General features: G+C 43.7%; 1 protein-coding gene and 1 pseudogene across 1 annotated transcript; both read right to left on the minus strand.

Annotated features, from left to right (window-relative positions):
* Window positions 1-20,802: 20,802 nt before the first annotated feature.
* On the minus strand, window positions 20,803-22,679 carry LOC147419443 (subtilisin-like protease SBT1.5 pseudogene; annotated as a pseudogene).
* Window positions 22,680-26,466: 3,787 nt separating this feature from the next.
* LOC147419444 (uncharacterized) lies at window positions 26,467-60,299 on the minus strand. Its single transcript, XM_086506082.1, has 2 exons — window positions 59,299-60,299; window positions 26,467-27,144 (listed from the first exon to the last, which is right to left on the minus strand). The coding sequence occupies exons 1-2, from the start codon at window positions 59,880-59,882 to the stop codon at window positions 27,075-27,077; spliced, it is 654 nt and encodes a 217-aa protein (XP_086362208.1). The 5' UTR covers window positions 59,883-60,299; the 3' UTR covers window positions 26,467-27,074.
* Window positions 60,300-72,089: the final 11,790 nt, after the last annotated feature.

The following is a 72,089-nucleotide window of genomic DNA, read 5'->3' on the forward strand; positions in this document are numbered from 1 at the left end:
GTGATACGCTCGTTTCGAGTTATCACACACTTTAATCAAAAAAAAATCAAACATTAAAAACGTAAAAAACACGAGTGAAAACAGACGCTTAAAAAAGGTAAGCGGTTAACCTTCGAGGTTATTCGCCGACGCTTGTAGGGTGCCAAAGGCACATGCATCTGCGCTCTGGTCGTGTGCTAGAGACGGAGCAACTAGAGAGAATTTCGACTTATGCGAGTTCTCAATATCCACCTACTTTAGGTTCCGGGCCCTCGACGGGGACGCAAGGTAGTACAAACCAAGACCCGAACATAGCGGCTAGTGACTCTTCCTCTGACTATGACGTCATGGAGGGTTTCCCAATGCCTAATCCCGATAGCTCAAGCCAAGACATGCATGCCATGGGCCCGCGGTCCAGGCCGAGCGTGCTTAGCCGCCTGAAGGAAACCTTTAGTAGAGCCACTCGCTCCAAACATGGAGCTAATGATGTAAATGAGGGGAGTGGGGAAGTAAATTCTCCATTCGTGACCAACGTAGATCCTATACCGTTAGAGAATGTGCACGTGAATACTTCATTCACTGCACCTCCTGACTCTTCAGAGTTATTTCCCTCTGAGGTCATATTACCCGATGGTAGAAGCCTTGCCGAAGTGCAAGAGGTTGAGCGATATATCCTTGCAGCGAGGGAAAAGGAAGTCGAGAGCTTACGTAAGGCGGAGCAACGAAGAGAGTTAAAAGCGAAAGCCCCTATGTCAATATCCTTGCTAAGAGAGCAATCGAGTGCTCCTGACTTAGCAACTGCTAAGGGCCAACCCTTAGAAAGCAACATTGCATCTAGCTCAAAGGACACCCCTAGCACCTCAATCCTAGATGGAGTGTTCTTAAATGAGAACTGGGAGTACGAACTACAAACGAAAACTCTGACCGACCTATACACAAGTCACACCTATCACATGGGTTGGTTAGATGTCCTACAATCCACAATGGGTGCTACTAGTGTGGAGGTTCAACAACAAAGAGTTTGTGAGGTCATTCACCATAGGGTCATTGAGTTAGAGAGACAGAACAAGGGGATCAACATGCCTTCAACGGGTCTCATGATATTCTTGGATACAGGAAAGGCTAAACAACCGACCTTATTGCAAATGGAGACTCCCTCGCTAAGTCCAATGGATCCTCCATACGTTGTTTCGCCAAGGGTCTCAGTGCAATATGAGCCCATAAGTGATAGCTTTACCTTTCCAAGTCTAGCTCATCTTTCCCTTGATGACACCACGGATACCATGCCTACCCTAATGATGGGCATGCCAAGAAACATGCCATGGACCTCATTTGTTAGTAAAGCACCGCTACATGGTAGCTCAATGCCTGCAACAGTACCTACAAGTGTGTACCAATCGTATGCACCTATGGATCATCGCACTCATGTAGTCCCTACCCCTCCCATTGTTTCAACTACCTATGCTCCACAACCACAACACCCAAGCTCTTATTTCCATGGGACTATACCGGCTAGCATTAGCATGTCGCATCCAACGTCTGCTATGCATAGGGCCACACGTATGAACTATGGACCACCACATGGCACAACATCGTACCCAACGTGGAACCCAAGGGCTTCCTATGCGCCAAGACCAAAGCCAATACCTACTCCACATGTAGTCTCTGGAGCACCTCCACCCACGGTGCCTGCTCACTTAGGTGACTTGGCAACATTTGCTCAAGCTATCGATCGATCTATTGGCGAGAATATGCATAACGCTGTCGAGAAATTTTGCGGTCTTGCCAGGAAAGCACCGGGCTTATGGCTGTGAGAGTTTGTGAGAGAACTCAACAAAAACTATATGAAGGAGTTAAACCATAGATGCCATGAAGACTAGGGTTTGGAAAGAAGTTCAACCAAAGAAGACTCACTCTTTCTCTCTTGCATTCACACACACAAAGGAAGAACGCAAAAGAGAATGTCAAAACAATACGAAGATGAAAACATCAAGGCTATGGTCATAGCGTATCATGGGTAATATGAAAGGGTTAATGGATGAGTTAATGGCATTCAATCTTGACTGACCAAATAGGCTACGAATTGTTCTTTGGAATTGTAGTTTTGTGCTTACCATAATATAGATATTTTGTCTAGTGATTGGGATTAATTGTGTGTACAAATCCTCTTGGTTCATAGCAAGATAACTACGCTTACATCAAAAGAAAAATTATAGTCTATGAGAGGTAGTATGATGGGATCTGGTGATAGAAGTATTTCATTGAGCCTTTCAGGGCCAAAGAGAAACACTATACGTTGTTGAAAGTGTATCTTACGGCTAATCCATACGTTAATTCTAATAGATCGTACAGAGTGAAAGCGATAGAAATGATCATCATGTGGGTTATTCATTTAGGATAGTATGTGAGAAATGTAGATATGAGAGAAGTGAAGAGATGAGAAGTTTCCCTCCCAAGCCCTATTCTTGCCCGTAGGCAATAAGGATACTGCGGGGAGAGATGTACCTGTAGCAAGGAGAACCTAGAGAGGATGAATGAATGAGAGAGATATGTTTGGTTAAGGAGATGAGATTAGATACATATATATATGTTGGATTAGAGATGAAAATGAAAACAACAACAAATCAAGAAAACATAAATGTAGAACACATCTTACTTGACAAACCCTTTGGCACCATTATTGATGGAGAGAGAAGAAGAGTGGATAATTCCACTTTGATTGATACACCAAGTGCAAGACCTTCTTTGATTAGATTTGATTTTCCAAGGTTAGCTTGTTGCAAGAATGGCTTGTCTCCCTCTAGGAGAAAGTGTAGGCTTGGGCTTATGTTAATGGCTAAGTACAATTAGGCATTACTACTCACTCCCTCAAGAATTCCTCTCATCAATGGCTTGAATGCTTATGTTCCTTCCAAGGAAGAAGAGGTCCCCTTTTATAGGTGAAGGGAACCCACAAGGGTTTACACAAGAAGAGAGGAGCCAGTGTGAACAGGAATTGGAAAAGTTGGAAATGAGCTGTCCCTGCATGATGTGGGCAGACTGGGGTCCAGTATTTTAATCATATCTCCTCAACCGTAGCTCCAAATAAAAAAGTAAAAATATGGGCAAAAACTTCAGCTCATTGGCTACGATTTTCATTTTAAAATCATTCTCCAATTCGGATTGGAACCTTGTGTAAAAAATTCATCAAAATAGGGTCCATTTATGGCAGCAAAAGTCTTCATGTGGTCTCCTTAGCCTTGACTTTCATTTAATTCCAAAGGACACCTCATGCCATATGAAAGCATGACATTGCTCCTTGACAAAGTTTTGTACTCATGCTTGCAATAATGCATTAAAATAAGTGCATCTTTGAAATCATGCCACCTAGTGTCCCACTAGGATATGATTCCCTCCTAGTAGCTATTTAAAAAGAAATATAAGAAAAGTATAAAAAATACATAGAATATATATATATTGGAGTTTACCCTAGATATAGGATCTAGCTAGGGTGTGAGATGATAATGAAATAGTAGAAATAAAGAATCAATGCTTTTTGCCCCAAGTTAAAGAGACGGAGCTATTGACACTTTTCCCATAGTTTTTTTTTTTTTTATGGTAAAGTAAGAATAGGTTACCCTTGAGATAAATAATAGGATGAGATAGAAGTCTCATTATTATACTTAAATATGCATATGTACATTATAGGAAAGATAATTATGTATCTAAAAAATTACAAGATAACTCTTGTAGCATGCGTTCCCACTATGTACATGTCACAACACGACAACGCGCCTAATAGAGAGCCTAGAAGTAAGGCAGTACAAATAGCCAAGCTCACACAAAAATTTAGTGGAGACGGGGATGTGAGAAATCATATCGAAGTGTTTGAACAAATATGCGATTCTCTAGGAGAACATAATGACCTACATAAGAGCAATGCTTTAAGCCTAACCTTAAGTGGAACGGATGGGGATTGGTATAGAACCCTAAGGGTGGAAGAAAAAATGATTTAACCTACTCTTAGGAGACTGTTCTTAAAAGAATACATACGAGAGGGAGTACTTTGGGGTGTAGCCTCTCAGCTCCAGAAAGCCCAACAAGAGGAAGGAGAGTCGGTGAGAGACTGTATTAGTCGCTTAAAGCATTTGAATTCTTGTTGTAATCTGTGAATCAAGTGGGTTGTGAGTCATCTATTGCTTGTTTGGAAGGCTGTGAGGAAGATATAGATCCTAATATTTCCTATGGGATGGATGTGCTTGAAGAAAGTCCACAATACTACATGGAAGACTATTGGAGACAAGTCAAACCTGTATATCAAGTAGCTGCTCTTGCGGCAAGAGGCCAAAATATCAATTACACTGCTAAAAGACCACCTCTTCAATGCTATGAGTGTGGAGGTCCACATCGTGTAGCCGAGTGTCCTATTAGGATACAAAAGAACGCCACACTAATGCAAACCAATCAAGCGAGCACGTCTACAATGTTGATACTCATGTGTAATCGATGTGGCATAGATCATTTGATTGCCCAATGTCCAAATAATGCAAATGCACCGAAGATCACGCCATTAAACTTGATTGAAGTTACCGAGGAGCCATCACAAAGTACGCATGTGGTACCAATAAACGTACTCACACGATCTATGCTCCAAAAACAAAATATATTCTTGAGGAAAGAGACACGGAATCAATTGCCCAATCTCAGAAAAAGAAGAAAACACGAAGAAAGAGATCGCAAAAAGCAGCGAAGTCAGACCCCAGTTCAAAGACCAACATAGGGACTGGTGACAACCCCGTATATATGAATGACGCTGAAGAGGATTCTGATTGAGGAGAAACCATGGAGACCAAAACGACCACTAAGATAGAAACCAACAAGGAAGATCTTCATGAGCCACAATGGCTAGGATCCAAGAAGAAGATCGGAACTTATCCAAACCCTACGGAGGAGATTGAGCGAGTCAAGCAATTAAGGAGTTTGGTAGAAGATACCCAAAGGGATCTAGAACCAGCACCTAGGAAGATCCAGATTACAGACATCGTGTTCCCTACGCAACAACAACCTCACCAAGACCATAGACCCTTAGCCATACCTAGTGTCATCCAAGAAGAAAGTGACTTAAAGTCATGGGAAAGTGAGCATACTCACTTCTTGATGGAAAGAATGTTTACAGAGGGACTACTTGATCCTATCGAAGAAATGGAGATCCCATCTTCCCCACGTCAAGAGACTCAAGGCCAAAAGGTGTCGTTAAACATTGCCAAATTGATGGATTTCATGTCTTCAAAAGTTAGAACCACCATCATGTCCAAACTATATAAAGACCCGGAGCTAGTCTCAGCTCTTCGAGCCTTCCTCAATGGAGAACTAAAGTTTGGGCTACCACAATTTGCCCAGATGGATGGAGCTGGGGAGATGCCAATAGAGGAGGAACACTTAGATCCACAACCCAACCTAGATGAGAACCTTGTTATAGAAATACATGTTAACAAGTTGGGATAATACTTTGAGGGTGATAAATCCAATGCGACCATACCAATCACTACTAAGGGATTAACTGTGAAGGGAATCCTTGATGGTGGCGTTGGGGTTAGCATTGTGACTAAAATTTGCTGGGAAGCTATGGGAAGACCTCACCTTGCAACCACAACCATAGTAGTGAAGATGGCCAATGGGTCTATTGTTAAACCTATTGGGATGCTAGAAGATCTCAAGATCAAGGTCTTTGGACATAAAATAAGGATTACCTTCATTGTTATGGATTTCTCCAAACACACTATGGCATCGGAGATGATCTTAGGACGTCCTTTCATGAGGGAAGCAAAAATGGTGCATGATTAGTTTAAAAACCATGTCTACCTGCAATTCCAAGATTCTGTCATTCGAGTGGATCTTGTTACTGGTCGAGCACATCCCCTAGGAAATAGGTTTATAATTGATCATAATTCTAACATCACAGTTCACTCGGCCCCATTGCATTATTGTTACACATGTAAAGCGGACACTGATGTTGGGGAAGATTCTCCTTATATGGATGTACTACCTGGGATGACTGAGTCGGACAATGTGGATTGGGTCCACCTAGTAGCAACCATAAACACTTGGGGAAACATGGGGACGACCTGGGTAACACCTGAGGGGGATGAAATGTCCGTACCCTTAAATATGCTACAAGCAATGTATATAGCTTTTGGCAAGACTCATCCTCATATAACGAAGAAAACATACAAGTGGGTCCCTAAAGCTTCTTTAGCAACCATAGCTAGTGCTAAAAAACAGAAGCCTTGTAAGAAACATCCCACTCGCTCCAAGAAATGTAAAGAAACGTGGCGTTGGATTCCTAAACGACTATTGGAAGCCCAAGGCTACTATCAAGGAAATGATCAAATATAGGTCCCAAAACGTAGATTGTGTTCTTACTTGTCACCTGACCCATGTGAGCCCAATCCCGTAGCTCCAAAACAAATCAACGATTGCGGAAAGAAAAAAATCACAGAATGCTACACACCCACTCCAGAGCTAGTTTGGGTACCGAAGAAAGAACGATTTGTTCCACCTAGCTCAGGAAGGGGGGAGTCACATGAAGCTTCTAGCTCCTCATGTAATGCATCCATAGAGATAAAAGCTTCTCCACAGCCTCCACCTACAATAGTGGACCTCCATGAAGCTACAAAGCAATCCACACCTCCCAGTGTTCAAGAATCACCTGATGAACCACTTCAAGTTCGATTATGGGAGAGTACCTTACCACCCTTGCAACTCGACGAGGCACCTAAGGTAATCGAAAACTATTGGTTAAAGCCTTCACCCATAACAACTTGGAAAAATTGGTTTCAAAAGGTGACGACATCATTCCAAAAGGTATGATCTACCCAAGGAAGGGGGGGGTGTTTGCTGACATCCATCATTCACTTGCTTCCCTCTCAACCTTCCTCCCTGACCTCTCAATCTCCCAATCTTAGGGAATGTATATATAAAGCCTTATACTCACAAAAAACAAAAATAATAAAGAGCAAGAGCAATGAGCAAATGAGTATGGACAATAAAAGTCAAAACATTGACCCAGACCTACACATTCGCATCCAGTACATTGAAACAGAAACCTATGTCATAAAACACCTTTGATCCTCATCACTCGAGTGATGGAGGGTAGGTAGGATTAGTGCGATAGGAGTGTTTCTGTTTTAGAGTTTAGTGATTAGCAAAGTTCTTTCTTCCCACTGATGTGCCTCCTAGAGGTATTCTTTGTGTTTCATAGTGTATACAGGAACGTGTTGCTATTGTTAGGATTTGGACCTTCATGGGATCTTTTGCTTGTTCACACTTCAAATCAAGCACGACCATCAACACAAATATGTGTTTCTTGTCCATTAGCATTGCCCCTTATCTTTTTTGCATCTATGTTTGTCTGCTTTGATTGTGATTGGTAGCATAATATTTAGTGCCTTTGTTTAGCACCAAACATTAAATTCAATGTAATTTTTTGTCATAATCACTTGGCTAGGCTTAAAAATCAAGCAGTCCGACTAAGCTAGTTTGACCAAGCTAGGCGTTAGAGATCTTCTCTTACTACCATGGGGAATGCCTTCCTAATAATCAACGGTTACTTAGGTTCTTAATCCGATTTAGGCAGCATTGTGTGAAATGTACTAGGGCTTTCTAGTGGGCTTAGTCCCTATTGACCTTTAGCTTAAGTATTATAAAGGAAGTTTACTAGTGTGATGAGCCTGGGGACGGAACCGTGTTATATGACCCCCCAAAGTTACAAAATTAAAATGCTAAAAACGAACGAACAAAAAATTTAAAAAAAAAATCAAAGTGCCACAATGTAAAATCTTAAGCTGAAAGAGAAATCTTAGTTTGATTTGGTACTCCACTCACATGTATCGTCTATGGTACTAGAGCCCTAGAGGTTCCCAATGTGGGCGCTTTTCCTTGAAAAGCAAAAAACCCAAGGCATACAAAATAAGCACACACATCAAAATTGAATCACTGTGAAAAGACTTTGGGGGGTCAAAGAAAAGGTAATCAGTTAGGCGATGATTTCATGAGAAATTCCTTTTATTGTAGCTTAACTACAAGGTCTTTTAGGTATAGCCTCTAGTCAGCCCTCGAACATGAAATACTTGGCTCTCGCGATTAAACAACTTAATTGACTAGAGAAAATTAAGAAGCTTACCCATGGTATTAATAGTCGATCTCTAGTACCTTTCGACCAATAAATTAGCGACCCCAGACTTGTTTAATTTTTACCTTTACATCTGTTTATGCATTTGATTAAATTGCAATTTAATATTTATTGCTGACAAATGGTTTAAAATTCTGTTACCAATCACATTGTTTGCCTACAATTGTATATGCTTTTTAATTGCTTATGAGAATGCAATACTGTGCCAATATTGTTTGATTTTGCAGTGACTGAAGGAAGCTCAAGACATTCATCTCAGATGCTCTTCCACCTCGACGAACGAGCTTCAACTCAATAGCTTTCGAGGATGGAATCTACATCAGGAAAGGGGGCATGTTAACCCTCACGGCTCACGGACACCCTATCACCTACAACGGACGTTGTATTATTTACTTGGTAGAGTCAGGTACCGGGTTTGTCGATCCAATAGGAAAAGGGTAAGAGTGATCGCCGATGAGAGGCGCACTCTAACTGGAACATTCAAGGGATTAGTTAGCTAAGCATGGGCGTCCAAGTGTAAATGGGGCGAGCTCATATAAAAGTCAACTAAACCTAAAATCTACTGATTCTCTCATTTGTGCAATTGACGAGTGCTCTTGCTCCATCTCCATCTTCTTCTTCTTCATCTCCTTATGTGTGTCTATGCGTGAGAGAGAGAGAGAGAGTGTGTGTGATCGAGCATTGCGGCGGCACGACGGCGGCGAAGCGGTTGAGCGCGGCGTAGCGGCGTCTCCCTCTTCTTCGCGGCGAGGAATCCTCCACGACAGGAAGCGTAGATCGGTGAGTGACACACCATCGTCATCTTTGAGCTTACTAGTTTAGGCTTGTTGTGTGCTTGGAGCCATTTGTGGCTCACACACGGTGTATCGGCAAGTTCCTTGCATTGACACGTGCGACATACGCGCACAGCATGCTTGCAGCTTGCAAGATCGGTCCCAGGTTTGGGGGGCCCATTGAGGACGCTGCGGCTTGGCGAGGCCGGCAGTTCCCAACCACACAGGCAACCCTTTTTTTTTAAACATCGGGGGACGAAGGTCCTCTCGCCTCCTCTCGGGGAGGAGAACAGCCTCCTTGTGCTATTGGGTGTCGGCAAAGTGAGTGGACAGTGGGAGGGGTTGTGTGTTGCATGCTTGAAGTGGGTTCCTTCCTTGGAAGCAGGTCACAGATTTGCAATCAATAATTTGAGAAACAGGGCATATAGTTGCAATTTGCGGTTATGGTTCGAGGGCTACTAGACGCAGTGAGTGGATGGCTCCCAAGTGGGGATCTCTCGGATAGAGTTGATGCATGGTGAGGACTTTTGTTTCAGACATAGTTGGTCAGAGTTATGCTCCTTTGGAGATCAAGGCAAATCTACGGGAGCGGAGAGAGTGAGAAGAGAACAGATGGTGGTGGTGGCACAACTATCTCGAGTTGCCGTGAGCCTTTTCTTTTGTGGTGGCCACTATGCGTCCAATGATGGAGGCTCGGGCTCCTCCCTAGTTGCGGTTTGCAGGTATGTTTAGACACTATGTCCCCCTATGTGGGCAGGGTTCCTCTCGGTGGCAGTGGGCGGCTCTCCAATGTGGCAGTCATGCAAATCTATGTTTTTATGTCTATCCGAGGGTGGCTCGCTGTTCAATTGTGATGTTATACGGATGTTGTATCAATCTGTGTCTATGGTATCCCGGGGTGGCTCCAGTGTTAGCCGGCTCTTTGGTTGAGGGTATGGATGGTTTATTGTTGCTTTGTGGACTCATGGCATGGTTGGTGGTGATGGAGGTGTAATTTTAATATAATCACTCAAGTAAAGTGAGTTTGGAAGAAGAATAAAAGTTTGCTACTACTCGTTTGCCTAACCAACAGATATGCCCTTTGCAAAGGTTTTCGCATTGTAAAGATACTTTAACATCTTTTTTGTTGGCCTTCAATAATCAAATAAAAGATTGATTTTTCTAATAATGCTATAGAGTATTGTGGTCTCTACAAATGCACGTTCAAATATATAACTATGATTAGGTGCATATATCAAGTAATGGTATATATATACCCAACAAAAAAATGGTGCCATTGTCTCCCTGTTCGCATATGGTGCTTCTCTCTTGGGGGATGGTTTGATTTAGTTCGCTACACCTTAACTCTTTGATCCTCTTCGCATATGCTGCTTCTCTCTTGGGGAATGGTTTGATTTAGTTCGCTACACCTTACATCAAAGAGTCAAAGTGCGTGTCAGCGAAAGGGAAAAACTTTGTTACTTTTATGGTCAAGCTAATGATAAATCCAAGATTTATGCCAAAATCAAAGGTCTTATAGTTAAAATGCCTAATTGTTAACCTTCACAATTAAAGGCCAATGAAACTACAACCAATTCGAGGATCTCTCTCTCTCTCTCTCTCTCTCTCTCTCTCTCTTAATGAGCACATCGTTGTCGCAACACCTGGCAGCCATTGAAGAAAGGGGCGTGAGTCCACGTGTAGTCCACTTTTTTGCTGGCCAAAGGCCGAGAAGAGCTAGGGTTTGCCCTCCACAGCCAACCGGCTCACTGCTTTGCGTCCACTCAATGCAGCTCCGGCCTTTGAACATTACACACGTCTCCCTCCTCTTCGTTGATCCTCACGGTCGCCTCTCTATGTGCTCAAGATTCTACCATGACCGACCAGCTATGCAGAGCTAGCCGAGCAGAGGCCATAGGGGACCATGTGCGAAGGCTCTCTCTCTCTCTCTCTCTCTCTCTCTCTCTCTCTCTCTCTCACACACACACACACAAAATAATTGGCATCAAATCAAAGAAGATATGAATGGCATACTACTACATGTTAGAAAGGCCGTCAAGGTGAACTCAAAGACGCAGAGACACGAAGTTTTAAACCATGCATCCCCAATGGTCACACAATCAAGTGCACTACCACATTTTTTTCCTTTCAATAAAAGGCTTGAGCATGCACCTTTAGAGGTTTGTGTAAGTTACCAAACCCGAAGTTAGAAAAGTGTAGCGAACTAAATCAAACCATTCCCCAAGAGAGTTTCCAAAAAAATGAGTTTCCAAACCCTAAGTTTGAAAGGCCTAAAAATATTTTCATAGTGTGAATACTTGATTTGACTGGGTGGAATCCTTGTAGATTCCGCTAGAGTCCTCACCCTTGCATGGGCATTAGCCAACAACACCCAAACAAGGTAATTTGGTGCTTCAGGAATGTTCATCGGTATATAGAAAACTTAATCTTTCGCATTTCCCATCTGCAACAGCTTAAGTGCACACAGCTATTCGCCTTCGCTCGCATCAAGCAATTTTTTTCCTTGAATTTTTTCTCAACACCTTAGCCGGCCTCCACTAAAGATTCGCCTTTATTCGGATTTTCTTGAAATCATCAAGACATACCACTACTTAAAATCGTCAAGACATCCCATTCACATATTTAGAATCCATAAACGTCTTTTTCCCTACGTTGAAGAGACACGGCCACCTAGGTTAAAAAGATTAAATTGGCTACTTTAAACTTCCTCATGAGTATGGTTTTCTATACCCATTATCAGACTCGCGGAGATATTACAATATGCCGATTGACGTGTACCATAGTTATGGTTGAAACCTCCATTAAGTTTTCTCATGGAGAGATCTTTTGTAGACCTCTATGTGACATCTTGATGACTTTATGATTAAAAAATTGATACATAGAAATTGTTTGACTAGTTAAGTCATGTAAGTGAGTTTTTTGTGTGGATTGAATGAGCCATGATTAGTTAAGTCATGTGATTGGATTGTTACCATATACATGTGGTAGTGATGTGTGTGAACACACTAGGACCGCCGGGGCATTTTTTCCCTCTTTAGGAGGTTTTTTCCCCCGTGCATTGTATATACGCCCATCACTCTAGGGCTATCTATCTTTCCATTGCACACTAAGGAATACACTCTCTATTGTGTGCCTTGAGCTTCCTTCGTCTTCTCCAAGCTGTGTGTGTTTCTCTGCAACCCTAATTCCAACAATTGGTATCAGAGCAGGTCACGTCCTCCCGGGCTTAGTCGCCAGCTGCTCCAGCACACGCCTGCTCACTTTCTCCGATTTCAGTGAGCTTTGGCAAGCGTTCGCAGGTCGACAAATATTTTGGGGGAGCTCGAAGAGCTTGGTTTGCTCAGAATTTTGATTTGGGCTCATTTCGGCCTCCGTTTCCACTACGGGCAGTACTGCACAGGTTATTTCGTCATTTTGTGCAGATTTTCTGTCAGTGCCGTTTTCTGCATAACAGGTGCCTTATAGTCTTCTACGGTTTGTGCTATATAGCACAAGTTGTTCCCGCTCCATTTCTCCTATTTTCGGGCAGTTTTCACATCAGGTGCAGCATTTACCATGGCTGACAACAACAACACAGATGTGTTCAAGATGTTTGCTGCTGAGGACAGGTTGGATGGGGACAACTACCCTATGTGGGCTTATATGATGCAACACGTTCTTGTGTCAAAAGGTGTCTGGAACATTGTGCAGGGCATTGATGTACGTCCTGGTTCTGAAGATGTAGGCGATATTGAGGATGTTGCAGGTCTTGCTGCAAGGATTGCAGCTGTTAGAGTTGTTTTTCCTACAGCAGAACAAGCTCGTTGGGATGTTAAGGATGCGCAGGCTCATGCATTGATTGCATTGTCTGTGAAGCGCACCATTATTCCTCACATCCGTTCAGCAAAATCTACAAAACAGGCTTGGGATATTCTAGCAGGTCTTTATGCAAGCCGCAATGAGGCTAAAATTGCTTTGCTGCGTAAAGAGCTAGAGTCGAAGATTATGCATGAGGAAGATGATATGGACACTTTCCTTGCTAGTGTCAAGGATATCAATGAGCAACTCATTTCTGCAGGTGAAGTCATTTCTGACAGTTCCCTTGTGCAGACTGTTCTTGATGCCTTACCAGATTCCTACCAGACTTTTGCTAGTACTTGGAGACTGATGACCCAAGGAAATCCTGAAGTTGTCAAGTTTGATGCATTATGCACATTGCTGTTGCAAGAGTCACTTTCTAGAAAAAACAGGACTAGGCAGCGTGCAGTTGAACAGGCTTTTATTGCTTCTCAAAGAAAGGGTGGTAACAGTAATGCAGCCACTTCTTATGGTTTTGCTGCGAGTGGCAAAAATTCTGTTCCTAATGCTTCTGCTGGCAGCACTTCGTCTGGCAATTCTGGTGATAAGGGCAAAAAGAAGATGCGTTGCCATTATTGTAAAGCCAATGATCACTTGATCAAGTCGTGTCCTAAGTTGAAGGCCAAAGAGGCTAAGAAGAAAGAGGGTGGTTCCACTGCAAATGCTGGTTCCACTACAAATGCAGCCATTGTTGAGTCTTCTGTGAAAGGAGATTGTGATGCTGATGTTGATGCAGAATGGGCTTTTAGCGCAGAGTGCACTTACAATCCTGCTGTCCATGATGCATGCTTGTCAGTTGCTGCAGATTCACATGTGTGGTATTTCGACAGTGGTGCTACAAAGCACATTACCTCACATCGTGAATTGTTTACCTCTCTCGAGTCTGTCCCTCATGGGAATTCAGTCACTTGTGCCAACAACGCCTCTTATCCAGTTCAGGGAGTTGGAAAGATTGTGCTCACTGCTGCTAATGGCAGTTCCTTCACACTTGTTGATGCACTTTATGTACCTGGGATCAAGAAGAATCTCTTGTCTGTATCCGCACTTGCTAGACTTGGACTTGTAGTCAAATTTGTGGATGACAGATGTACAGTTCATGATCTCAGTTTTGGTGATGAAATTGTTGCATCTGGGCTTTTGTGCCGTGGGCTGTATAAGCTCACTTTGTATGACAAGTGTGGACAAAATTTTGCAAATGCTGTTGCAGATTCAAGGGCTATTTCAGATGCAAAACTTTGGCATGCACGTTTTGGTCATCTGAATTTTGCCAGTTTGCTGCGTTTGCAGAAATCTGATATGGTTGCTTCTTTGCCGCCTCTTGAAGCACCTATCAAACATGTTTGTGAAGGCTGTATTCTGGGTAAAATGCAGCGTTCTAAGTTTCCAAAGGATGGTTCAGTTAGGGCCACATGCAGGTTGCAGCTTGTGCATAGTGACGTTTGTGGGCCCATGCAAACTCCGTCCTTGGGCAATTACCTGTACTTCGTGACTTTCATTGATGATTACTCCAGGCATGCGTGGGTATTTCCGCTTAAAGCGAAGTCCGAAGTTTTTATGTGCTTCAAACAATTTTTGGCTATGGCTGAAAATGTCTCAAAATGTACTATGGGCACCCTCCGTTCCGATCGAGGGGGGGAGTATATGTCTCATGAATTTAATGCATTTCTGGCTAGTCGTGGGATAAAACACCAATGTACAGTGCCTTATACACCTCAGCAAAATGGTGTTGCTGAGAGGAAAAACAGGTCACTAACGGAAATGGCACGATGTATGGTCAAAAGTCAAGCTTTGCCGCATTCTTTTTGGCTTGAGGCCATCATGTGTGCCACTTATGTACTTAACAGGTGTCCTACGAAAGCTTTGCAGTCTATTACTCCATATGAAGCATGGCATGATAGAAAACCTTCTATTGAGCACATGCGTGTTTTTGGCTGTTTGGCATATGCTTTGGTGCCACAAGTGCAGCGCAGAAAATTGGATGATAAGGCTGTCAAATGTATTTTTGTTGGTTATAGTGTTGAAAGCAAAGGTTACAGGTTGTATCATCCGCAAACAAAACGTATTTTGGTTTCACGGGATGTAGTGTTTGTGGAAGATTCTGTTCAACCCTTGCTGTCATGTACTAGAGACAGTAATGTAAGCTCACAGGACATTTATGACACTTTGTTGCCTCTTTTCAGTGGTGGAAATACGAATGTAAGTTCCAATGAGGCATCTGTACAGCCTATGGGGGTTTCTGAAAATGTTTTAGAACAGCCTATTACTGATGCAGATGTACATGATGTACTTGATGAGGAAAGGGCTGAAAATGAGCAGGCTAGAGGTATGCCAAAATGGCTGGTGCACACTTTGCGTGACAGTAAATTGGATGCACCTTTATCTAGTCGTACTCGTTCAGGCTCTCGCCATGCATCTTATGCATCAGATTGTTATGCTTTGGCTGTGTCTAGTTTACATGATGTTGAGGAGCCTCTGTCTTTTGATGAAGCACAGAATTCAGAAAATTGGATTGCTGCCATGAAATCAGAATATGATGCACTTATAGAGAATGACACATGGACTTTATGTGATTTGCCTCCTGGCAAAAAGGCCATTGGTACGAAGTGGGTTTACAAGTTGAAACGCAAGCCGGATGGTGAGATCGATCGCCATAAGGCTCGACTTGTTGCAAAGGGTTATGCACAACAAAAAGGCATAGATTATGAAGAGACTTTTGCTCCCACTTGTCGTATGACTACTGTGCGTTTTCTATGTGCATTGGCAGCTCATTTTGGTTGGGATGTACATCAATCAGACATTGTTACTGCTTTCTTGAATGGTGACATATTTGAGGAAGTTTATGTAACGCAGCCTCGCGGTTTTGTCATAAAAGGACAAGAGGACAAAGTGTGCAAATGTAAGAAGGCTTTGTATGGGTTGAAGCAATCTCCTCGTGCTTGGTATGAGAAAGCTGACACTCATTTGGTTAAACGAGGCTTTCGTAACAGTCCAACAGAAAGCACATTGTATGTAAAGCGTGAGGATGATGTATTTCTCATTGTGGTTCTTTATGTTGATGATTTGCTGATCACTGGACCAAATGAGAGACATATTGCTGAATTTAAGGCTGATTTGAATGCTACTTTCAAGATGAAAGATTTGGGGCTGTTGCATCATTACTTGGGTATACAGTTTAAGCAGTGTGATGGTGGTATTGCCTTGTGTCAGAAAAGTTACATAGAGACATTGCTATGTAAGTTTGGACTTGAGGATTGCAAACCTATTGCCACTCCCATGGAAACAGGTTTGAAGTTGAGTCTACATGATGCTGGCGATCCTGCTGATGTCACTCTTTACCAAACTGCTGTTGGCTGCCTCATTTATGTATGCAACACGAGGCCAGATATTCAGTTTGCAGTCTCGCAGGTCAGCAGATTTATGCATAGCCCAGGGTCTAAGCATTGGCAGGCTGTCAAGAGGATTTTCCGCTACCTTAGTGGCACTTTACATCTTGGCTTGTTTTATCCCAAGGGGGGATCATTGCCGCCAGACTTACATGCTTTTTCGGACTCAGATTGGGCTGGTTGTTTTGACACGCGAGTGTCCACGAGTGGTTTTTGTTTCATGCTTGGATGTTCATGTATATCATGGTTGAGCAAGAAGCAACCTACTGTGGCCACTTCGAGTTGTGAGGCTGAGTACAGGGCAGTTTTCACAGCTACGGTTGAGTGTGTATGGCTCAGACGCCTTATGGCTGACTTGGGTGTTGGACAGGACACTGCCAACACTATCTACACTGACAGTCAGAGCGCATTGGCAGTTGCGAGGAACCCAGTTTTTCATGCTCGCACAAAGCACATTGAGGTGCATTACCACTATGTCAGGGAGAGGCTCTCAGCAGGAGAGATCAGCTTGGCTTATGTGCCAACACAGGACAACCTTGCAGATCTTTTCACAAAGGCATTGTCTCGTGAGAAGCTTGAAGCTTTCCGCAAAGCTTTGGGCTTACTCCCCTTTGTGGACTGATCCTGTCCTCAGGGCATGGCACTTCCCTTTACTCATGTGCCAGCTCTCGTTCACCGCATCACTCCAGGGGGGATTTGTTACCATATACATGTGGTAGTGATGTGTGTGAACACACTAGGACCGCCGGGGCATTTTTTCCCTCTTTAGGAGGTTTTTTCCCCCGTGCATTGTATATACGCCCATCACTCTAGGGCTATCTATCTTTCCATTGCACACTAAGGAATACACTCTCTATTGTGTGCCTTGAGCTTCCTTCGTCTTCTCCAAGCTGTGTGTGTTTCTCTGCAACCCTAATTCCAACATGGATGACCCATGACTGGTTAAGTCATGTGATTGAGTTTTGATGGACTGGATAAGTCAAGATTGATTAAGTTAAGTGATTGAGTTTAATGGATCGAATAAGTAATGATTGGTTAAGTTATACGATTGAGCTGGATAAGTCTAGCTTTGAAAAATACTCTATTGAATTGAGTTATTATAAACATTGATGTATACTCAGGGGAATCGTCAAATCACTTCTACGTTGGAAAATCCTCAGAACGATGTTATTTATACGAAGATTTAGGAGAAGAAGTTGTTGCTCAAACAAATGCAACCACCTTCCTTTAAAGGAGAGGGTGATGATATTGAGAAAGATGCAGAAGTATGGATTGAAGCTATGGATGATTACTTCTCTGCTGCAAGGACCACAACTGCAAATCAAGCGATGCTAGAAATATTTCGCCTCTCAGGGAAAGTGAAATTATGGTGGAAACAACATTGTCGTGACATGGGAGTGTTGGAGAACTCTTAGAGTTGGTGGAAAATCAAACAAGCAGTGAAGGAAAGATACTTACCCCCTGCCCATGAAGCGATAAAGATGAATGAGTTCTTTAGCTTGAAACAATACAATCGTCCTTGGAAGAGTACTACTCAAATTTTATAATGCTTAAACATTACGCACCATCAATGACCATAGAGCAGTAGGTAGCTCGCTTTTGTCAAGGTTTAAGAGAACTAATTAATTCGCGATTGGAAGCTCTGAAGCTTACCACTATACAAGATGCTTTACTATGAGCTAAACCTTTAATGAAGGAACAATGGATTACAAGAAGAATTGAACATAATCACAGTTTTAGAGATACCCAATCACAAAGAGCTTATGCTGCTAATGTGCAAGATTGTCCACGCTTGAATGTTTGATGCTTTGAATGTGAAGAGTTGGGACATTATCGGAACTCTTTTCCATGATTGACTAATGGAGCAGCAGTAGCAAGTGAAGCAGACTAAAGACACCACTCTTTTGGATATAATAATGGTCGAGATAGTAATTAGAGTAGGAGTATCCTCACTTTTCTCGAGATGGGGATATCTCGAATCCCTAAGTTGGGGAGAATGAAATGCACCCAATATTTTTCAATAAAAGTATTTTATTCACTTTGCAAATATTTAAGGTTCGCATTTTGTTAAGTCATAGAGTGTTCAAACGAAACGATCGGATTGAAAATCGGACTCTGGAACTATTACTTATGGTTTTTATTCACTTAAAAACTATAGGTTGATGGGAAACTTAAGCCTCAAGATGGTATCTAATGATAAGAGTTGACCATTTAGGAAAGAGAGCAGTTTTAGGAAAGGAAGAGTAATTTTAGAAGAGAAGGAGTAAGAGGAGTACTTTTACGAAAGAAAGAGAGGAGGAGTTAAGTTTAGAGTTCTTATCTTGGAAACCAAGCTTCTTCTAATATTAGAGAATCGAATTCGTGCATCAGAATCCGTGTCTCAAATATTTATTTATTTTAATTTTTAGCCGCAAACGTGCGCGAACTTATCTCTCCTTGTTTTTCTCTATTCTTAGCTTGCCTTGAGAGCCTATATAAAGACCCCTCTCCCTTCACTTTGGAAACACAGACACACACTCTTGGAAGCGGAAGCTCTCTTGCCTTGACATCGGAGTTACCTTCTCTCCCTCAAGCTCTTACCTTCAAGCCATCTCCATCTCCAATTCTTCTCTACCATCGTTGTGTTGCCCTTCTGATTCTTGAGTTCTCTTTCTCTCTTTTCCTTTTCTCTACTTAGTGACTCGAAGCTCGAAGGACGCTCATGTCGCTCCACCTCCAAGGAAGGTGCAGAGGAAGGCATCAACTACTCCAAATGTTGCTCAAGCGGAGGTATTGGTTGCGGAAGAAGTCGAAAGTCGTATAGCCTCAAACACGGGAGGTAATCGAATATGTCGCTAATCCGGTAAGACAATTTTATAATTTTGCATTGTTATTCATGTTGACCTGGGAAGCTAAACATAGGGATTCCCTTAAACTGTCCAAGAAACGTGATTCTATCATAAGAAACAATCATATGTTTTCATACATTAGTGAAAGAATTGTTTGATAAATTGACATTGTTTGTTGAATTGTTATTGCTTAATAATTGTTATTGTTTGATAAGTTGATACTAGTTGATATAAAGAGTTGGTTGATCATGTTGAAGAATCATTCAAAGTGAAGAATTATTGAAAGAATATCTCTTGTTTTTCACGGGTAGCGAGGTGATCCCACGGTTAGCGAAAATTAAGCTGAGGTTATCAGCTCTCTTTTGTTCCTCACGGTTAGCTGGATGCCTCGCGGGTAGCGGGATGCCTCGCGGTTAGAGAGATAGGAAGGTTGCGTAATTTACGGTTAGCGAATAAATCCTTTGCAAAGGCTCTGTTGGTTAGACAAAGAAAGTCCACGGGTAGCGACAACTCATGAGAAATTGTAAAGTTATTTTTGTTGAATTATATGGTTGTTTTCATTAGGCTTTGTTTGAATTTTTTTGGTATTGTTTAAAGGACTGTATAAATGAATCTGTGTCTGAAATTAATTAAAAAACATTATTTGTATATGTAAAACAATGTGGTAGTAATTAGAAATCAAGATAAAAAGTATGAGTGTGGGATGAAAAGTGGGGGCTGGCTCAGGTTGCCAGTCAAGGATGGGTGGTCTCAATTAGTCGATGAACTTTTCACTCCCTCTTATTAAGGGAAGTGAAATTAGAGACTCATTGTGCCAAGAGTCGAAACGTCTCAAATCTATGTGTCCCTGAAAGCTATGGACCTAATTAGTCGAGTTAATTTAGGCTAAGTTTCATATCACATTTATGGTTTATGGATGGCGGCCGTCTCTTAAACGTGGAAAAAAAAGCGTTGTTTATGGATTCTAAATATATCAATGGGATCTCATCTTTATGTTAGGAAACAACTTTGATTAAAACTTGATTTATCGACCTTGCCTGTGGCATATGACCCTTATAACCACGAACACGATGGATAGAGGACTTTTTCTCTTTTGTTGTTCGTATCTCTACTTTGTGGAAACGGAGTAGAGTGTCGTCAACGGAAAAGGAGAATAAAGGAAGGCCATCTATCAAGTCGCCCCAATCTTCTCGGGGTTGAAGACCTCACAATTGATATGAGGACATATATAGTATGGCAATTAGAAATAAAGTTCTTTACTTACCTGCAATACTTTACAGGTGCTTTTCGATTGCGCAAGCTTCACGCCGATCTTTGAGTCGAGCTACAGAAAAGCAATGTGAATAGTTAAACATTTTGTCTTGCAATAATGTGCCACAGATTGAAAATGCTAAGTATACAGTGCACGTCATGCAGAAGTGCCATACAAAAGTATGGTGGAGAGTTGGCATTGTGGTCTCTCCAAAAATAATAAGAAATGGAAGCCGTTCCCTGCCCCGTAGCATTTATGTGTTGCACCAAGCAAACGTATGAGCACAGGAAATTAGATCTAGATAACGGACCTTGCAGTGTTGTCGAGCTGGAGTCGTGCTTGTGCAGTCAAAATGGCCACTGTTGTAAATATATGTACTCTCTGTCGGACACAAAATAAGAGTCAAGACATGCAAAAGATAGAGGATATTGATTAAGCTTAAAGCAAAGCGCATCTAACTTTATGTTCTATGTGTTGAACCATTCAAAAGCGTACGCATAGAGAATTGGAGGCAAATAACGGACATTTAAGTGTTATCGAGTTGAAGTCGTGGTTGCATCTCCATCGTTCACACTTCGATCTATGTGTTCATAATTGCCATGCTTCCAGCAAATCTTTCCTTCTTCTCTCTATTTTTTAGTGTCCTTGTGAATGTAGCCTCAAATGTGTTGCCCTTATTCTGATTATGAAGGGTAGTTTAAATCGCCCATTTTGTTTGGACTTCTTGCTCCATTGCAGATACCTACACCCACAAATACACCCTGTATAGTTTTGACTACACAAAAAATCGGTGTAGTCTTGGAGCCATGCTTGGATCGATGTGGCCTACACCTTAAGAAATTGTATCTGCTGTGGTTCCAATCCAGGCATTTGCTATTGCCAATCTTGTGTTGTCCGTCACCTCTGTCGTTGCCATAAGTACGGATTGTATTGCTGTTGGGCTCCATGTGGGATGTATAGCCTTGAGAAGTGCTTTCACACTTGCCATATGTGGGCATGACATTGACGTGCTTGACAGGATATTGAAATCCTCTCTCCTTCTGTCTTCAACTAATCCTAAAGGTGCTTGAAATCCTATCCATGCAGCAAGGATGTTCACACCAGGAGCAGTGATGATAGGCTTCAAAATGTCCGGTGCAATGAGGTTAGGACCATGTGAAGAGAATGCAACCATCATTCGAGTTGGCCTAATTCCAAGTTTAGTTCCTAGAAACTGTACATGAGCTGTTGGATTCTTGGTTGACTTGATGTATTGCAGGATCTCCTTCACCGAAGAGTGCCCAACCAAGGTAGCGGGGAGAATGTGGTAACCTAAAGAGGTAAGGTCCTCACCTTTGGAAACACCATTGCCGAGAATAATGCCGATACCATCGGCTTTAAAGACAGCTGCAAACCCCTTTGTGTTCCTCATTTTTTCCATCATGATCAACACATGGCATTGTCTTCCCCTTGACGGCATCAGATGAGAGCACATCTAAAGACATACACTCAGCAAGAGATGCATTTCCACCCGGCACCACCACACTGCCTGCATAGACCAGTGGGTCCTCCTTTACTTTAGTATGCCAGATGGACATGCCCTTGTACTCCTTCCCATTACCCAAGATTACTGGGGCCGGGAATTCTCTTTCAATTGAGGTTGCAGCAATGTTGAATATCCACAGAGCCACACTTAGTGCTTCCTCCAAGTGTTGGTCCAGCATTACTTGCCGACATTTTCCATTGCAGAGAATGCACCTATCACAATCGCATATTTACTGTAGAATGGACGTGCTATTGTGCCACCAACAGACACAGAGATGACATCCACACCATCGAGAATGGTTGCATCAAACCCTGCAAGAATTATATCCGAGTTAAAGCAAGACGAATTCCAGCTGACTTTGTACATTGCAATGTGTGCATGTGGTGCCATGCCAAAAGCGGTGCCAATTGCAGCACCAGAGAGGCTAGCATCAGGTACAAACATGCCAACGGTGATGGAGGACGTGTGTGTACCATGCCCATGACTGTCTCGGGGGGATGGGAATCCAACGTTGCCAACGGGTGAGCCGGAAATCGCGACCTTGAATCCACGGACGAAAGTGTGTGCACCGATGACCTTGCAGTTGCAACGGGAGGAACTGAAGGTAGGTGATGATTCACATAAGCCTTCCACCAGGAAGGCACAAGGGAAAAGTCAGCATTGTCACGGAAGCTGCTGCACTCGGGCCAGATGCCGGTGTCGGGGAGTCCAACGATGACATCGGCACCATGCTTACTGACAGGCGAGATACCGCCGATGGGAGAAGCTGCAAGGCTGAGGAAAGCAGGAGTGCGGGTGGTGAGGATTTTGACAATGTTGTCTTCGAAGGCGGCGGTGAGAAGGGCACTGAAGCCTTGGAGAGAGGAGCGATTGGGTAGCGAGCTCCCATTGCTTCTCCAATTAGCAACACAGAGTGCTTTTATTGATGCCATGAGTGGTTTTTTTGGGTGTTGTGCAAGCAGCACATGGTGGTTTGAGGAGAAAAAGAGCCTTTGGCTCACCAAGTAACCAGCAATCATGGAATTCCTTCAAGTCATTGTGTCTTTTACTGCCAAACCCTCAAACACGCCCTGAGCCATCTTCACATGTTGACAGTTCATATAATATTCAACGAGAGCATTTCCAATGGTTAATGTCCCTTACAACTCATAACGAAAGCTCCATGTATGCATTAATTGGCCTTGACATGAATTTGTAGCTTGGTACATGCTTTCAAAACATTCACAATGGAGGAAACATCTGCCATCTGATGCTAGATATTATCTACGAAGATAGCATTCCATGCAAATAAACTCCTTGCTGGCATCATGTCAGTCAACCTGCAACCATCATCCAAGGCTTCACATTCGACATACATACTAATAAGCATCTTGTACCGAGAACTTCGAGTCAAGTCTAGAGTGTCACATTCTCGATAAATCCTGTATCCCTAGATGCTCTTATGAATGCAAGGAGAACATCATCTGGCTCTATACTACTCTTATGGATGCAAGGAGAACATTATTTGGCTCTGTACTACTGACTTGCATTCTATCAAAAAGATCCAGAGTTTTGAGCCAGCAACCATACTGACTATAACCTACTATTAATGTATTCCATGTGATCGTGCTCCCTCACTATATGTACGAATGATGATGAGGAAGGCAGTTTTCTCTTTCCTCTCTCACCTGTGTTTCCCTGCTTCAGAAGTTCTGATTGCCAGTGCTGCTTTTATGAAGCTTTGGACAAGAATGCACGGAGCGCCCTGCCCTACAAGGCTCTTCTCTTCAAGGGTAGCACTTTCCAGCCCCGGCCAACTCCTGATTGTCGTTGCCTTCATCGCATGTGTGTCCTCAGAGCGGCGTTCTGGGATTACGCGTCTCCTTTCAAAGAAAGCTTTTGGGCCGACAAAGTAATTACATATAGCGAATTTGCCCCTCCACGTGGCTCAGTCTCGTGTGGAGGAACTGAAAAAGGACATTAGGCTCACCAAGTAAAAAGAAACTCAGTGTCTCTACCTCAGTTTCTTTTTTAGATGCTGATGGATATTCTCTCTCCACCCCCTCTCTCCCAATTGGAAAATCCAAGTCAACCCCCCTCTCTGTCTACGACATGTCGCTTGCGAGCAAGCTAGAGAGAGAGAGAGAGACCCTATGAATACCCCTCCCCCCCCCTCCCCCCCCCCCCCCCCCCCCCCCCTCATCACTAATTGACACCTCCTTCTTAGGGAGGTGGGATCAATGGTCCACAGTAGGCATCGCAAGGCGGGTGCAATCCGGGCCGTCGGATCGTCATTTGAACTAGGTGTGAACTAAGAGTGAACTCGGAGGTATGTGCACCACACCAAATCTGGTGTGAACTCGGTGTGAATTCAACATGAACTAGGTGTGTATTGGGGAGGATCTGCACACCACACCAAATTTGGTGTGAACTCAATGCGAACTCAGTGTGAACTAGGTGTAAACTTGTCCGCGATGCCGTGATTTATAAACTTACCACACACACACACCTTTCAACGAGCACGCATTAGCCTAACGGTTAGAGTCAATTCCATGGGGGAGAGGGTAGCGGGTTCAAGTCCCAGATCCGAAAAACTAGGAATCTTTTGCATTCCATAGGCAATCCAACAGTCACAATCAACCGGTGATTGTGAGCCATTGATCCCACCTCCCAAAAGGAGGTGTCATTTATTAACCCCCCCCCCCCCCCCCCCCCCCCCCCTTCACGTGACTCGTGCTCCCATCCCCTCTGCCCTCATGCTCGCGCAACAGACATAGGTCTCTCTCTCTCTCTCTCTCTCTCTCTCTCTCTCTCTCTTATGCCCTCGCCGCACTGAGTGTTGTGGGAGTGGCATAGGAGAATAGGGTGAATAGTGTCCCACAACACTCAGTGCGGCGAGGGCATAAGACACAGAGAGAGAGAGAGAGAGAGAGAGAGAGAGAGAGAGAGAGAGGTTAGCGGCCCAAGCTTGAGAGAGCGACAACGCACCGGTGCCACTTGTTCTTCTTCGTGAGAGCGGCCCAGAGAACACTCTGGAATCCGTTACCACTTGGACCAACCCATACAAACGTACTCGCGGAGAGAGAATATGCAAGCCCGTCAATTTTTAAGTATGTCTGGTCAATGCTGGAAAAAGCAGTAAATGGCATCTTATTCCTAATGGCTTTAAAAAATTAAAAGGGCTAAAACACTAAAAGGTTTCTAATAAGCGTGGATCCGTCGTCAGTGAAACAAGGGAGCGTCGGTGAATACAAAGGATTTGTTGGTTCAACTTAGGTGATCACACCACGTCAAGAAGCTAGCATCTCACAATAATGATGCCGATAGCAAGCGCATGGCCCAGCCGTATGCCTTGCTCGCATTGAGTTCATTGACCTCCCGAGGCCTTGAATTCTCACTCAAACCCCGAGTGAAAGTACCAAGCAAAGGCGCTTGTTACATTATCACTACATGCTGCACTCTCTCTCTTGCACACGCCTCCCGCCTCTCTCTCCTGCTCCTACAACATGCTACCCATTTGATGCATAGCTGATTTCCAACCTTTGCTTTCTGTCTTCCATGCAAACCATTCGTCCCTACCACTCAACCTTTCATACTCCTCAACCATCCACCCTTTCTATTTGAAGGAATTTTTCTTCTTCCCAGAGACCTACTTGTTCACCATTTTACAACGGCTGGATATTTAAAAACGTATTTTCCACTTGTTCAATAGTTGACCTGATAGTGAGTTTTTTTGTGCAGAATTGTTTTATGAAAGGATTGATTTTTTTAATGTAGATTCTTCTCTTTATTTATTTTTTAAAAAGTGTAATAGGGACTTGGCTTAAGTGAATAATTTTAGTCTGATGACCTACATTAAAAAAAAGCATTTGCTCCGAGCTCCAAAATGGCCTTTGAGCTCAATAAAATTATACCCTATGTCCAACCTTTGAATTCTTCGAGCAAGCACTCACGCCTTTGTCGCGGCCATGCTCTTCAACGACCATGAGCATGGTCCCACAATGCTTCAACCTATCATCATTTCACACTGCACCTTTAAAACAGCTCCAAAAACAATCTTGCTCAACACAATCACATTTGTAGCTTTAGTGTCATATTGTGTTGCATAACAAACAATTTTTTCGGCTCATATGCACCCCTACTAGAACCACGACATTAACAACTTGTAGAGCCAAGGTACAGCATACAAACGACAGCTCCATGAGACTAAAATCTTAACAAAAATTGATCTCAAGCCTGAATAAGGAGACATACTCTACATTGTTATATAAGTAACTTTTACAATATTATGGCCAAAAAAAAATTACTGTAACTTTTACAAAATATATTATGGCCAAAAAAAAATTACTGTGAAACATATCAACAAAGTCAGCACCATGAAGTAGCTCATAGTTATCAGTCACCTGTGCACATGCATGTACCCATGCGGTCCACATTGCAGGCCACAACAATGCCAAAGTCTACACTATTACACTTACAACTCCCTTGGAACAGATCCAAAATTGGGCAAGTTGAACAATAAATCTAGTAATATAAGAAGGAATTTTTTTCAGATCGAACAAGGCAGAAAAAAACAAAAACCAATTCCAACCAAAAATTTCCTCTAAAGTAAACAGTTAAAAAACACCTCAGAAGCAAGACAAAAACCTCATACAGCGAACCTCTCATGCTGTGAACGTCGAATTTGTTTTGGGTATGCAAGATACTGCACATTTTGTCCAAACACAGAAATCCTGCAAATTAAACACACAAAAGCTCTCTTTCTCATTGAAAGCCTGAAAGTTTGCAGTTCGCTGTAATTCCATTATCAAGGTGAGGAGTCACCCCTTTCCACACATTAAATCTGTCATGACTCAGAAAGATCAAAAGAATTTACTTGATGTGATTGCACAAGAAAGTTTCACCAGCCAACTCACCCACTATACCTCATAACATTCCAGACATATGTAGGCATGGCTAAGGGTGTTCCAAACACAAGCTATTAGGGAGCTCACAGATTACTAAGCTTCTGCGTCTCTTAAGTGCAAATTCCAAACAAAATTGGCTATAGTCTAAACATTTCAACCCAGTCAATTTATGCCCCAGTCATATCAATACAAACTACTACCTGGAGCCACAAGATCAATTAGTTGAAATTAGTGGTTTTGTCCCTTCTCCATAAAGCAGACTGCCACTGCCTTTGCTCTTTTTGCTCAATCCAGTCATTAAAGGGAAGAGAGTCTGGGAAGCAAGTGCTCAATGCCTTGGAGAACAATAGCTTCCTCAAGATTCTCTGTATGATGAAATTCTTGTCACTGGAAAATCCGAGAACTTTCAACTCTCAGACGATTGAGAATCTTCACAAGAGACTATTGGATGGTGCATGTACAAGCATGGGCATCAGTATCATCGTCCTCTTCTTCAGATTCACCTGTGTCACTGCTCAAACACCAACAGAGAGTTGTCCAATACTTATTTTAAAAAACTGCAAGTTTCAGCACCATAAACTTCTAATAAATATACAAGCACAACAAAAAATTTACACATACAAAAATGTTCGCAACAACCCCAAAGCAAACCCAACACTTCTACATAAAAATGATCACCAAACAAAAACTAGTACCGATGTAGTTAGTTTGTGAAAAACAGAACAATCTTTTAGAAAGTCTACACAGGACATCAAGAATCAGAATTCCCCCATACCCCAACCAACAAACCGCCTAAATAAAGAAAAATAAAGAGTAGGTGCATGGCACGAGCCATGTTTCGTTAGAAATGAAGCAAAATAAATCTAATCATCGTGTGGCACAAGAAATTTTCCATGAGTTTAGATGTCTCGTTGCTTTGACGCGCTTCGTGTCGTTTTGTTTCAAATATGTCCAGACGAAAGAAAACAGCTACATGGAGTGTAGCATTTCTGCATTGAAATACATATTAAGCACATGATACCAATATACAACATTTAAACAAACTCCGTTATGAAAAATCTTAAGATCAAATCATCCAGGGAGTAAAAGATAAAATGGCTACTATTGAACTAGTATAATATTGTGTGTGTGGATTAAAGAACCAAGGAAATTGGCCATATGTGTGGGTGTGCAAGTGAGAATTCACAAAATGGGCATCATAAGAGCCTGAAATCAAATGTGCACACAGAGAGAAACAGAGAAATTAATGTTGTATAAAGGCCAAAATGGTCATGAGACGCAAACAGGCAGCGGGAGGTGTCTCTTGGTGTCTGTTTATTTTTTTGTATTTTCTTTCCCCCAAAGCTCTCAATATCGGCAAGTGGACAAGGCCTGGACTTTCGGCGACGGACCAGATGGAAACACAAGGGAATAACTGCAATCTTACACACTTGGTAACACCAACACAACTTGAAAGAGAGAAAGAGAGAGAGAATCCACGTGAGATTTGGAGTGGTTAGAGCTCCAGGCATTGACACGCCCAAGTGGACTTGGGTTACGTGCAACCGCAACAAGCAAAAAATTTTATGTGATTCTTTCCTGGAGTGATACAGAACACTGCCAAAGAGCTCCGATACCAATGTAAGGTGCAGCAGAAGTGAATGTTGATAGTGCTCAGGATGAGTGCTCCGAACTGTGCTCAAGGGTTCCTTTTACTTACGGAAGGGAGAGCCTTCCGTTCTTAGAGAGAAAGTGCAAGTGCAATGATCACAAACAAAGTGAATGCTATTGTGAATGAAAGTGCTGAGAATGAGAGAGAGAGAGAGAGAGAGAGAGAGAGAGAGAGAGAAGAGAGAAGAATACAACATCAGACGATTCTCAAACCCTCCTCCAAGGGCCGCCCTCTCTATGGCAAGAGAGGTCTATGCTATAGATTGCACAAATCTGGTATAATGGTCTAGATGCAATGGACTTCCTGACGATGGCGACGACAAGGACGGGCTGAAAACTGAAAACGCTAGGGCTGAAATGCTGCGGGAAACTGGGACTATGTCTGTGACGATGACGGTGACGACGACTAGCAAAATGCTATGTGCTGAATTCTGAAATCTGCTGGCTGATTTGGAAAACGCTGGCTGAACTGAAGGGATGATGCGGATCTGCTACGAGAAGGGTGAGACCTGCAAAGCTATGGGCTGATTTGCAAGTGTCGATGGCTGAAAACCAAAAGCGCTGGCAAGTTCTGCTGGGTCGGAATGCCGGAGACTGAAAACGCTAGGCAATTCTGCAAGTCTACAAAACGCTAGGCTTGATCTACAAGTCTGCAAAAACGCCAAGTGCTGGGATTTAAAAACGCTGGTTGATCTGGGAGATCCAAAAATGCCAGGAGTCTTGTTGGCTGAAAACGCTAGGCTCTCTGCCGGTCTGCTGAGGAGAAGCACTGCAAGTTGTAAACTTCTTCTGTTGCCTCTTTTGCCTGTAGTGAGCGCCCCCCCTCTGCTTATAAAGGTCCATCTGGCTGGGTTGAGCAGTCCCCCCTACAGCCCCACGACCTTGGAAATGGATAAATTAAATAAAGAAAATCATAAAAATGCCTGCAACTGAACTACCCCAAAATGCCATGGAAATTTGGGTGTACTGGCTTGGACAATGCAAATGCTGGGGGCTATTGGGTTGTGCAATCAGAGGATATGCAACTACTCTTAAGTGCCTGGACATGCACTACCTACGCACAGGCTCACAAGGGTGCCAGAACACTTCCTAGGCTAACCTCAATCCTAGACCTGGGAGATAGCTTGTCCACATGCACATAGGGTAAGATGTGCAAGTGACACCTCCGACCATATGTTGGTCCTCCTCCAGTGAGCCAGTACAAGAACTTGTCAAGAAGATCCTGCAGAAGTCGAAGAGACTGAGGAAATCCTTCAACCGGAACAGATAATACACCACTCCGAGAGACAACTAAAGTCCGGGAGACTACATCGAAAATATTTAGTCAAGTTGTAACAAAATGCTTACGTGTCAAAGCCTAAAGAATGGAGCCAACTTACATATGCCGGCCAAGGGGCCTAAACCCTAAGAAGAACAAGTAACAGACGAAGAAGTCCTACCAACTTATGGGGACCCCGTCCAATGGGGCCCCAAGTGACACAAAGGATTAAAATAAAGCAGGATCCGGACACACGCCAAAACTGATGATGTGACAGATTTCCGAAAATTGCGCTGGCATGATGACGTGGCAAGCTGTACGGGTTTGTGTGATTTGCGTTGTTTGATGACGTGGCAGCTGTACGGATTTCCGTGATTTACGCTGGCAGCTTTTTGGCTTTGCTTTTGGACCATATGCTTTTGAGTTTGAAGGCTTTTTACTGTAACTGCTCTTTAGGCCAAGGGCCATTACATATGTATGAGGTTAGGGCTCATTCTCTGGCATGCTTCCTCGAGAAGGTGCAGAGTTTGGAGTATCGGCTTGTACTATGTTGATGCAATATAAAGAAATACCGAAAGGGGCGCCAAGGTTTGGGGCCAACACTCTCTGGGGTGGAGTTCCGCCACTCCGTGTCACGTGTCGTCTCTCCCTCTCTATTTCAGTTGTTATTGAAGTGCTAAAAGTTTGCTCAGTCTCTTCTTTTCTATTGGCACGTGGTGCCCGTCTTGTGACAGTGGTATCAGAGCATCATGCGTGTGCTTTTTTGAAAGCATACCGGTCCTACAAAAGAGGAGACAGAGCTATTGGAATTTCGATTTGAGGTATCTTCGCCGTCCAACCCGGACTTATTAGGCACTCCCACCCTTACTTCATCGCGCATTGGGCGCGCTCCCGTCTTCATCGCAGTGTCTACTCAACGAGCTTCACGACATTCTTTCGCGGCATCCTCAGCAGAATCTTCCGATGCTGCAAAGTTTCCAACAATTTTTGAACTACATGTTACCCCCTCTGATACCCCAGGTGGTACCTCCTCCTCCGGCACCAGAAAGTACGAGAGTTTCCAACCGGCAACCTTCTCAACCATCTGTTCCGATCGAGGGAGTCTTCAGGAATATGGTGCAGCCATCTGACCCTCATCCAATGCAACCACCTTTGCCACCACCACTACCCCCACCTCCACCACCACCGCCACCAAGCTACAATGTTTGGAGCCCATATGAATACCCTTATTATCCATACCCGGGACATGCGCCTAACCAACCCAAAGATTTCAAAGATGGTGGCACGACAGTCAAATTTCTCACTTTTTCCGGGGTGAAAGATCGCAAGAAAGCATTGCAGTTCCTACAGCAATTCGACAACATCTATGCTTTGGGAAACTATACAGAAGAATCCAAGATTTCTCGAGCAAAGGGATTTCTTAAAGATAATGCTATGCAATGGTGGAGTTCAATCGCGACACAACCGCATGCTCCAAGGACCTGGCAAGCTTTCAAGACAGTTTTTGCACATAGTTACATGACTTCGATGTTTGAAGTCTGGATTTTGGCAGAGTGGGGCAACTTGAAAATGCTTGCCACCGAAACCATGGACGACTATAACCAAAGGTTTCTCGACGTGTACCTTCCGTTGTCCTCCTTTAAGTTCATTCCCTTGGAGGACCAGTGCGAACGCTACACCATTGGACTACCATCACCATTGCAGAAATATTGTCTCTCCAAGCAAGTCTCTACCATGCAAGAGCTTATGGACCATGCCGCGATCGGCTACAAGCTCATGAAAGGAAAGTTGGAGTTTACCACAGAAGAACCTCCGGCCACTAACCAGAACTCCCGACAACAACGAACAAATTCTTGGGAATCCCGTGAAAACCAACCTCAACAGCCTCGTCTGACACAACGTCAACGAGACGCCTTGCTACAAGAAGGCCGATGCTTCGAATGTTTCCAAACAGGGCATACGTTAGATACATGTCCTGAGCGAGCCTCAACGTCCTCAGTGCAACCTTCTGCTCCCACGACAGACAAATCCCCACGCCCACCTCCGACCAAGAAGGCTAGACCTGCTATTGGCCTAGTACCCGATATTTATGGTATACACCTGGAGAGTTTTAATGAATTATGTAGAGCTTATGGAAAAGTCAACGGCTTGAAAACCCTTATTTTCTTTGACCCCAGAGCTATGGAGAACTTCATCCATCCAGAATTCTTGAAGCAGATGCACTTTGATTATGATGCAAAGGGTGGAGAAATTGAAGTTGAGCTAGCCACGGGGCAAACTCAGAAAGTGGTACCGCTCATTGGTGCACTTCCAGTGACTATACAAGATTATCATGGAAAAGCTGATTTCCACATTATGAAGTTGGGCAATTGCGACGTTCTCTTGGGCATGCCCTAGCACGACAAGAATGATGCAACTCTCCACATCCGGAACCGAACCATCACCTTGATGCAGAAGGGCAAGCCCGTTGTCCTCAAAGTTCGGTTGTCCGAACAAAACCCTGAATGACCTCTCTAGTTGTTTTCTAGTTAGATACTTTTGAACATTGTTTGAGAAAGTATTGTTTACAATTTGTTTGAAATGGATGCTATCTGTTTTACACCTGTCATGGTGCTGATTTGAAATGTTTGACTCCGGTTTCAATACTCGTTTCATTGATTGGTGATTTTCACTCCCAGGTGGAGAAGTGAGAAATACTGTTTTGGTATTGTTTGAACCTCGGAACGACGCAGGCCGATGCCTAGGGAGCGTTTCATTGTATGCTAGAAAACCTCCGAACGACGCAGGCCGATGCCTGGGGAGCCCGTTTGGTTGTATGCTTGAACCTCCGAGCGACGCAGACTGCGGTCTTGGGAGAGTTTGGTTGTACAGTCCTCTGAGCTCATGGCCCGGACCTTTTTAGACTAGGTAGTCATTGAGTAGCTTTATACTGCAGGCTGTTTGTCTCAGGGGAGTGCTCAGCGGCGCTGTTTGTTGTGTCTTGTAACATGCATATGTGAGCATTTGTGTTGCATTGTGATGTGTCAATTACTGAATATTCCTAATTGGATGAGATTGTTTGCGTATGTAATTTTAGTGCATCAAGACACCCGTGGAAGATCGGTACGGTCTAGGTGTGATGGCTAATTTTACTACGCCGGAATATCAAGAGTTTCGATCTGGACGAAAAGAGAAGCTAACTCCTTGATCAAAACAGCCGAAAGGAGAAGCTAACTCCTTGATCAAAAGAGCAGAAAGGAGAAGCTAACTCCTTAATTAAAAGAGCACAGTCCCTCGACATGTCCCTCGAAAATTTTTTTGAGCTAACTTGAGTTGTCGTGGACGATTACTCTCTTTCAAGAAGGGGAGATGTAACAAACTACTGACGTGTCAAAGCCTAAAGAATGGAGCCAACTTACAGATACCGGCCGAGGGGCCTAAACCCTAAGAAGAACAAGTAACAGAAGAAGAAGTCCTACCAACTTATGGGGACCCCGTCCAATGGGACCACAAGTGACACAAAGGATTAAAAATAAAGCAGGATCCGGACACACGCCAAAACTGATGACGTCGCAGATTTTTCAGAATTGCGCTAGCATGATGACGTGGCAGGCTGTACGGCGCGATTTGCGCTGGCTGATGACGTGGCAGCTATACAGATTTCCGTGATTTACACTGGCAGCTTTTTGGCTTTGCTTTTGGACCAGATGCTTTTGAGTTTGAAGGCTTTTTACTGTAACTGCTTTTTAGGCCAAGGGCCTTTAAATATGAGGTTAGGGCTCAGGTGGAGAAATTGAAGCTGAGCTAGCCACGGGGCAAACTCAGAAAGTGGTACCGCTCATTGGTGCACTTCCAGTGTGTTGCTAAATTGGCTTTATCTAACAGAAAAATAATTCTAAATGAATTATTGGATTTATAAGTGAGAGGGTTTTCTCGCTTGGAACAACAGGAAAAATAATTCTAAATGAATTATTGGAATTTTAAGTGAGAGGGTTTTTCTCACTGGAGACATCCGAGTACAGAGTATTCCTAGTGCATCATTCAAAGTAATGACGGGAGCACTGTGAACGGGAATATCTGTAAGGCCACCAAGAACGGGTACTTCTGATGCGTCACATCGGATGGGTGACAGGGAGCATCGGGAAGAAGTATCCGACCATCCGGGAACGGACATCTCTGATGCGTCATAGGATGGGTGACATAGAGCATCGTGAAGGGGATTGTACCGTAAGTTCGGTAGGAAAGGACTAGGTGATGGTTATTCCTGATGCGTCACAAGGTGGGTGACGGGTGCATCAGAAAGGGGATATCCATAGTCGAGAGGAAATCCGAACTGGAAAGAGGAATACGCGTAAAGACGCAAGCACAAGAATAAAGATGGGTTCTGAGAAGCTTTTCTTAAAAAGCAGATATTTTAACGAGTTTTTCGGGAAGAGCAGACGCTTTCCCGCGAGGAATCTATGTTTGCATTGCATTCGTACATGTGGTTGCATCCAGGGACGCTTGGGTAGTGTTGTGAAAGCATTGTTTTTAACTTATAAGGTTTTATTGAGTTTTTGGGCAGGTTCAGACCAATTTTAAAAATATGTCGGCCGTCCACTTAATAAGTGGGCAGCCACTTAGAAAATAAAGCAACAAAACCAGCCAGCGAATTCTCTCTCCCTATTTCGGGTAGAACAGTGGAAAAAAGAAAAAAAAAGACGGCCGCGATCTCTCCGCGAGCAGCTATTCGTGTTGTGGTGAAGGAGCTATAAAAGCACCACATGCCCTCACTGAAGGGAGGTTGCCAGTGCCAGCAAGAGAAGACTCTGCCACCGGAAGACGCGCGAGATCGCGAGACCAAGAAGCACGGAAGTCGCTTTTCCCGCGCAAGAGCGACAGGTATCTATTGTGGATTCGCCATACGAATTGTTGTCGTGTGTTTGCGTGTGTGTTTGCAGGTACTTCATCGCGAAGGAGAAGCGAGAAGGCTTCGGCCTACGCTTGGAAATTCCGGAAACGGAATTCGGAAATTGTCTGCGGAGTCTCGACTACGAGTACAGACAGAAAAAGGATTGAGAGCTTGTCTCTCAGATTTCCCTTACGGGAAGGAACGACCATCGAGTCAGAGATTTAGAACGGAGGGGTTTTCTCCGGTTCTTGTGCTTGTAAAAAGATTTTCCCTAATAAAGAATACTCCATAAGGGGGGGGACCAGCCCATCTTCTGGTCCACATTACTGTGTCGATCTTCTCACTTTATCTCTCTGTCTCTATCTATTTCTCTCTATATCCTCTGGCTTCAATATTAAGTGATAAATTTTATTTATCCGAGTATATTTTATATTGCTATGCGCTCCCATTTGTGACACAGTGACTATACAAGATTATCATGGAAAAGCTGATTTCCACATTATGAAGTTGGGCAACTGCGACGTTCTCTTGGGCATGCCCTGGCACGACAACTCTCCACGTCCAGAACCGAACCATCATCGTGATGCAGAAGGGCAAGCCTGTTGCCCTCAAAGTTCGATTGTCCGAACAAAACCCTGAATGACCTCTCTAGTTGTTTTCTAGTTAGATACTTTTGAACATTGTTTGAGAAAGTATTGTTTACACTTTGTTTGAAATGGATGCTATCTGTTTTAAACCTGTCTTGGTGCCGATTTGAAATGTTTGACTCTGGTTTCAATACTGGTTTCATTGATTGGTGATTTTTACTCCCAAGTGAAGAAGTGAGAAATACTGTTATGGTATTGTTTGAACCTAGGAACGACGCAGGCCGATGCCTGGGTAGCGTTTCATTGTATGCTAGAAAACCTCCGAAGGACGCAGGCCGTTGCCTGGGGAGCGTTTGGTTGTATGCTTGAACCTCCGAGCGACGCAGACTGCGGTCTGGGGAGCGTTTGGTTGTACAGTCCTCTGAGCTCATGGCCCGGACCTTTTTAGGTTATTTGCGGGAGGAGTGACGAGGTAGTCGTTGAGTAGCTTCATAGCGCAGACTGTTTGTCCCAGGGAGTGCTCAACGGCGTTGTTTGTTGTGTCTTGTAACATGCATATGTGAGCATTTGTGTTGCATTGTGATGTGTCAATTACTGAATATTCCTAATTGGATGAGATTGCCTGGGTATGTAATTTTAGTGCATCAACACACCCGTGGAAGATCAGTACGGTCTAGGTGTGATGGCTAATTTTACTACGCCAGAATATCAAGAGTTTCGATCTGGACGAGAGGAGAAGCTAACTCCTTGATCAAAACAGCCGAAAGGAGAAGCTAACTCCTTGATCAAAAGAACATAAAGGAGAAGCTAACTCCTTAATAAAAGGAGCACAGTCCCTCGAAATGTCCCTCGGAAATTTTTTTGAGCTAACTTGAGTTGTTTTGCAAATATGTTGTAATCGTGGACGATTACTCTCTTTCAAGAAGGGGAGATGTAACAAACTGCTGACGTGCCAAAGCCTAAAGAATGGAGCCAACTTACAGATGCCGGTCGAGGGGCCTAAACCCTAAGAAGAACAAGTAACAGAAGAAGAAGTCCTACCAACTTATGGGGACCCCGTCCGATGGGGCCACAAGTGACACAAAGGATTAAAATAAAGCAGGATCCAGACACACGCCAAAACTGATGACGTCGCAGATTTTCGAAAATTGCGCTAGCATGATGACGTGGCAGGCTGTACGGCGCGATTTGCGCTGGCTGATGACATGGCAACTATACGGACTTCCGTGATTTACACTGGCAGCTTTTTCGCTTTGCTTTTGGACCAGATGCTTTTGAGTTTGAAGGCTTTTTACTGTAACTGCTTTTTAGGCCAAGGGCCTTTAAATATAAGGTTAGGGCTCAAGTGGAGAAATTGAAGCTAAGCTAGCCACGGAGCAAACTAAGAAAGTGGTACCCCTCATTGGTGCACTTCCAGTGACTATACAAGATTATCATGGAAAAGCTGATTTCCACATTATGAAGTTGCGCAATTGCGACGTTCTCTTGGGCATGCCCTGGCACGACAAGAATGATGCAACTCTCCACATCCTGAACCGAACCGAACCAAATGATGCAAAAGGGCAAGCCCGTTGCCCTCAAAGTTCGATTGTCCGAACAAAACCCTGAATGACCTCTCTAGTTGTTTTCTAGTTAGATACTTTTGAACATTGTTTGAGAAAGTATTGTTTACACTTTGTTTGAAATGGATGCTATCTGTTTTAAACCTGTCTTGGTGCCGATTTGAAATGTTTGACTCTGGTTTCAATACTGGTTTCATTGATTGGTGATTTTTACTCCCAAGTGGAGAAGTGAGAAATACTGTTTTCGTATTGTTTGAACCTAGCAACGACGCAGGCCGATGTCTGGGGAGCGTTTCATTGTATGCTAGAAAACCTCCGAACGACGCAGGCCGATGCCTGGGGAGCGTTCGGTTGTATGCTTGAACCTCTGAGCGACGCAGACTGCGGTCTGGGGAGCGTTTGGTTGTACAGTCCTCTGAGCTCATGGCCCGGACCTTTTTAGGTTATTTGCGGGAGGAGTGACGAGGTAGTCGTTCAGTAGCTTCATACCGCAGACTGTTTGTCCCAGGGGAGTGCTCAGCGGCGCTGTTTGTTGTGTCTTGTAGCATGCATATGTGAGCATTTGTGTTGCATTGTGATGTGTCAATTACTGAATATTCCTAATTGGATGAAATTGCCTGGGTATGTAATTTTAGTGCATCAAGACACCCGTGGAAGATCAGTACGGTCTGGGTGTGACGGATAATTTTACTATCAAGAGTTTCGATCTGGACGAAAGGAGAAGCTAACTCCTAGATCAAAAGAGCAAAAAGGAGAAGCTAACTCCTTAATAAAAAGAGCACAGTCCCTCGAAATGTCCCTCGAAAAAAAATTTGCGCTAACTTCAGTTGTTTTGCAGATATGTTGTAATCGTGAACGATTACTCTCTTTCAAGAAGGGGAGATGTAACAAACTACTGACGTGTCAAAGCCTAAAGAATGGAGCCAACTTACAGATGTCGGTCGAGGGGCCTAAACCCTAAGAAGAACAAGTAACAGAAGAAGAAGTCCTACCAACTTATGGGGACCCCGTCCGATGGGGCCACAAGTGACACAAAGGATTAAAATAAAGCAGGATCCAGACACACGCCAAACCTGATGACGTCGCAAATTTTCGAAAATTGCGCTAGCATGATAACGTGGCATGCTGATTTCCACATTATGAAGTTGGGCAATTGCGATGTTCTCTTGGGCATGCCCTGGCACGACAAGAAGGATGCAACTCTCCACGTCCAGAACCGAACCATCATCGTGATGCAGAAGGGCAAGCCTGTTGCCCTCAAAGTTCGATTGTCCGAACAAAACCTTGAATGACCTCTCTAGTTGTTTTCTAGTTAGATACTTTTGAACATTGTTTGAGAAAGTATTGTTTACACTTTGTTTGAAATGGATGCTATCTGTTTTAAACCTGTCTTGGTGCCGATTTGAAATGTTTGACTCTGGTTTTAATACTGGTTTCATTGATTGGTGATTTTTACTCCCAAGTCGAGAAGTGAGAAATATTGTTTTGGTATTGTTTGAACCTAGGAACGACGCAGGCCGATGCCTGTTGAGCGTTTGGTTGTATGCTTGAACCTCCGAGCGACGCAGACTGCGATCTGGGGAGCGTTTGGTTGTACAGTCCTCTGAGCTCATGGCCCGGACCTTTTTAGGTTATTTGTGGGAGGAGTGACGAGGTAATCGTTGAGTAGCTTCATACCGCAGACTGTTTGTCTCAGGGCAGTGCTCAGCGGCGCTGTTTGTTGTGTCTTGTAACATGCATATGTGAGCATTTGTGTTGCATTGTGATGTGTCAATTACTAAATATTCCTAATTGGATGAGATTAGCTGGGCATGTAATTTTAGTGCATCAAGACACCCGTGGAAGATCGGTACGGTCTGGGTGTGATGGCTTAGTTTACTACGCCGGAATATCAAGAGTTTTGAAGCAGCCGAAAGGAGAAGGTAACTCCTTGATCAAAAGAGCAGAAAGGAGAAGCTAACTCCTTAATAAAAAGAGCACAGTCCCTCGAAATGTCCCTCGGAAATTCTTTTGAGCTAACTTGAGTTGTTTTGCAGATATGTTGTAATCGTGGACGATTACTCTCTTTCAAGAAGGGGAGATGTAACAAACTACTGACGTGTCAAAGCCTAAAGAATGGAGCCAACTTACAGATGTCGGTCGAGGGGCCTAAACCCTAAGAAGAACAAGTAACAGAAGAAGAAGTCCTACCAACTTATGGGGACCCCGTCCGATGGGGCCACAAGTGACACAAAGGATTAAAATAAAGCAGGATCCAGACACACGCCAAAACTGATGACGTCGCAGATTTTCGAAAATTGCGCTAGCATGATGACGTAGCAAGCTATACGGCACGATTTGCGCTGGCTGAAGACGTGGCAGCTATACGGATTTCCGTGATTTACACTGGCAGCTTTTTGGCTTTGCTCTTGGACCAGATGCTTTTGAGTTTGAAGGCTTTTTACTGTAACTGCTTTTTAGGCCAAGGGCCTTTAAATATGAGGTTAGGGCTCAGGTGGAGAAATTGAAGCTTAGCTAGCCACAGGGCAAACTCAGAAAGTGGTACCGCTCATTGGTGCACTTCCAGTGACTATACAAGATTATCATGGAAAAGCTGATTTCCACATTATGAAGTTGGGCAATTGAGACGTTCTCTTGGGCATGCCCTGGCATGACAAGAATGATGCAACTCTCCACATCCTGAACCGAACCGAACCAAATGATGCAAAAGGGCAAGCCCGTTGCCCTCAAAGTTCGATTGTCCGAACAAAACCCTGAATGACCTCTCTAGTTGTTTTCTAGTTAGATACTTTTGAACATTGTTTGAGAAAGTATTGTTTACACTTTGTTTGAAATGGATGCTATCTGTTTTAAACTTGTCTTGGTGCCGATTTGAAATGTTTGACTCTGGTTTCAATACTGGTTTCATTGATTGGTGATTTTTACTCCCAAGTGGAGAAGTGAGAAATACTATTTTGGTATTGTTTGAACCTAGCAACGACGCAGGCCGATGCCTGGGGAGCGTTTTATTGTATGCTAGAAAACCTTCGAATGACGCAGACTGATGCCTGGGGAGCGTTTGGGTGCATGCTTGAACCTCCAAGCGACGCAAACTGCGGTCTGGGGAGCGTTTGGTTGTACAGTCCTCTGAGCTCATGGCCCGGACCTTTTTAGGTTATTTGCGGGAGGAGTGACGAGGTAGTCGTTGAGTAGCTTCATAGCGCAGACTGTTTGTCCCAGGGAGTGCTCAACGGCGCTGTTTGTTGTGTCTTGTAACATGCATATGTGAGCATTTGTGTTGCATTGTGATGTGTCAATTACTGAATATTCCTAATTGGATGAGATTGCCTGGGTATGTAATTTTAGTGCATCAAGACACCCATGGAAGATCAGTACGGTCTGGGTGTGATGGCTAATTTTACTACGCCGGAATATCAAGAGTTTCTATCTGGACAAAAGGAGAAGCTAACTCCTTGATCAAAACAGCTGAAAGGAGAAGCTAACTCCTTGATCAAAAGAGCAGAAAGGAGAAGCTAACTCCTTAATAAAAAGAGCACAGTCCCTCGAAATGTCCCTCGAAAATTTTTTTGAGCTAACTTGAGTTGTTTTGCAGATATGTTGTAATCGTGGACGATTACTCTCTTTCAAGAAGGGGAGATGTAACAAACTGCTGACGTGCCAAAGCCTAAAGAATGGAGCCAACTTACAGATGCCGGTCGAGGGGCCTAAGCCCTAAGAAGAACAAGTAACAGAAGAAGAAGTCCTACCAACTTATGGGGACCCCGTCCGATGGGGCCACAAGTGACACAAAGGATTAAAATAAAGCAGGATCCGGACACACGCCAAAACTGATGACGTCGCAGATTTTCGAAAATTGCACTAGCATGATGACGTGGCAGGCTGTACGGCGCAATTTGCGCTGGCTAATGACGTGGCAGCTATACGGATTTCCGTGATTTACACTAGCAGCTTTTTGGCTTTGCTTTTGGACCAGATGCTTTTGAGTTTGAAGGCTTTTTACTGTAACTACTTTTTAGGCCAAGGGCCTTTAAATATGAGGTTAGGGCTCATTCTCTGGCATGCTTCCCGAAGAAGGTGCAGTGTTTGGAGTACCGGCTTGTACTGTGTTGATGCAATATAAAGAAATATCGAAAGGGGCGCCAAGGTTTCGGGCCAACACTCTCTGGGGTGGAATTCCGCCACTCCGTGTCGCGTGTCGTCTCTCTCTATTTCAATTGTTATTGAAGTGCTAAAAATTTGCTCAGTCTCTTCTTTTCTATTGGCACATGGTGCCCGTCTTATGACACAAGTTCAAGAATTACAACCCTTTAGATGCAAAGTGGATGACTAGTCAGATCTCAAGGACTACCCAGACATCTTGCACAGTTATGTTGACACTCTACAGTTGAGGTCAATTGTTTAGAACCAAGAGGGATGTAACAATGTCAGTTTTTGTAAATAATTAAATTATTTATTAGAAATGAGATGGGGTCCTTAGAACAGTGATCCTAAGGATAGATCAGTTAAATTATTTGTGCGGGGCCAAATGGCCGGACAAGTGCGACCAAGTAATGCTGGAGCAGTGCCGGTACGACTATGTGTTGGGGAGCAACTAACGTTTTCATAAACAGCATTCATGTGTGCAGTTGTGAGTTAAATTGCACATTTCATTAATAGCTTAGGAACTTTTAAAGTTTTCAAATGTGAAAGTTGAAGGGTTAGAGTTTTTAATGAGAAAGTGTGCCAAGTGGTCCACTTTCCCATGCAATCTCACTCTCTCTTGCTCTCTCACCTTCCCTCATCTCCTAGTGTCCCCCCTTCCTGCTAGAGTCATAAAAGTGGAGCCTCTCCCCGTCTTCACAAGTTGGCAGTGCCCCTCCCCCCCCCCCCCCCCCCCCAAACAAAATGCGAGCGTGCTCTACGCGTTGGAGCCCTCCATTGAAGCTTGAGAGCAGCCCCTTGCGACGTATATGGTTGCTTCGTGCTCCCATTGTCTAGAACAAGGGCTATCACAATCATAGCCACCTTTTAAAGAAGATTCGTCGCGAGAAGTTGCAACAGGCACTCTCTCCGTAGAGTACGGTGGCTGTAAATTCTCTGTTTTCAGCCCCTAATCACCTCTATTTCAGCGGAGCACTCAAAGAATTTCACTCCTCCCTATCTATCCTACGTCTACGCAAGGTTTGGTGTGATTCCATCGCAAACAAGGTCTCCGTTTCGGTGTAGGAGCGCGCACAGGTAAGAATTTCTAGTTATGTGCAGAAAATTACAGCAAGCATATGTGCGTGCATTTTGCTTGTTTCTCTCTTGAGTTCGATGCATGAATGATTGTGCATGAAGGGCAACACATAGCGAAAGATAGCTCTCCGTTGAGAGAGCTTCCGACAAGCTGTGTGGAAGATAGACTTTCCTTGTGAAAGCTTTGTTAGATTATTCATCTCCAGATGCTTCGCACACTGCTCCTCACCACTCACGTACACTGGCCCTTTGGTTGTGGGTTGGCCACCCGTACACCTGTTGGATAGGGATCTCAAGCACACTTAGGGTTGTTCGGCACATTTCCCACTTCAAATCTGTTTTGGTCACATATTTCCCCATTTATATTGGAGGGTCATATTTTTAGGTCATTGGGCTATATTGAGGATTATTGCCCGACCAACCCCTATTCTCCTATATATAGGAGGGGGGGCACCCTCATTGTATTGTCTCATCATCATGTAGAGTTTGCCATCTAGAGTTATTGGGCTGCCAGTCAGTCTTTCCACCATCTGTCTCCTGTCATGTCTCTTCTCTCTCTCTTGTGCCATTGTCTCTTTCTCTCTCTCACCTTCCGCTGCACACTCTGACATGGTATCAGAGCACAAGGGTGCTAGATTTGCCATCGCCATCAGCGAGGAGGCTGTTGCGAGGAGTTTCATCGCGAAGAAGTGCCTTTCCTCCACCATCGTTTTTTCCTGGCAGCAGAGTTTTTGCTCTCGGCCCTAGCGTTTTGTGAATTGAGGCCTCTTCTGCTCTCCTCTCCATCACCAACCTCCTCCCCTCCACCAGCGCTTTCCTCTCACACACCTCTGGCTGCCAGCGTTTTTTGGCTAACTTGCATTTTTGATACAGCTAGCGTTTTTGCAGCAAAGGGAGATCTCCTACACCTAGCGTTTTCAGCTTGGTCACCTCAGTGATTGGATGCCTTTCTTCCTTGCCGGATCTACACCTCCTTGGCAACCTGAGGCTTCTTCCATTGTTGCCCGTACCAACTTTTGGACCTTCTACTTCAGATTTGGGACTGTTTTGCTGATTTTCAGCCGATTATTTAGTGCCCCTCCCGTCCTCTTGCCCCAAGCTCCGGCATCCAGTGCCTTTTGACACTAAGTGGACTGCTGAATACCCTATTTACAGCAGCGTTTTTCAGCCTCTTTTTGCTGCGTTTTTTGGCATGGACAGCACCTTACCTTAATGTTAGGTGCAGCAGAATGAATGCTTGCGCTTTGCTCAAGATGAGTGCTCCGAACTGTGCTCAAGGTTCCGTTTTGTTCTTATGGAAGCTAGAGTCTTCCGTTCTTAATGAGAGAATGCTATGATCACAAACAAGTGAATGGACACTGTGCGTGCAAGTGTATGAGACTGAGAGATAGAGAGAGATGAGAGATACGACACCAGAGACGTTGTAAAACCCTCCTCCGAAGGCCCCACTCTCGTCGACGAGAGTGGTCTACTTATTGATTGCACAAAGTGGTACAATGACGATGCAATGGACTGATGCAACCTGGGACTATGCCAATGACGACGATGGTGATGACGACGACGACTTTAGGGCTGAAATCTGTGATCTTCTATCTGCTGAAATTCGTGACTGTTTCGGTGGTTGAAAATGACTGTTTTGGCTGCGTTTTCGAGGGCTGAATTTAGAGATCCTCTGCAACCAACTAGGGTTGGATCTGCTATCGTGTGGAATGCTGAAAAACACTGAACATCTGCTGCATTTATGGCTGAAACCAAAAACGTTGGGCTGCCTTTGTAGCGTTAGTAGAACGCTATGCAAATATGGGACTGCTGCTATTGTTGATGAAAACGCTGGGGTTCTGAGAATGGCTGACGATCATGGGACTCTGCAAACGCCAGGAGTTGGGGACTGCTCGTGAAGACCAAAACGCTAGGGATGGGGAAGTGTTGAGGGTGTCCAACAACGCTAGGCTATGGGAAGCTTGGCGCTTGAGGGTTCTTGCTGAGAAGAATGCCTGTTGAGCCGGAAGCTCCTGCTGCCTCTTCTGCCAGAAAGTGCTAACTTGGGTTTGCTTATATATTAACTTAGCAAAATTGCCCTACCTACTTTTGTTGGAAAGTCACTTAAAAATAATAAGTGAAAAATACCAAAAATAGGGAAAATAGGCTAAATGCACTAGAAAATTCCCCTAACTGATTCTAATGGATTCTGATGGAAATTCTGATGATCATGCTGTGTGCAACCAGAGGATATGCATCTACACTAAGTGACTGGGCATGCACGGTCAAGGAATACTCACAAAAAGTGCTAGATCACTTCTAATCTAGACTGACTAAACCCTGATCATGCTGTAGCTTGTCCACAGACACATAGGGTTGGATGTGTCACGTGACATCCCCTCCTTTTCAAAGTGAGGTACTGGTACCGAACTGTATGGCGTCGAGGGAGATAGCCAATAGCATCCAGAATCCTGGAAGGGACTCTTCGCCGGCCCACTCTGATGTGTAGGTCGGTCGTGCAATACTTGAACTTCATAAAAGTCTGCAACCCTTGCTTCTTTGGGCCACGCCGAAAGCGACACAAAGTCTTCTGTGGCTCCTTCGATGCTTCAACTTCGTCGAGTATCCTACTTCTTTCATCTTCAAGAATCTCCATGGCTGAAAATTCCTGAAACAATTTCCAACACAAAACCATGAACATACCCATTCTATGTAAAGTGAAGGGAAAAAATCTTGTCGTCTCTAAAGACTGTGTATGCAATGTAGATGAACATAGAGACGGAGTGACAACCCCTACTTACATAGTGAAGACCTGTCACAAGACGGGCACCACGTGCCAATAGAAAAGAACAGACTGAGCAGACATTTAGCACTTCATTAACAACTGAACCAAAAGAGAGATGACACGCAACACGGAGTAGCGGAATTCCACCCCAGAGAGTATTGGCCCCAAACCTTAGCGCCCCTTTCAGTATTTCTTTATATTACTGCCGATTCACAAAGTACAACAACCGGGGAGCACCTGCTTTGCAATCTGCGCGCTAAAGAGTGCCAGAGAGGGTCCCAAGGCTCATATTTAAAGGCCCAAAGCCTAAAAGCATCAAATATGAAAAGCTGACCCCAAAAAGTCACTTTCCTAAAATTTTGGGATTTCCCTAAAAATCTGCCGCGAATTCTGGAGCGTCCGCACAGGTGCCACATCATCATATTTTGATGTGCAAAGTCTTTTGAGCGTATTCTGCTTTATTTTTAATGCCTTTATGTCACTTGGGGCCCCATCAGACGGGGTCCCTATAAGTTGGCAAGACTTCTTCTTCTGTTACTTGTTCTTCTTAGGGTTTCTAGAATTAGGGTTTGCAGGTTTTAGGGTTAGGGTTTCCAAAATTAGGGTTTCAACAGTTGGGTTTTTGGCAAAAATTAGGGTTAGGGTTTCTGCTCTCGGGCAACCACGTCATCTGTAAGTTGGCTCCATTCTTTAGGCTTTGACACGTCAGCAGTTTGTTACATCTCCCCTTCTTGAAAGAGAGTAATTGTCCGCGATTACAGCATATCTGCAAAACAACTCAAGTTAGCTCAAAAATTTCCGAGGGACAATCAATTCGCTCTTTTTATGAAGGAGTTAGCTTCTCCGTTCTGCTCTTTCGATCAAGGAGTTAACTTCTCCTTTCGGCTGTTTTGATCAAGGAGTTAGCTTCTCCTTTCGGCTGTTTTGATCAAGGAGTTAGCTTCTCCTTTCGTCCACATCGGAACTCTTGATATTCCGGCGTAGTAAAATTAGCCATCACACCCAGACCGTACTGATCTTCCACGAGTGTCTTGATGCACTAAAATTACATGCCCAGGCAATCTCATCCAATTAGGAATATTCAGTGGTTGGCACATCACAATGCAACACAAATGCACACATATGCATGTTACAAGACATAGAAACATAAAGCCACTGATGAACACTCCTCCCGCATAACCTAACAAGGTCCGGGCCGGGAGATATTCAAGGACTCCCTCATCATTCCTCCTGCATAACCTAAAAAGATCCGAGCCGGGAGATATAGAGGCCTTTTACAACCAAACGGCCCCCTGACCGCAGCTTGCGTCGTTTGGAGGTGCTGAGAATAACCACTGCTCAGACTTCTTAATACTCCTCCCGCATAACCATCCAGGTCCGGGCCGGGAGTCACAACAACAATTATTTTACAAGCATACAATCAAACGCTCCCCAGGCATCCGCCTGCGTCGTTCAGAGATTTTCAAACATACAACGAAACGCTCCCCAGGCATCGGCCTACGTCGTTCTGAGGTTCAAACAATAGCAAAACAATATTTCTCACTTCTCCACCCGGGAGTAAAATCACCAATCATTGAAACCAATATCAAACCAGAGTCAAACAATTCAAATCGGCACCAAAACAGGTTCAAAATAGATACCATCCATTTCAAACAGGATCACCAAACAAGATCAAACAAAACTCAAACTTAAAAAGCAATCTCGACATCAGTCGAGCTCGAAAAGTCGATTGACTTTCCATCCTGAAACCTGCACCAAAAATTAGGGTTAGGTTCATTCCATAAGGTCGTAGCCGAGCACAGCATGGTCCATCAGCTCTTGGACAAACAGTGTTTTCGTTAGCGACAATGGTAGTCCCAAGATAGCAATCGCACTGGATCTCCAAGGTCATCTGCTCGTGAAGAGACATCTACTGAGAGATGTCAAGAAATTTCAAGTTATAATCTGCTAGGGTTTCCATGCCAAGCATTTCAGGATACCCCACTCTGCCAAAAGTTGCACTCCGAAGGAAGATGTCAGAAACCATATAACTTCGGGCAAAATTTTTTGTTTTTTCTTAAAAGCTTGCCAAGTACTTGGAGTATGCTGCTTCGTAGCTGTCGACATCAACATCTGCATGGCACTACTTCTGAGAAAAACAGTGTCTTGAAACAAATCTGGATCCTTCTCTTGCAAGTGATCTTAATTGGCTTATGCCCTGTAAGACATGAGCGGTGAAGACGGGAGCACGCCCGATGCGCGATGAAGTATGGGTGGGAGTGGCTAATAGGTCCGGGTTGGGAGTGGCTAATAAGTCCGGGTTGGGAGTGGCTAATAAGTCTCGAATAAAGCTCTATCTGCTCTTTTGTAGGACCCGTATGCTTTCAAAAAAGCACACGCCTGATGCTCTGATACCACTGTCACAAGGCGGGCACCACGTGCCAATAGAAAAGAATAGACTGAGCAAACTTTTAGCACTTCATTAACAACTGAACTGAAAGAGAGAGACGACACGCAACACGGAGTGGCGGAATTCCACCCCAAAGAGTATTGGCCCCAAACCTTGGCACCCTTTTCGGTATTTCTTTATATTACTGCTGATTCGCAAAGTACAACAGCCGAGGAGTACCTGCTCTGCAATCTGTGTGCTAAAGAGTGCCAGAGAGAGCCCCCAAGGCTCATATTTAAAGGCCAAGCTGACCCCAAAAAATCACTTTCCTAAAATTTCGGGATTTTCCTAAAAATCCGCCACGAATTCCAAAACGTCCGTACAAGGTGCCACATCATCATATTTTGATGTGCAAAGTCTTTTGAGCGTGTTCTGCTTTATTTTTAATACCTTTATTTCACTTGGAGCCCCATCGGACGGGGTCTCCATAAGTTGGTAGGACTTCTTCTTCTGTTACTTGTTCTTCTTAGGATTTTTAGAATTAGGGTTTGCAAGTTCTAGGGTTAGGGTTTTCAAAATTAGGGTTTCATCAGTTAGGGTTTCTGACAGAAATTAGGGTTAGGATTTCTGCTCTCGGGCAGCCACGTCATCTGTAAGTTGGCTCCATTCTTTAGGCTTTGACACGTCATCAGTTTGTTACAAGACCTCTTGGATGATCCTTGCTTTGCTGGTCTATTCCGCGGCTATGACTTCTACAACACCGGTATTTCTTCCCGATGCATCCTCCCAACCGTCCTTAACCTTACCACATTCCATTACTTTCCCACGGGGGGGATTCTCCTATGTTGCGTGTCTTCACGACTTGCACTTGCAGACTCTCTCTTAGATTTTTTGTCCAGACCCCGGTGATGGATGTGCTCCTACAGGTTGACTTTCCCCAAGATCTCCTCCGACTCTTTTGTCCAATATTGTGTGTCTGCCATGGAACGACATATCATATTGCAACTTATATATACACTTGAGACGACTCCTCCCTCGGAAGATTGCAGATAATACGATCTCTACATGGATGGATTGCTTATCCTATCCTCTTGTCTACTATGGTGGACGATCACCTGTTTTGGTCACATATTCCCCCATTTATATTGGAGGGTCATATTTTTAGGTCATTGGGCTATATTGAGGATTATTGCCCGACCAACCCCTATTCTCCTATATATAGGAGGCGGGGCACCCTCATTGTATTGTCTCATCATCATGTAGAGTTTGCCATCTGGAGTTATTGGGTTGCCAGCCTTTCCATCATCTGTCTCCTGTCATGTATTCTCTCTCTCTCTCTCGTGTCATTGTCTCTCTCTCTCTCACCTTCCGTTGCACACTCTGACAAGCTTCCCACAAGACTTGCAAAAGAGGGAAAGTCCTCTTAGCAGAAAGAGAGTGGAAACACTCTCTCAGTCAGTAGTTAGATCAAAACACAGAAGAATAGAGGACGGGCGATGTCTCATTCCTGTGCTTGTAAAGATTTTCCATAGTAATAAAGATATTCTCTTTATGGGGGGGGACCAGCCTAGCTTCGGTCCCCAATGATGTGTCAAGCTACTCTCTCTCCCTCACCAAATTCTCTTGAGTATATGAATTGCAATTTAAAACTTAGTTTACACTTAAGGGAAGGTTGTTAAACTTTCCCATAGATTTTACGGCCCTTTCAAAATTACAGATAAAAAGTCAATGAAGTGACTTTTAGATTTGATTTGCCTTCTCATTGGCGCATCCATAATGCTTTTCATGTAAGTCTCCTCCCACCATATGTTGGTCCTTCTCTAGTGGTTCCTGTACAAGAAGATCCTCCATAAGTCGAAGAGACTGAGGAAATCCTTCAACTAGAACAGATAATACACCACTCAGAGAGACAACTAAAGTCAGGGAGACTACATCAAAAGTATTTAGTCAAGTTTAAGAATAAAACCCTTTTAGATGCAAAGTGGATGACTCGATCAGACCTCAAGGATTACCCAGACATCCTACACAATTATGTTGACGCTCTACAGTTGAGGTCAATTGTTTAGAACCAAGAGAGATGTAACAATGTCACTTATTGTAAATAATTAATTTCTTTATTAAAAAAATAGTTATTTATTTAGTTGTGTGCACATCAAAATAGAGCTAGTTGTCACAAGCGTGTGACTACTATCTATCCTTTTTGTTGATTTCTTTCTTATTATCTATTTACTTTCACTTTTTGGAAACACCCCTCGGGAAATCTAACTGCCCTGCATTGCATAGCTAGTGTGGAACTGTTCAGAGGGAGTCCAGGCCTGAGGGCAAGAGAGCACTAAGGTTGGACAAGGACTATGGTTAGCCAAGTGGGGTCATTGACTAGCCCCTTTGCTACAGAGGCTACATTTCAGTTCTGGATGTGGCCGCAGTGTACAAAGAGGGTCGGATGACCTAGAAAGATACAATGGCAGCATCTCCTAAAATTTAGGGAACTGCTATTTTGAGACCTGAAAATGTGTTGACATCATTACCTCCGGAATGACAAGGGGAACATTTTCTTACTCTGCCGTTAAGTCAACTGGGCAACCGGTTGGGATATTTTTAGACGGCAACCCCGAAACAGGAAAATGCTTATAAATGTGCCAAGTGGCACCTTCTGGTGCACTTGCCTCATGCAACAAGAAGTGGCGCTGAATTTAGGAGGGGGAGAGCCTCATTTTCAGATTTGTCACAGGTTAAGAGCTATGGAGTGCTTGCTTTCCCTCTTATGCACAGTGCGGTGCCAGGAGTGATGCCCTGCACGCTACGCACTGTCCTCTCTCCCCCCTTTGGCAGTATGTTATGCCCCTCTAGTGGGCTCCTCATTTGACCAATGTACAGTTGTGTGGGTTCATGCGCGATTGCCGAGGCAAGAGCCTCTTGCACAGGTACTGGATTAGCTAGCGGCTAATCCCCCCGCAGGTACAGGTGAATTCGGAGAGGTTTCACGCCAGAAATCTCGTCCGATTCAAAGGGCAAGTAGCCCTACAGGTGCGGGAGCTCAAGGACTTGCTAAGGATGCGACCGGCACGCGAAACGGAGCCCGAGACAGTAAATTACAGCCTGCTGTGTATTTTTGCAGGTTTAGGGTTTTGGCCCTAAACGGACCCTAATACCCCCAGGAGGTTCGGGGACGCAAGGGGACCGCTGTACAAGTGATCTGGCGCATTTTCAGGGCTGAAAACAGAGAATTCAGCGTGCTGCAGATTCTTGCCAGGTATTGCAAAGTGCCCGTATGCGTCGGGAAAGTCATTTAATGCGTGGGAATACTGACCGTGAAGGGTTCTAGTACAGTTATGCTGCCGAAATCGGGCTGGAACAGTGGAAATTCAGCCGAGTTTGTGCGGGGCAGCTTGTAGGGAACCACAGCGTTTATTCCCTCTTTTGAACAATAAAGAAATACCGAAAGGGGCGCCTAAGTTAGGGGCCAATCTGGTGTCTGTCTACTCATACAGGTGCAATCTAGCAGCCTGTATCCCTCTCCCCTTTGTTGTGTCTTGAAAGTACAGGTAAAATAGACGACTAATAATGGGTGAAAGCTAAATCAAGGTTTGAAGTAAAGTCTACCGCCCTTTTTGGATTGAACAGGCCGGTTTCACTAGTAGTACTAGGGCCTCAAGTGTGCATGAATGCAACATAGAAAACCTTAGCGGGACTCTAGCAAAAATATACCCTGAAGCCCTAGTGATTGGGAAATCGGCCTTTATAAAGGGGTAGACAATAGCCTCAGATTCCAAGCCAGAAAATTATGAGCGTCAATGCAAGCACAAGAATGAGATGGGGTCCTTAGAATAGTGACCTAAGGCCTATGATTATTTTCAAGAAAAGGCCTTAGGATAAGTCAATTAAATTATTTGTGTCGGGCCAAATGGCCGAACAAGTGTGAACAGGTAATGCCAAAGCAATGCCGGTACGGCATTGTGCTAGGGAGCATCGTTGTCGACGTCGTCGTCATCAAGTACCACAACATTTAGAAGCATTGTACCAGACCTTTGTGCAATCTAAAGCAAATACCTCTCTAGCAATAGAGAGGGGGGGCCTTGGAGGGGGGTTTGCGACCCCATCTGGTGTCATCTCTCTCTCTCTCTCTCTCTCTCTCTCTCTCTCTCTCTCTCTCTCTCTCTCTCTAGCACTCTCGACGCTATTCTCTCACAGTTTCCACTCTTTGTTTTAGTCATTGCACAGTCTCTCTCTAAGGAAGGCTCTCCCTTCCTCTAAGTAAAAGGAATCTTGAGCACTCAATGATCACTCAATCTGAGCTTGCACCATCATTCACTTCCATTGCACATTACACCTAGGCTGGAACAAGAGGATAGTGCTATGCCTCTGACTAAGATGCCAACAGGACAAGGTACCCATGTCTGTCTTAGCAAGGGATTGCCACCACAAGGATACCACCATCATCTGCAAACCTCCCCTGGCTGCCCACCAAAAACGTTGGGGACTGCCTGGGAAAACGTTGGGGTTGCGAAGGAAAAACGCTAGAGCTGTTGGTGGTGAAAACGCTAGGATTGCCTGTTGGTGACCTCCTCATGCTACCCCCTAGGGTGCCCATGAGAGGGCGCCCCTGAATTGGGGTTGAATGCACTGCAGAATGTGATCCCCCTTGGCTGCCTATATAGGCCTATGCTCAGCCTGCCCAACCCACACCTCCAACCCCACGACTTGGTAAATAGGGGAAAAATAGGGAGCAAGTGGGGGGACGGTTAAGGAGCGAGCTCAACGAAGCGAGCTTTGGAGCGAGCTTTTTTTTTTTTCATCCCACCATCACTACCTCCCATTGCCGCCCCTTAGCAACCATCAACACCCACCACCCTAGCCCACCACTGGTGGTTAGTGCTGCTAACTTACTACCACCATGTGCCGCCCCTACTCCTACCACCACCGCCCATTGCCGGCCCTCCCTCCAGTGGAGTAGCCAAGGACCTCTCTCTCTCTCTCTCTCTCTCTCTCTCTCTCTCTCTCTCTCTCTCTCTCTCTCTCTCTCTCTCTCTATATATATATATATATATATATATATATATATCCTCCTATCCTACTCTCCCTATCCCTTCCTCTCTCTCTCTCTCTCCCCCCCTCCCCCCCTTGCCACCACTCTCCCCACCCCCTATTCCCTCTCTCTCTTTACTCTCACCACACCACCCCTCGAGTCCCTCCAACCCTAGAGAGAAATGAAACGAAATGGAATGAATTGTTGTATTAACTAAAATGGAATGAAATGCTATATTAAGAATTTTCATAAGGCAAAAGTGACCTATGAGACCAAACTGATACAGTCTTGGTGGATCTAATACAATACATGGGTACAAAGGAAAATGAGAGAGAAAGAAGGGAGAGAGAGAGAGAGAGAGAGAGAGAGAGAGAGGGGGGGGGGGGGAAGGGAGGGGCCAACCGGAGAGGGAGAGGTAGATAGATAGATTTTATTATCGTCCTCGGACATCAAATATGACATATGGGAATAAAGTTACATGTGATGTAGTATTTGTGTCGCTGATGAGTGATTCTTGATGGTCCAAAATTGTGGTGATGAGAGTCGCAATGGAGAGCCCACACTATGGCTGGGAGAGGAAAATGTGTAGGTCTAGGTCATGGCTAAAAATGTGAAGGAAGTAAGTTTGCATGTGACCAAAAGCTAAGCACTCTAGAAGTGTGTGGTACTCAGACTCTCGAACTTGCAGTGAGAGAGAGAGAGAGAGAGAGAGAGAGAGAGAGAGAGAGAAGGGGAGAGGGGGGGGGAGAGACTGTGAGAGGGGGAGAGTGGAGTGTAGTATCTTTTTTTTTTTTTTAAGGGAAAGAAAGGGAGTGCAAGGGGTGCTTAGCATAGTTACTCGGAACGGGAACGGGAACGGGAGGGTCCGGAACAGGATGGGAACAGGGAGGGGGGGGGGGGGGGGGGGGGCGGAACGGGAACAAGGCCAGGGCCGGAACGGTCCACCTAAAGTAAGGCTTGAATTACCTCCATTCAGCTTAGTCCCAAATAAACTCCTAAACAACCCCAAAACTGCTCCCAAATCTGCCCCCTAACCTGCCCTCAAACTGCACCAAATACGTTCCCTGAACAGCCCCAAATCTACCCCCAAAAGCCCACTTTTTTTCCCCCAAATGCCTACTTTTGCCCGTTCCGCCCCACGTTTCGTTGCTCCGCCTCGTTCCCCCCATTCCGGAACATCGTCGGAACACCGTTCCGGAACGGCGTTCCGTTCCCATCTCCGTTTCAAGAACGATACTCGTCCGGAACGCCATTTCCGAACCTTTGGGCCGTCTTCCCCCCGTTCCCTGTTACACTGGTGCTTAAGCCAAAAAAAAAAAAGAAAAAAAAAGTCATCCAAAGCAATAGCGACTTTTTTTTTCTTTTTTTTGGCCTAAGCACCCTTTGCACTCCCTTTCTTTCCCTTTAAAAAAAAAAGATACTACACTCCACTCTCCCCCTCTCATAGTCCCCCCCCTCGCCCGCCCAACCCTTCCCTTGCCTTGCGGACCTCTCTCTCTCTCTCTCTCTCTCTCTCTCTCTCTCTCTCTCTCTCTCTCTCTCATTTTATTTTGTACCCAGACATTGTATTAGATCCACCAAGAATGTATCAGTTTGGTCGCATGGATCATTTAGCCTTTTGAAGACAGTTAGCATAGCATTTCATTTCATTTCTCATTGAGATTGGAGGGACTCAAGCGACAGTGTGAGAGGAGGCAAAGAAAGAAAAAAGAAGGATGCAGTGGGCGAGAGATCAATAAGGGGGGGGGGGGAGATAGAGAGAGAGAGAGACTAGTTACCGAAGAGGGACTTTGGCTATGTTACCACAGATTGCTTGGCAGGGGGATCCTCAGACACGTGATGAAATCTTCTCAGTCATCACTAGCATTGCACTCTGGAATGTTTGGAGAGCTCGTTGTCTTCATTTTCTCAGTGCGGCACCTCAGCTCCTTCCGGATATCCTCACTGCCATTTGGCTGGACATCATTCACACCCTCATTTGGCAGTCGGATTCTTCCTCAGGTACATCTAGAGCAGCCGAGGCTCATCGATTTGATTTCCTTCGGCGTTGGGCAAGATCTCCACTCTTCTTCACACTTACAGGTGGACAGATTACATGGCATTATGCGCCTCCTCAGTGGTTCCTCCTCCACTCATCATACAGACCACCATGAGATTATTCTAGTCGAGTTGTCACTATAGTGGCTCTCAACCTTACATTCAACTTGTACACCCCACGTGATAAGCTATTTTGGCATCCGCTGGGGATTATCTTGTACTCAGTAATATACAGCCCTGATTTTTCCAAAAAAAAAACAAAAAAAACAAAAAAACAAAAAAACAAAAGGAAAAAAAAAAGAGAGAGGGAGAGAGAGAGAGAGAGAGACAGTGTAACAGGGAACGGGCGGAACATAGCCCAAACGTTCCGAAACGGCGTTCCGGACGAGTCCCGTTCTCGGAGTCGGGAACGAAACACCGTTCCGGAACGAGGTGTAACCGGAACGGGGGGGAACGAGGCGGAACGTAAAGCGGAATGGCGGAACGGGCAAAAGTAAGCATTTGGGGGCAGATTTGGGGTTGTTTGGGGGACATATTTGGGGCAGTTTGAGGGCAGATTTGGGGGCAATTTTGGGATTGTTTAAGAGTTGATTTGGGACTAAGCTGAATGGAGGTAATTCAAGCCTTACTTTAGTCAACCATTGCGAGCCCCCCTTCTCCTCCCCATTCTCGTCCCGTTCGGGACCCTCCCGTTCTCGTTCCAGGTAACTATGGAGAGAGAAAAGAGGGGGACAAAATTGTGAGGGAGAGGTGTGAAGTGTATTGTTTTTTTTTTGTTAAAGAAAGACGGGCTCACCCTGTACAACCCCCGCTCCCTCTCTTTCTCTCTCCTAGTGTCCTACTCTCTCTCCACCTGCCACCCCTCTTCTCTTTAGCTCTCTCCCTCCCAATCACCCCCCCTCTCTCTTCCCCTCCCGCTATCACTCTCTCTCTCCCCCCCTCTCTCCCTCTTACAAAAAAAGGGAGGCACTAGAGATATTGCTAGTGCTTTATTTTTTTTAAATAGCTCTCTCTCTCTCTCTCTCTCTCTCTCTCTCTCTCTCTCTCTCTCTCTCTCTCTACCCTTGCCAACCTTCCCTCGTCCTAGTGTGTGTGTGTGAGAGAGAGATAGAGAGAGAGTACCCTTGCCACTCTTCCCTATCGTCCTAGTGTGTGTGTGTGTGAGAGAGAGAGAGTGGGAAGACAGGGGGGGGGGGAGAGGGGTGGAGCTCACTCCAGGAAGGGAGGGAAGGCAAGGGGGGGAGGGGGAGAGAGAGAGAGAGAGAGAGAGAGAGAGAGAGAGGGGGGGGGGGGGGGGGGGGGGGAACAACGAGAGACTCACGCAGAGGGAAGACAGCACGAGAGAGGGGGGGTGAGAGAGAGAGAGAGAGAGAGAGAGAGAGAGAGAGAGGGGGGGGGGATAGGGAGGGGTTATAAAGTGACTAAGAAAAGAGAGAGGAAGAAGGGAGTAGGAGATAAGAGGAATTTAGGGAAGGAATGGTGGTTTCTAGAGGAGGAGCTGAAGGAAGGGAAGGTGGTTAGAGGAGTAGATGGAGAGAGGAGGTGGAGGAGAGGAAGGATTTTGGAGGAGGAGGCTGAGGAGCAGGAGGAGGAGGAAGGGAAGAGGAGGAAGCACATGGGCGGCAAGAGGAGGAAGGGGAGGTAGGGAGGGCAGCACTCCAAAAAAAAAAAAAAAGCTCGCTCCAAAGCTCGCTCAAAGACCTAACTCAGCAAATGGAAAGAGCCAAAACCCAAGCTAAACATAGCAAACATGGCCCGACATGAGAGACCTACCTCACACAAGTCTGGCACAGCCACAAAACAGCCCTCATTCCCTAGCACCTATCCTTCGGAGAAACTGGGACCGACTGAATGAACCAAGAGAGATGCCCAAACTCTAACAGGGGGGAGGGGGGAAGAGGGCCTTGGGTGCCAAGGCTGGCAGGCAGTGCACGTTCTTTCCCTAGCATTTGTGCTTAGTTCCATTGGCGTTTTTCAGATCAGCACTATCGTTCTTAGAGGGCAACAATGGCAGTGCATGGAGATCCTCTTACGATGCAGTATCCTCCTCGGGGCAACCTTACATACGCTACATGATCATGCAGTGATAAAGTTTTTCATTTAAGATCTACATCCAGATCTACATCTAGCGAGGAGGAAATACACCAGATATGTACTCTTAGGACATGTTAGAGGTAGTACCGATGTTGAACTTGTGTCACTGGTCTCATGGCTAGATGCACAAGAGCAGAGGGCAGTAGCAATAGCAGTTGTGTGGAGAGCCTTTCCTCTCTCTCTCTCTCTCTCTCTCTCTCTCTCTCTCTCTCTCTCTCTCTCTCTCTCTCTCAAATGTCCAATCTCTTTCTCCACACATGCCTTGTTCATGTATGTGGCATTGCAAGTGTTCTCTTCTGTCAGAGAATCTTATCAAAGTCAAGCCAAATCAAAGTTGGCGTGTCTGCCGGAATTGAGACCAGTTCTTGTCTTCATTGCATCTTCCATGCCTATTCTGACACATTCGGGTATTACTTTTGTCACGTGACACATCCAACCCTATGTGTCCGTGGAAAAGCTACAACATGACCAGGTTTCAGTTCAATCAAGTCAATCTAGAATAGGAAGTGATCTGGCACTTTTATGAGTCTGTTCGCAGACCGTGCATGCCCAGACACTTAGATTAGATGCATATCCTCTAGTTGCACACAGCATGATCATCAACATTCCCATCAAATTCCATCAGGATCATTTTACACGACGGAAGACCTATTTTCCCTATTTTTGAAATTTTTCACTTATTATTTTTAAGTGACTTTTGTTGGGAACTGGGTAGGGCAATTTGCATAAGATAATATATAAGCCAACCAGAGCTAGCACTTTTTGGCAGAAGAGGCAACAGGAGAATTGCTCAACCTTCTCAAGCAAGACTACCCCTAAGAACATGGCGTTTTCACCCCAGAACCCCTAGCCTTTCAGCCTTGGAGACTTGGCGTTTTTCAGGCCTAAAAGCCAGCGCTTTCAGCCTGCATGGTGGTGGTTTCAACCAAGCAGATCAGCATTTTTAGACCCCTCAAATCCAACGTTTGTACACCAGTGGAACCAGCGTTTTACAGCAATATAACCAACGTTTTGCAGCAGCAAATTCAGCCATGACCAACATTTTGAAACAGCCATAAATCAGCGTTTTTGCTATCAACAGGTGGCGTTTTTGCAACAGCAGCAATTCAGCGTTCAAGCACCCGGTTTTCAGCATTAGACTCGTCCTCGTCGTCCACACCGTCGACCTCGACATCGCAGCACTTAGACTCATTGCATCATAGCCTCCCAAGCTAGCATCAGAGCCTTTTATTAGATTGTGCAATCAATAGTAGACCACTCTTGCCATCGAGAGTGGGGCCCTTGGAGGAGGGTTTTACAACATCCCTGATGTCGTATTCTCTTCCCTCTCTATCTCTCAGTCTCAGCACCTTCACTCACAATGTCCATTCAGTTTGTTTGTGCCCATCGCACTCTCTCATTAAAGAACGAAAGGCTCTCCCTTCCCTAAGTAAAAGGAACCTTGAGCATAGTTCAGAGCACTCACCTTGAGCAAAGTTCAACTTTCACTTCCGCTGCACCTTACAACTTTCTTGGTTGAACGCTTCTCGTACAAGAAGTCAAAAGGCTGAAATCCGAGAGTTTGTGCTCATGCAACCACACAGCGTTTGTCTACAAGTTTTGTGTGTACAAGTGATGCCCCAGAGTTTTGCTTTTATATGCCTAGAGGACCTTCTACAACATTGAATCCTCAAAAAGCAGAAACTCTCCAAAAATAGTTCCCCCTCCCCCTCTACTTTTTCCCTAAAAAGAGAGAAGAAAAGTGCTTATTTAATGCTATTCTAAATTCAGCTTTACAGAGAGAAAAATCGTTTAGAGAGAGGAAGTTGCAGTAGAAAAAACCAAAAATTTGCATGTAGAGAGTGAAAATTAATAAATTCTAGAGAGAGAAAACCAATGCATGTAGATGATTCCCGCTTTGTAGAGAGATTGGCATGGACCACCTTTCTAGAGAGAGAAAGTCTATGACAAGCCAAATGAACGCAATGATCAGTTGCATCTATGGCCTCCACACAAAAACCCTAACCCTAAAACCTATCACGCCATACTTGATCAGAAGAGAGGAGAAAGAGTTGAGTTGGAGCCCCCGCCTGGCGAACCCAAATCTGAGTCCACTGTTGCATGAAACCTAGTGGGATTTACAGCGAGATTCGCGACACGTTTTGAGGCTTGCTAGCATGGCAGGTTGTACAGTGGCTACTAACAAGGCAACAAGGAGGCCGGCTGCTTGTGGTCCAATTATGAAAACAGTGAATACGATTTCATGCTTCTATTCTACAAATCCTCGAGCACATCACATAGGAGCTACAAGATACCTTTAGGAAAGCCAACTATGATACAAGGCAGCTTCTCATCTCTGAGGCCTCAAGACTTTTTGGGTTCAGCTTAAGAATGTAACAATCATCCAATAAAAGCTTGAAAAGTGTCCAAAAATGAGCTTGACCACAGAATGGAAGCAATTTAGCAATCTCAGTCTTATTCCATGAGCATTTTGAACATAAAGTTAAAAATGAGCGTCATGGAGATGACATATTTGAGAAAGTCTACGAATGTAGCAAGAACTTTAGACATACACCCCCTCTCTCAATACAAATAGCTAATGCTTTACTTGTCCCCAAGACAATTGTAGGTTTGCACATTGCAAGCAATAAATAAATCGTTGTCCCTGACTTAAAATTTCTCATATTCTTCCCTGCAAAAGGTTTGATTATTATACTTAAAAAAGGTAAATTGCCTGATGACAGCCAAATTTCAAACACTGAACGACCAGAACTTAAAGCGAATATTCGGAACCATAATTTGAAAGCACTATAATACAGAGCCTAAATGACATCCTAGAAAAGCCCGACAGTACCCATTTTGGAAAGAATAAGTTCATCAAATAATATCGCCAGGCTCTTTATGAAAAAGTCCCATAAATGATCGAAACATTCAAAACAAAGAGAGAGAGAGAGAGAGAGAGAGAGAGAGAGAGAAGAGAGAGAGAATCATATTGACATCCATAGAAAGGCAAAACAACCTGCGGCACCAATCAGGTAGATCCATTTTAGACCATACCAAGAAAGCAATACCCATATTAACAATTGGAAACCCAAAAAAACATATACTCAAAGGGGGGGACAAAGGGGGGGAGGGGCAGAACAAACATAAACGACAAATATCACGTTCAGTGTACTTTACACTCCCGAAAACAATCAGAGAAACCTTCACACAAAGCCCCTATGTTTAGGTTACCCAACAAGCAGATAAGTACCTTGCTTCATATTCAAGCACCTGAACAAGCTCCTTTCCAAAATTGTCGATCCACTGAACTCTCCTTTTCTGATGTGGTGCAGAGTTGTCATTAGCAGTCCCATCATCCCCTTGCTTGCTTGGTAATTTTGGCTGCAGATTTCTGTAATCATCAGGTGCTTCCTTAACAGCAGATTTGACTTCTGTTACAGGTTCCCGAATAACATCGATATCATGCTCTCTCATGATAAAACCCTCCATTTCCGTTTTGGGTTCTTCAATTAAGCTACCATTCTCTGCATGTTTACAAAAACACTGTGTATGTCCATTGAGACACAAGCCATTCTCTTCATCTTGTGGACTAACTCCAATTGTTGCCATAACCTTTGCATTTACAGCGGGGCTATTCCGGGCCAAACTCTTTGATGTTGCCAAAGTAGTTCCACTCGCAACAAGCACATCGTGAGCTTGGCTTTCAGAGAGGGACCTCTCTCGAATACATAAGTGAGCATTCTCCTGTTGTTTGACAGACAATGGTACGCACGGTGCAACCATGCCATCCTCTCGTGAAGCACCCACGCTGATGAACCCTGGTGATTGATGCATCCACAAGAAGAGAATGCAGCAAGCAATTTTTTCTGCTTACAGGCTTTAAAGATATCTGTTGATTACCAAATGCGGCATCAATTGTCTCTGCTCAAGTATAGAAGGACCTTGCAATAGTTATGGAGACTCTGAAAAATGAGCAGAGATAAACACATTCCCTTGGAAAGGGCATGGCAAACCCCTACTTGCATCACAACACATCTGCACGAATAATGCGTGCAAGACCTGTTTTAAGAGGGGAAGAATCAGTACAATGAAAGCTTCAATAGCGGGGAGATGTTCCTCGACCTAATCTGCTGCAACATTTTCTCTGTGAGATTTACATGGCGACCTGAGGTACACGCATTGAATCTGCGAAGTGACGGTCTTGAACCCTGCCAACAAGCTAGTTTCTGGAGCTTCCCCGAAGCACAGAAAGATCGGGGGGGGGGGGGGGGGGGGGGGGGGGGGGGGGGGGGGGGTGTGGTGTGGTGTGCGCACCTCGTAGCAGCTACCGAGGTGAGAAGCTCGCTGGCACAAAGGGGGTCTCTCGTGAGAAATAGTTTAATGATTCCTTTTACGCAGATCGGAATCTCAAAGTTGAAATAGTAAGGGGTGGAGAGAGAGAGAGAGAGAGAGAGAGAGGAGGAGGAGGATTTAATGCTCAAAACGCAAGAACCCACAGAAAATAGGGTAGGATTTGGACATAAAGTATACGCCATGCTAGTGAGATATGTTTTGTCAAGATGATCTCGGCCAAGGGCAGATGTTATGTATCGCTTTTTTATACATAAAGCATGCTGGTACAAAGTGAACACATGCAATGTTAAGGCAACCCTCATAATGCATGGGTGGCAATTGCAACCACTTTAAACATTCTTGTGTTTTATTTTGTACATCAATTGTGTGGGATCTAGAAATAATTAAGGAGCTCTAAAAACCTAGAGTTTGAGTCTAGGAAAATGCGTTAGTAAGCTAAGGTGTTCAATGCAGGAAAAGAAAGCATCCATATTTGGTGGTGAAGAGTGAGGTTTGAATGAAAATGTGACTAGGTTGCCTTGTGAGGGTCTTTCGGATAGACAATGCTCACGAGAAAGATAGTGATGTGTCCTGTTTTGAACTATTAAGACTTAATATCTCTCGCTCTTTACAATGTGCCTTACGGTTAAGAACCCGTCAAAACCAAAAACAAGGTGAAAGTTTACTATGGCCTACATAAGGCTTTTGAGAGGAATTTGTGTTTGTGTGTGTGTGTGTGTGTGTGTGTGTATGTGTGTGTGTGTGTGTGTGTGTGTGTGTGTGTGTGTGTGAGAGAGAGAGAGAGAGAGAGAGTCACACTAGCATTTTAAACATTTGTTATCACAAAAAATATTATATTTTTTGGAAACAAGGTGAAAGTTTACTATGGCCTACATAAGGCTCTTGAGAGGAATGTGTGTGTGTGTGTGTGTGTGTGTGTGTGTGTGTGTGAGAGAGAGAGAGAGAGAGAGAGTCACACTAGCATTTTAAACATTTGTTATCACAATAAATATTATATTTTTTGGAAACAAACGTAACAATGAACCATTTAGACTATGATATATTCCAAAAGCATAATGAATAATGATTGAAAAAACACTTGGAAGCATTGTAAGAAATTGAAAAAAACAAAAGGTGAAAGAGGATGAGAAAGATTGTGTGTAAGGTAAACAAATATCAACACCCTCTGACAACGACTTACTTAATGCCCATCCCACAATAAATAGTAAAAAAGAAAGTGTGTCATCCAATAGCTTGCCATGCAGCACTACTTAGCACACTTTATCCAATGGTCCACAACTTCTCCCAAGATGCAACGCTTTACTAGGCCTTCTGCAGGCCAAAAAATTGGTTATGATTGTTATTTGGTCAATCCACCATGTTGGGATGCAATATCATTGTGTTCACTTTTAATATTTTTGAAAGACATGAAAGGTTTATGACATGGTTTCTTGAGTGTGGGTTTTTTTTGTCTTGAAATGAAGAAATTGTTGGCTTAATATTAGAAGACCACTAACTTCTTTGTTGGTGTGTATCATTATGAATCAACATGGACGATTTAAAGAAGGTGGCACAAAACATGAGAAACACACCATTCTAGCTTGAGTGCCTAGAGCTCCCAAATTGGGTAAATTGCATCATTATAGTTCATGTAGTGGAAGGAATTTTCTATGTAGTAACACTTCATCACTTCCTACAAAGAAAGGCTATATTATAGTAGTAGTGTTGCTCCAAAGCCCTTCTTGCATTTCTTGTGTGGCATTGCTACTACATGCCACATAAGAGAAGCCTTAACATGATAGTAGGGACGCTTTTTTGTGTTTCGTATGGGAATTTTCAAATGTCAAATATGCGATGCATCAAATATTGCATATGTGATAGTAGTTGCAAAGAGTTGTTTTATAAACTATCGCACTTATTTACTTTAAGTTTGGGGACAAGCTTTGTTTTATGTACTATGTAATTCCTCATGTAAAAGGATGTATTCATGTAAGCATATAGCCTATGAGAATTAGTTTTTCATAAAGCTAAATTCCACCATTTAAGCTATAATCATAGTGTATCAAATGTGTTAGGCTATATAGAGCTTATTATGGCCATAATTTATTTTTCTTAAATACAAAACATATATGCAAATGTATATCATGATAAAATTTTGATTTATAATAATATTCAAATATGTGCATGTCCTAATGTTAGAGTCACTTTCTTTGCAAAGGAGGGTGAAGAGAATTATATTGCAGGTTCAAAGTAAAAGCATTTGTAAGGACTATAAGTAAATTCAAGAATGCATCAATCTTACTTATCATAGATTTCACTTGCTAATCCAAGGATTATGGAGTTGTCTGAGATCAGAGGAATAGGAACCTCACTCTTCTACCCAGCCATCCTCTCCTATTTATGCATGGAGAGTCTTCGTGTCGGTTCCCACTGGGTCATGCCCGTATCTTTACTACTCTTAGCTTCACACTACTCTTCCCTTGGAAAAGCATTTTTGTCCTCAAAAGCAAAAGTGGGATATTTCTTAAGAACACTAATGTTTTCCCAAGTGGCACCTTCTTCAAGTCTATCTTTCACACTTAACCAATGCTTGTCAGGCTACATGATGAGTACATAAATCATGATAGCCAAGAATGGGCTAAGGTTCATGTGCTAGGTGTAAGGTTCGAAATTAGCCTGAACATGTTGATCAACTACATTGTCATCCCTATGTAAGTGTTTATGTAAATGACTTACATGAAAAACCATATGAATACGAGAGTGCATGGGTAAAAAAATCGTATAGGCTACATCTCCAACTCGTTTGATTATTTTGAATGGGCCACAATATCTACGAAGATATTTTAGGTGTAGGTCCAATTTTCAAACTTTCTAAATGTTCTAGAACATGTAAGAATACATCTTCACCTTCCATGAAAGTTACTTGTCGACGTTTCTTGTTAGCATACTTCTTGTATCACTCATGTGCTTGACTAAAATTTTGACAAGCAATTGTCAGCATATCAATATGATCTTGCTGAAGGTTTTCTATAGCCAACTCCATCATAACTAGTGACCTAGGTTGAAAACCGTGCATAAGCATTAATGGGCTAAATCGAGTAGTAACATGCTTTGTACTATTATAAAGAAATCACAGAATAGGGAGATAGTCTCCCCAATCTGATTGCTTTTTGCTAATGTATGCTTGTAGCATATTCTCTAGCACCTAGTTTGGTCACTCAATTTGACCATCTGAGTGTGGATTATTTGCAATATGAGATTAAGTTTGTGTTCCCATATATTTAAAGACACCCCTCCAAAAGTGGCTACAAAATTCAAGATAACAATCAATGACAATATTGCTAGGCAACCCGTAGAGTCTATATATATTATCAACACATAGCTTGGTTAATTCAAAAGTTTTAATGGTGAACTTGGTTGGAATAAACTTAGGATTTTGTTCACCTATTTACAATCACCAATACCTAGTCATTACCTTGTACACTGGTTTGTAGACCCACAATAAAATCCACAGAGATACTTTCCCACATGCCATTGGGAATCTCCAAAGGATGTAAGAGGCATCCTACCATCAGGCACTCTGTTTTGTTAACCTGACATTTTTGGAAGTGTAAGACTTAGTCTTGAGTATGCCAACGTAAACCTTATCAAGAGAGGGAGAAGAAGAGAGTTTGAGCTCTTGCAAGTACGCATACACACACACACACACACACACAAAAAAAAATGGAGGCAAACCTTCTACTCTTCTTCTTCACTTACTCAAGAGAAGAAGTCTACAAAGCATAAAAGGTAAAGCATAACATAAGGGGAAAACTATTACAACAATCTAGTGTGACCTGCTAGTGAGTGAGTTGGATGGGTAAGTATGCCATCACTCTAGTACATAGACCATGTCACTGTAGTCCAGCTATAGAATCACTAGCAAAGATATGTGTATCCACCAAGGCACGTCAATGACAATGAATGTCGGTGATAGTCATCTAAGAGTCGTACATGTTGATCTTGACATCTCAACACTCCCCCTCAAGCTCAATGTCATCTCTCGTATGCCAAGCTACTCAAAACTGGTTGCAAATTTGCCACTCCAAGGGCTTTCGTGAAGATATTCGCAATGTGCTCATTGATTGCTATGTACTCAAGGTTGATGTCGCTTGCCAAGACCCTCTCTTTGATGAAGTGGTAATGCACCTCCATGTGCTTTATCCTTGCATGGAACATTGGGTTTTGATCCAATTGTATGCTACTCAGGTAGTCATAGTAGATGACAACCGACATCCTTTGTCATTCAATATCTAATATCTAACCAGCCCAAGTGATTTTCTCATATTAAAGTGATAATTTAATGTGGGATAATAAACGGGAACAAGGGTTAGAATATAGACATGTGCTTATGCATCTATCTCAACACGGGGCCAATGGTAAAGGGGCCCAAATGAGATATGGTCTGTCAAAGAGCAAGGTTAACTAATAAAGCTTAAAAGACCTCAGGGTTACCTTCATTAAAGACCTCCAATGGTTAGTGTTAAAAGTCCTTTGACCTTAAGCAAGCTGGACTGAGCATGAGGTGGGATAAACTTGTCTTTGACCTTAAGCAAGCTAGGGCTGTGCTTGAGGTGGGAACCCGACCTAAATTTGCCTTTGACCTTAGGCAAGCTAGGGCTGAGCTTGAGGTGGGAACTCCACCTAAGGTGCTCGTCATGCTTGATGACTAAGGTACTTGAGGTACTTGTCACACTTAATGAGGAAGTTGCTTGAGAAGCTTCCTATGCATGGGGGGTAAGATGCTTGAGTCAAAAAGAGACCCTACATACTTAATGAGGAAGTTGCTTGAGAAGCTTCCTATGCATGGAGGGTAAGATGCTTGAGTCAAAAAGAGACCCTACACACTTAATGAGGAAGTTTCTTGAAAAGCTTCCTATGCGTGGGGGGTAAGATGCTTGAGTCAAAAAGAGACCCTACACACTTAATGAGGAAGCTGCTTGAGAAGCTTCCTATGCATGGGAGGTAAGATGCTTGAGTCAAAAAGAGACCCTACACACTTAACGAGGAAGTTGCTTGAGAAGCTTCCTATGCATAAAAGTCCCAAAGTTAGGGGAATCTTTGACCTAACCTTCCACTCACCCAAGGGGCACCCATTTTTCTAAAAGGGCACATGGAACACATGTCAGACTCTCACTAAGCTTAACCACATGGTGTGCTTGAATGCTACTGGTTGGGCTAAAAAGGGGTCCAATGAGCTTCTACTTCCATCCAACAAATATCTAGATATTTTCAAGCGCTCTCTCTCTCTAAGGGGTAAGGAGGACACTTGTCAAAAGACTACCCATGTACCTGACTGCATGCTGCATGTGATTGGCTAGGGGGAGAGGGGTCCAATGAGCTTGCAGCATGTAGAAATTTCACCCAAAGCAAGGAAGGGGGTGCTAGGGGGATATACTCCACACACACACACTCATTTGCAGGGGCATTCTCACCTGGTGAAAGTTGAGGGACACCACCTCCTTCTCCAAGCTTGTGAGAAGTGAGAGCCTACATCAACACTCTTGGCTATAGAATGCAAATCCTACCAAGAGCCATGCTTCAATGCTTAAGCTTGCCATCTTCTCCATCTTCATTACTATGATATTATGTATGCTAGAAAGAAGAGTAATGATAAGCGAGGAACTATTTCTTTCTCATATGGAATGTTTCTTCTTCCTCTTCCCTATCCTCATTCCCTACTGGCTCTGTCCACCTTTGAAGGTGTTTGAGGCCTTGGGACTGAGGTTTGGGATAGTTAATGCTTTCTACAAAGTTTATGTTATGTTTGTGATGCATGAAGCTTTCCATCTTCATTGCATCACCTAGGTCACAAGGAACACAAAGATTGTATTGTACCAAGTCTCTCTTTATGGGAGAAACTATAATACAAATGCCTATTGGAGGGGGGACCTACTCCATATGAATCCGGTCCTCAACTATTGTCATGTTCTCTAAACTCTCTCTCTCCTGCAAAAGTATTTTTCATGCCAAGTTAACTAAGTACCATGTTTATGTTGCTACAATCAATTAAGTTCACCCGCTATGCTCACAAAGTAATCTCACAGAAGTGCTTCATCTAATTTCCTAATTCCTCTACTCTCAGAATTCATAGGCCGTTTCCATTACATTGGTATCAGAGCATTTGGCTTCTCTTTTCTTGCTTAAGAAGAGAGATCCTTAAGTAGCCTATTAATGGTTGTTTTTGTTAATTATATTAGGGTAAGTGGGACTGGGATCTATTATCGGTTTTGTTGAGCCCACTATGTGGGATATGGTGCACACCTCGGGAGCTTTGGTTTTAATAATGGAGTCTTTTTAGACTTGCCTACAGCTTTACCATTATTGAGCCATAAGAAGTCCGAAAGGAGCTATCCCTCGGCAACTTCGCTATGTTAGACTCACTCCACTACTCTCTGTAATTAACCAATTCGAGTCGTGGGTGTAGATACTTAAGTGCCTATTTTCAAAGGCTAAGAGGAGTAGCAACTAAGGTTTTGAATTGCCAAAGCATACACTAAGTAAACACGTAAGTTCAATTAACATCGCTGACAATAACCAAGAGAGTAGAATGAACATTGATAACTTTGATTTTGCACATGAAGGTGCTAATAATGATGCCCCCATGTTTGTTGATTATCTCTATCACTAGGTTGAAACAAGCTATGGGCAACCCCGCTTTGCAAGACGAAGCTACTCGACAACTTCGTGCTTATGGTATTTCCTTTCCTCTCAAAGAGGAGAGAGAGCTTAGGAGACCTCTTGGTGAGACCCCCAAAACAAGACTCTCTCCCATATGAGAGGAGGAATCCAAATAACGAGAAATTAATGACTCCCTAAGTTCCTCAAAAGATGTGGCTCCATAAAGATGGCGATCTAGACAATTGCCAACTCCTCCCAAGAGGAATGGTTAACCCATAGTCCTTCTCCTCATCACTCCAAAAGGGAAGAGAGGAAACAAAGGAAGAAAAGGGCAAGAAAGAGGTCACCCTCTTCTCCTTCTTCTTCACCTTCCTCCTCTACTGATGAAAGCTATGGATATTCTCCTAGAGAATACAAGAGGGGAGGACATCTCAAATCTTACCCTGCATGGCGAAGGTCACAAAAGCTAAAGAAGTTCAAAGAGGGAGGAAAGAGTATCTCTTTTCTCACCTATGATGGCGCCTTTGGTGCTACCGAAAAAGTATTGGCCTTCACCCAACAATTTGATGTGGCCTTTGGAGGCGAGGGCTTCACGGAGTCCTCCAAGCTACACCATGTAGCTATGCACTCCCAAAAATCGGCTCGTCAATGGTGGGCTAGCCTTCGTGGCAACGGCGAAGACCCACAAATATGTGGACAAGTTTTGGGATTTACATCTCAAGACTACTATCTTTCAAAAGATAGACTTTGCCGTGCAAAAGAAACAATTCTGTGCGGGATTACCAAAAGAGATGGCCAAGTATGTCAACTCTCAACGGCCTGGTTCTATCACCAAATTAATCCACCACACCATGGTTGCTTCGCGCATCAATTTCCAACAAGGGGCTAGATGGAATGTCAAGCCCATGGAAAATAAAGACAAAAGTGATGCAAAGGGAAAAATTAATGCCCAAAATTTTTCCCATGACCATTTCAACAACAACAACAACAATTGGTCCAAGGAGAAGGGAGTTTACAAAGGTAAATATAAACTCTCTCCTAAAGAGCTAGAAGATTTTTGTAAGGACCACAAATGTTTTAAGTGTGGGAAGCAAGGCCGTGGTTATCATTCTTGCCCCAAGAGAATTGGCCGCAATGAGACTCCTAGAGCCTCTATGTGTGAAGCTCCAAAAGAGGATGCTCATTGCCAATGATTTCTCCTTTCCTATGCTTGGGGAAAGATGCAAGAGCATGATGCCTTTATTTTGTTTGACCCTGGTTGACCCTGGTTCAACTCACAATTTCATATCCACGGAGTTGCATTGAAAGCCAATGGAGCTAGCAAGGGACAAGACGTCTCACTTACTTCCTTAATTGGAAAATTAAGGCTTCATGTACAAAGCTATGTGGACAAAAAGGATTTCTTCATCTTCCCTCTCAAACATGAGAATGTTATCGTTGGGGAACCATGGTTTAACCGCATGGCTTCCAACATGAAGTTCCTTGAAAGGAGAATCTACTTCACCTATAGGGAAGAGAGCATGTATATAGATGCTAATGAGTTGGGGAACACCATATCCCTGCAATAAAGGGAATCAAGAGGAATCAGAGTTTTCTAATTTCCTAAATGGATTCCAAGATGTTTTCATTGATGACATCCCTAGTGAGCTACCTTTAAAATGAGGGATGATGACCATGAAATTGAGCTCCTACCAAGAAGCTCACCGCCTAAGCCTCCTTATCGAGTTTCACAAGCTCAACAAGAGGAAATCATGAGGCAAGTGCATGAATTTGTGGAAAAAGGGATGGTGAAGTCTAGCTCCTCTCCATTTTGTTACCATTGCTTTTAATGCAAAAGAAAGGTGACACATATCACATGTGTGTCGACTATAGAGCACTAAATAAGATTACTATCAAAAATAGATTTCCCGTGCCGCGGGTAGAAGATCTATTTGATAATTTACAAGTTTTGGCATGACAAATGCTCCAGACGCATTCAAACTCATGATGGACAAAAATCTTCAGGCCATTCAAATTCTCTTGAGGAGTACAAGTGACACCTCCAGGTAACCTTTCAAGTTGTGAGAGAGAATAAGCTTTTCATTAATAAAAAGAAAAGTGAATGTTTCCTACAAGAGATTCAATATTTAGGTCACATTATCTCTAATGATGGCACCCATATGGATCCAACAAAGTTAGAGATCCAAGGAATCTACATGAGGTACGAAGCTTCATAGGTATGTGTGCATACTATAGATGCTTCATAGAAAAAATTCTCGCTAATAGCAGGCCCATTACATGACTTAACAAAAAGAACGTTAAGTATTCATGGACTGCCAAAGTGCAAGAAGCTTATCTCTCAACGTGTGCTCACACTACTAGATCTCTCAAAGCCATTTGAGGTCCAATGTGATGCTTGTGGTGATTGCTTTGGAACTATTTTGCTTCAAGAAGGGCATGCCATAGCATATGAGAGTCAAAGCCTCAACTTCGATAAGTGAGTATTGGACAAATACAAAAAAAGAGCAACTAGCTATTCTATATGCCCTAAACACGTGGAAACACTATCTCTTGGGGACTCCATTCATTCTACAAATGGATCACAAAGCCTCAAGAACTTCATCACGCAAACTAAGCTCTCCGACAAAAAAATAAGGTGGGCAAATTTTCTTTTTCAGTTTAAATTTCATATTGTTCACATTGCTAACAAGAACAATCAAGTGGTTGATGCATTTTCACAATGACCAAGGGTAAATGTGGTGTCTATAGAAACTCACAATGATCTATCTTTTATGATAGATGAGTATGTTATTGATCGAGACCTTAAGTATGTAATTACAGCCTTGCAATAGGGAAGAAAAAAGAACCATTCACCTTGAAGGACGGCCATCTTCAAAATGGCAATAGGCTATGTGTTAACCACCCATACAATAAGAAAGTCATGTATGAATCCCATACTTCTCCTTGTGCGGGGCAAACAGGGATTCCATAGTCTACTCTTCGAAGAGTAGAAATGTATTTATGTTGGTCCACCATGAAAAGTAAACATACAAGAGTATATTTCAAAATGTGTGGTATACCAAAAGTTGAAAATTGATCGAGGGAAGCAACTTGGATTGTTTGAGTCGACAGGCTTAAGAAGAAAACACAATCTATGCCTGTCAAAAAGACACTTAGTGACCGCATGTACATATGTGCTACTTTTCAGCTTTAGCACTTAGTCATTTTGTACTCTCTTTTCTGCGAAGAAGAAGAAGAAGCTTTCCATCTCTGTGTGCTTTGTGCTTGTCTTGTGTAGCTCTCTTGCATCCTCATTCTTTACATGGTATCAGAGCCTGGTGCAGGCAAGAGAGGCTAAGAGAGCAAGAGCATCACAATCCCTTTGTTCGTAATCCACGACTAGATGCCGAAGGCGCCTCGCGCAACGAAAAAAATTTTAGGGGTTTTTCGCACAAGTTTCTGAACAGGTCTCCAAAGTGCAGTATATAGAGATTTACTGTACAAGTACAGTGGTTGTATGTACGCTTGATTGTGGACACTCGTTGAGTGTAGAAAACGTTACAGGAACCACGATAGTAGGTTCAGCAGATTTGCAGGTTTTTGCAGATTGCAGCTATTTTGTCTTAGTGCTTCAAGATGTCTGACGGTTTCAGTCAGATTGTTACTGAGAAGCTTGAGAAAAATAACTACCCTGCATGGAAGTTCAGAATAACAAATTTCCTAAAAGGAAAAGGTTATTGGGACTATGTAGAAGGAGACAATGAAAAGGAACCAGAGATTCCCGAGGCAAATGCTACAGCAGAACAAAGGAAAGCTTTGAGGGACTGGCAACAAGGCCAGAGCAAAGTGATGTATTGGCTGTCTATGAGCATCACAGATGGCATGATGGGCTATCTACAGGATGCTGAAACCCCCGCCATTGCATGGAGAAACTTAGGCAGAGTGTTCGAGGTGAACACCAAGGCCAGGAAGCTTCAACTAAAGTCGGAGCTAAATCAGGTTAAGAGGAACAACCTCTCCATCAATGATTATGCTTTGAAGATCAAGAGTATCATTGAGGCTCTTGGATCTATTAAAGTCTCAGTGGAAGACGATGACATTGTCCGTGCATGCTTGGATGGTCTAGGAGATGAGTATGTACATTTTAGGTCTTCCATGAATACAAGAGACGACATCCCCGTGTTCCAAGATTTGATTTCTATGCTTATTCTTGAGGAGAAGAACCTTGACACATCTTCTTCTCATGGCAGAAATAATTCTGAACAGGCCTTCTATTCTAACTCCAACAGAGGTAGAGGTAGAGGTCGTGGTCGAGGCCCAAGGGGTTGCAGGGGCCAATTTCTGGAAGGTCAATCAAATCAAAACAATACAGGTGGCAGGGGAAACCAGTCTCAAGGCAGGGGGAGTCAAAGAGGTCGTGGTGCAGGATCAAGCAGGCAGCAACATACTCCAGATAATAGAGAATGTTGGACTTGTGGTGAAAGAGGTCACATGTCACGTGACTGTCCAAAGGGAAAAGCAAGTAGAAAGAGAGAACAGGGAAACTATGCATCTACTAGCAGAGATGCAGATGACAGCAAAAACGAGCGCATGTTTGTTATGCAGCATGTAATGAATACAATGACTGCAGAGAATTCCACCCAAGATGATGTTTGATATGTGGATTCAGGTGCCTCTAATCACATGACGTCTCGTGGAGAGTGGTTTAGAGATATGCGCAAACCAGATGTGTCAGACTATGTGCAGATAGGAGATGACACAGCTCACCCCATTGCTCATGTAGGGGACATACCTCTGCATCTAGAGGATGGATTATGCATCAAATGGATGTAAAGAATGCCTTCTTGAATGGTGAGTTGCAAGAGGAAGTGTATATGGATCAGCCACCTGGTTATGTTGATCCAGGTTACCCAGATTATGTATGCAGACTTCTCAAAGCTTTGTATGGTTTGAAGCAGGGCTCTAGAGCATGGTATGACAGGATTGCCAAGTATCTTGTCAGTATTGGTTTTAGGAGAGCTCATGCTGATCATTCACTCTATGTACGTGAGAGTGATGTGGGGATTGTGG

This window comes from Adiantum capillus-veneris, chromosome 29, assembly GCF_014529385.1.
Source record: "Adiantum capillus-veneris isolate H3 chromosome 29, ASM1452938v2, whole genome shotgun sequence".
NCBI classification, from domain to species: Eukaryota; Viridiplantae; Streptophyta; class Polypodiopsida; order Polypodiales; family Pteridaceae; genus Adiantum; species Adiantum capillus-veneris.

What these genes read in the sequence shown, in the direction of transcription:
- LOC147419444 (XM_086506082.1), bottom strand. Translation starts at nt 59,882, where the DNA reads ATGCATCAATCACCAGGGTTCATCAGCGTGGGTGCTTCACGAGAGGAT. An exon ending in GTGCTTGAATATGAAGCAAG is followed by an intron (nt 27,145 to 59,298) that starts GTACTTATCTGC and finishes GTGTTTGAGCAG; the next exon opens with TGACACAGGTGAATCTGAAG.